This window comes from Aethalodelphis obliquidens, unplaced genomic scaffold, assembly GCF_003676395.1.
Source record: "Aethalodelphis obliquidens isolate GAN/ISIS:26980383/991018 unplaced genomic scaffold, ASM367639v1 scaffold62, whole genome shotgun sequence".
Taxonomy (NCBI): domain Eukaryota; kingdom Metazoa; phylum Chordata; class Mammalia; order Artiodactyla; family Delphinidae; genus Aethalodelphis; species Aethalodelphis obliquidens.
This window is the reverse complement of record NW_020838006.1, coordinates 1-58,172: the sequence shown is the minus strand read 5'-3', so window position 1 is coordinate 58,172 and position 58,172 is coordinate 1. Positions and strand designations below refer to the sequence as shown.

General features: G+C 38.3%; 2 long non-coding RNA genes across 2 annotated transcripts in view; both read left to right on the top strand.

The window, feature by feature from the left end:
- LOC113610237 (uncharacterized) overlaps positions 1-4,953 on the top strand; it is a 35,725-nt gene extending 30,772 nt beyond the window's left edge. Inside the window, exon 3 of the long non-coding RNA XR_003429010.1 lies at positions 4,849-4,953. This is a non-coding gene — a long non-coding RNA (uncharacterized LOC113610237). The remainder of the gene's footprint in view (positions 1-4,848) is intronic.
- Positions 4,954-27,647: 22,694 nt separating this feature from the next.
- Positions 27,648-36,000, top strand: LOC113610236 (uncharacterized). Its single transcript, XR_003429009.1, has 4 exons — positions 27,648-28,204; positions 30,658-30,710; positions 30,791-30,846; positions 35,011-36,000. It is a non-coding gene; the product is annotated as an uncharacterized LOC113610236 (long non-coding RNA).
- The last annotated feature ends 22,172 nt before the right edge of the window (positions 36,001-58,172 follow it).

Here is a 58,172-nt window from a genome sequence, read left to right as displayed (position 1 = left end):
TGAACCTAGTTGCAAAATTCCTGAACAAAATACTAGCAAACAGCATCCAACAGCACATTAAAAGGATCATACACCAAGATCAAGTGGGGTTTATGCCAAGAATGGAAGGATTCTTCAATATACGCAAATCAATCAACGTGATGCACCATATTAACAAATCAAGGAGAAAAACCGTAAGATCCTCTCAATAGATGCAGAGAAAACTTTTGACAAAATTCAACACCCATTTATAATTTTAAAACCCTGCAGAAAGTCAGCATAGAGGGAGCTTTCCTCTACATAATAAAGGCCATATATGACAAACTCACAGCCAATATCGTCCTCAATGGTGAAAAACTGAAAGCATTTCCACTAAGATCAGGAACAAGACAAGGTTGCCCACTCTCACCACTTTTATTCAACATAGTTTTGCAAGTTCTAGTCACATCAATCAGAGAAGAAAAAGAAAGAAAAGGAATCCAAATTGGAAACGAAGAAGTAAAACTGTCACTGTTTGCAGATGCCATGATACTATACATAGAGAATCCTAAAGATGGTACTAGAAAACTACTAGAGCTAAACAATGAATTCGGTAAAGTAGCTGGATACAAAATTAATGCACAGAAATCTCTCACATTCGTATACACTAATGATGAAAAATCTGAAAGTAAAATTAAGAAAACACTGCCATTTACCATTGCAACAAAAAGAATAAAATATCTAGGAATAAAACTACTTAAGGAGACAAAAGACCTGTATGCAGAAAACTATAAGACACTGCTGAAAGAAATTAAAGATAATGCCAACAGATGGGGAGATATACCACGTTCTTGGATTGGAAGAATCAACATTGTGAAGATGACTCTACTACCCAAAGCAATCTACAAATTCAATGCAATCCCTATCAAACTACCACTGGCATTTTTCACAGAACTAGAAGAAAAGATTTCAAAATTTGGCCTTCCCTGGTGGCGCAGTGGTTGAGAGTCCGCCTGCCGATGCAGGGGACATGGGTTCATGCCCCAGTCTGGGAGAATCCCACATGCCGCAGAGTGACTGGGCCTGTGAGCCATGGCTGCTGGGCCTGTGCATCCGGAGCCTGTGCTCCACAATGGGAGAGGCCACAACAGTGAGAGGCCCATGTACTGCAAAAATATATATATATATATTTCACAATTTGTATGGAAACACAAAAGACCCCAAATAGCCAAAGCAATCTTGAGAACGAAAAATGGGGCTGGAGGAATCAGACTCCCTGACTTCAGACTATACTACAAAGCTACAGTAATCAAGACAGTATGGTACTGGCACAAGAACAGAAATATAGATCAATGGAACAGGATAGAAAGCCCAGAGATAAACTCACAAACATGTGGTCACCTTATCTTTGATAAAGGAGGCAAGAATATACAGTGGAGAAAAGACAGCCTCTTCAATAAGTGGTGCTGAGAAAACTGTACAGGTACAAGTAAAAGTATGAGATTAGATCACTCCCTAACACCATACACAAAAATAAACTCAAAATGTATTGAAGACCTAAATGTAAGGCCAGACACTATAAAACTCTTAGAGGAAAACCTAGGTGGCACATTCTATGACATAAATCACAGCAAGATCCTTTTTGACCCACCTCCTAGAGAAATGGAAATAAAAACAAAAATAAACAAATGGGACCTAATGAATCTTAAAAGCTTTTGCACAGTGAAGGAAACCATAAACAAGACCAAAAGACAACCCTCAGAATGGGAGAAAATATTTTCAAATGAAGCAACTGACAAAGGATTAAACTCATAAATTTATAAGCAACTCATGCAGCTCAATAACAAAAAAACAAACAAACCAATCCAAAAATAGGCAGGAGACCTAAATAGACATTTCTCCAAAGAAGATATACAGATTGCCAACAAAGACATGAAAGAATGCTCAATGTCATCAATCATTAGAGAAATGCAAATCAAAACTACAATGAGATATCATCTCACACCAGTCAGAATGGCCATCATCAAAAAATCTAGAAACAATAAATGCTGGAGAGGGTGTGGAGAAAAGGGAACCCTCTTGCACTGTTGGTGGGAATGTAAGTTGATACAGCCACTATGGAGAACAGTGTGGAGGTTTCTTTAAAAACTACAAATAGAACTACCATATGACCCAGCAATCCCACTACTGGTCATATACCCTGAGAAAACCATAATTCAAAATGAGTCATGTACCAAAATGTTCATTGCAGCTCTATTTACAATAGCCGGGATATGGAAGCAGCCTAAATGTCCATCAACAGATGAATTGATAAAGAAGATGTGGCACATATATACATTGGAATATTACTCAGCCATATAAAGTAACGAAATTGAGTTATTTGTGGTGAGGTGGATGGACCTAGAGTCTGTCTTACAGAGCGAAGTATGTCAGAAAGAGGAAAACAAATATCATATGCTAACACATATGTATGGAATCTAAGAAAAAGAAAAAGAGGTCATGAAGAACCTAGGGGTAAGACGGGAATAAAGACACAGACCTACTAAAGCATGGACTTTAGGATATGGGGAGGGGGAGGGGGAGGCTGTGATGAGGTGAGAGAGTGGCATGGACATATATACACTACCAAGCGTAAAGTGGATAGCTAGTGGGAAGCAGCCCTGTAGCACAGGGAGATCAGCTAGGTGGTTTGTGACCACCTAGAGGGGTGGGATAGGGAAGGTGGGAGGGAGGGAGAGGTAGGAGGGAAGATATATGAGAACATGTGTATATGTATAACTGATTCACTTTGTTATAAAGCAGAAACTAACACACTATTGTAAAGCAATTATACTCCAATAAAGATATTAAAATAAATAAATAAATAAGATGGGAATCTTCAGACCCTAAGCTGAGAATGAAATCAGTGGTTCATTTCCATTGCTGGAAACCAAAATCGATCTTTGAGCATACAAGGTGACTAAAGTACATACATTATCTTTTAGTAGGAGTCTTTATGTGTTATTGCTTAGGTAGAACCTGTGCAGGCAACTAAGGTTTGGATTTAACTCTATAGTAAAGATTTGATTGTTATGTTAAATAAATGCTTTAAAAATCCACATATACCAATCTCCTCTTAAATAGTAATATGTCAAAATAACTTTTTTCAATAGAAAATATATTGTTTGAGTCACTATCAAAGGGGGCCCTGTGGGCTACTGATGGTCTGCCAATCTATTTTTGGAGATACTAGTTCTTTAGAAAGAATCCATATATTATGTTTGAGAAAACCTACAATATAAATGTATAAGATTTCTCTTTTTTTCTGCTGTTATTTTATTTGGTATGATAAAAACAAACAAAAACCACCCTTTTAGACTTGTGACATTGAAGGAATCATTACCTTCTCTAGAATCAGTTTCTTCATCAGTAAAATTCAGGTAGCTTATGGGACTATTGTGATAAAGGAAATAAAGTATGTGAAATGTTTATAAAGTGCTATACTAGTGTAATGCTAGTGGATGGTATTTGCTCTCGAACAATAGTTGTGCTGGTAGACTCACTACCTCAGAAAGTATCTTGAGTGTTATATAAGGTCTGATTTCCTCACCTATAGGATAGTACCTGCTTTATAAGTTTATTGTCGAGAAAAAAGTGAGCTAATGCACATGAAAGAGTAACCATAGTGCCTGGCACATACAAGTCATAGGTATTAGTAATTTTATTCTTAGTATTATAATTTTTATATATATAAATATCATCTGCAGTTTTAAATTATGTGTGAGTCATCATTCTGTGAAAAATTTTTAATTCTTCCATGAAAACTTTAAAGATAGGGTGCTGTCGCTTGTGATAATTATTCTGATAAGATACAGTAGCTTTCTAATACTGCCCTGTATATGAATCTTAAGTTGATTGAATATTAACTTATGCAAGAAAGTTTTTGTGAGGATTAATTCAAACCATCAGGAGTAGTAAAAGCAATTCTAAGTTAACTAGAGGCTTATCAAGTTATATAAAGAGCAAGGTTTTAAGAGTATCTGAATTAATGTTATAGTGATGGCTGCCACAACCAGGGTAGGTCACTTTTGAAGGACGCATTGGTGCTGTAGCAGACAGTGAGGTATGTCAGAAAGGGCTGCTACCTTTCCCCTTGACAGGTAGAATCATGCTGGGCATCAACTAGAAGGTCCTGGGCCAACACTGCCCTTTGGTGTTTGACGTAGGGAGTGGCAACTTCTGGGGGGTAACAGTAGGGAATTATCAAGACCAAAACTCTGTCTTGAGGAACTTTCCCTTACCTTCTCCACTCAAACCTGTGGCTTCCTACTATTTACTTATTAAATCTAACTCATCCTGCTGAGCCCTAATGTATACAAATTCATTTCTCTCTCTTCTTGATAAGTTTGGCCCCTCCAATCTGATCTCTCTCCAGCTGTATATTCAGAAGCAGGCCTCTGACTCTGTACTAATGCAGATGTATGCTTCCTGGTCCAAAGTGTCAGATCCTTCAGGACAAGGACCATAATGAGAGTGTTCAGCATGGTTCTGGGCATGATACAAGCACTTAAGCATTCATAGAATGCATCTTTCCTTGTAAGTCTGTTGTTTACAAAATTCAATTTATACACGCAACTAATATATAATTTAGTCATTCTATGAAAAAATAATATAAATAAAATGAAAGAACAGTAACATAATTAGAAGTAGCCTTTTGAAAGAGAACAGAGTAATGTGTTTCTTCTGGATTGTAGAATGAAAAATTGTAACGTTCAGTCATGCTATTTGGAGTAAAATTTAAATTCTTATTTAGTCCTGTTGAGTGAATATTGCTACCCTCACAAATTCTTCCTGGGAGTCAGCTATACATAGTTAACAATGTGCTTATAATGATTTTCTCATTTTATGCAGCTTCCTCCAGCTTTGCACCACAATTTGAAAAGAAGGGTTATAGAGAGATTCAAGAAATCCCTCTTCAGCCAGCAGAGTAACCCTTGTAATTTGAAATCTGAAATTAAAAAGGTATAGTATTCTATATATAGGAATTCTTCTTTGACTAACAAAAAAACATCATGAGAATTAAATTTTATACCTCCTGTGCTTGTATCCTCTATTTAAAGCTCTGCCCTCTACTAAAGGATATTATCAATGTTTGTCTTAGTCCATTTGGGCTGTTATAGTAAAAATACCATAAAGTGTGGAGTTTATAAACAGCAAGAATTTATTGCTTATGGTTCAGGAAGCTGGCAGTTCAAGATCGGGGTACCAACATAGCCCCTAAATTGAGATTTGCAACTCTGAAAAAGTCAGTTAACCATCTGAGGCCATGATTTTTATCACCTATGAGGGTGGAATGAACAATTTCTAAGGTTCTTTTCATCTTCAACATTCTATGGTCTCCTAGACTTTGGGTACTGGTAAATAGTTCTATTCTTACATAAGGAAACTAAATCACAAAGAGATTAAATCAACCAGACAGAAAGAAAATTGTTTATTTCTGGTTAACACAACTTGGCAATAGGAAATCCGTTTGACCTGGTCAGTAGCCATTTTGAGGTGGTCACAGGCTCCCATTCTCCTGTCCCAGAAAGACACAAGACCCAAATAGCTTGGGCCCAGTTGTGTAAAGATGCTTGATCCCACTCCAATTTTGTGTATTTTTTAAAAACTTCAGCATATACTTAAACTTTGGCACAAGCATGCTGCCAATGAACTTTTTCTTTAAGGTTTCTTTTTCTTTTACTGTATCCAATCTGTAGTATAAATTAACTCATAATTTGGGCAATGTTGGAAGACAGAGGGAACCAAAAGTGCCCACTGAACTGAGAAGGTATCTTGAGACAGAAAATCGAGGCAGGCAGCTCCATGTAATCAATGGACCAGTTTATTACAGGATAAGTTACAGGGTGGGATCTGGATCAGGTGGACAGTGACCCAGAAGCATTCACAGCTGCACTCCACACCTCTGAGAGGGGACATTGGGACAGTTTTATAGTTAACCAAGGAGTTGGGGGGCTGCTCGGAAATAGGACGTGCCTTCCTAAGTCAAGTTTTATGAATGGGTAACTGTCTCGTGGGCGCTGGGAATACGTCAGCAAAGGTCTTCATCATTGTTTAGGAACTAACAGAGCATGGAGGCCACCTGGTCCTAATGATTATTAAACAATGTCTCTTAACTACAAAGCTCCTAATGACAGAGAAGTGATTTATTGTGTGGTACAGTCCTGGATAGGGTCAGCGGGAGGACAGGAGGAGCTGTATGGGCCCAAGGTAGCATCAGTTATGCTAACGGTCATATAGGTTCTTTGATAAGAAATGCAAACCGTATGTTTTTGCTTTTTTGCCTTACATCAGTGGTGTCTGCACATACACAAACAGGAGATGGGGAAAAAAACGCATAGCTGCAGGTAAACAAAACATAAACCCTACCTCATCTGAGATTAGAGATTTTATGGGTTGTCTTGGCAAATAAGGCCGAGAAACAAAGCTAGGGGAGATCAAAACAGAAGTGGAAGAGACTTCAGATATTTATTGTAGGATATTCACATATTGCATCATGAATACCAATAAATAGATTTTAAAGACAGAAGCTCAAGTCTCCCATGAAAACGTTACATATTGATAAGTTTTATATTCTTATTAAAATGATATTCAGAATAATCCAGTTTGTACACACATTTATTTTAACAGAAATCCTAGCTTTATGAGAGGAAGGAGCCTGCTGCAAACTGAGACGTGAAGGGGGCTGCGACCTGTCCCTGCTCCGTGTTTCCAGCAGTGCCTGTCCTTAGCGCAAATCATCATCTCTTTTGTGACTTAGGTTTTCAGTTTGGCCTCCTTCCTTGGTGTCTTTCTTTTCCTTCTTTTGTTTAGCTGTGCCACCCATTCCCAACCTTGTGTGCTTCCTCTGCTGTGGTGGCATCTCTCACAGAAGCATCTCATCTCTGTTCTTAGTCTGGGGCATATGGGGACCGAAGGGGCCATAGATTCATCCTCCTTTCAACTGGGTTAAGACGCAGATTAAATTATCCTATGAAGAATGCTATGGTCTCCTCATCTGATATTATAAGCCTGTGGTGGTTCATATGCTTATGAAGTGTACCCTATAATCAGGGGCAGGCCTCGCCTCCTATGAGCTAAAGAAATTGGAAGCCTGGGATATTAACCAGCTCCTCCATTAACACTTTTCTTAATTTTCCTTGTGCAGAATTAATCTCCCCCTCTATGCTTCAATCACTTTTTCACTCATATCTTTGTGTTTTAAATAGCTTTTTATTCAAAAGATATTTAGTTCACATGTCTGTTTACTTAAGGGTAGTGAGTTTATCTTGTTCATCTTTGATTCCCCAGAGTTGTACACCATGCCTGGTAGATGCTTAATGAATAATTGTTGAATATAGAATAAATTCTAGATTGATAGACATATTCTATATAACATATCCTATATTGGTTCTATTCTTTATTGATATATAAATATTGATAAATATATTTATATATTTCTCCATGAACAAAAAGAAGCCCTCCTGCTCCCAGTCTAAACCTAAATGAGAAAAGTTTGTGACCTGTTTTTCCCCCTTTCTGGTATAATTTTTAGTTAGTGACAATTTTTTTCAGAAATGGCTTTTTCATCCCCTGTACAATCATAGAGGAGTAGCCCGTTAGCCTTTGAATGACACGGTCACCCCACACTATGGCCGTGGAAGAAGTGGTGACAACATATAAAGTGCATGTGATTTCCACCCTCCCCTCTGAAGCTTCTCCTAAAATCTGGGGACTCCATGTCTGCAGTTTGAAGGAGTCATTATGGGATGATTGCAACTTACTTATAAGTGGCCTGAGGCACAGCAGGATGGACAGAAGGGTCAAAACATGGAAGAGCCCTTTTCCAAGAAGTGAGCCTTTTTATTTATGACTCACCTGAGGTGTCTTCAGTCCAGGCTGCTCAACCTTGGCTAGAATTGCAGGGTGAACAAAGCATCTTTGCAATTGTATAGGTGTCTTTGAGAACTAGGGTTTTCAGCATGGGAGAAAGAAGAAACAGAAACAAAGTAGAAAATACTAATTCAAATTAGAAGTATCAATATGAATCAGTACGAATTCATAATAGATCTTATCTTTAAAAAAGACACATATTTCCTAAATTTCACTAAAATGATATAGAAACGAAGCAAGCAGCAGTGAGCTCCCTTTGCACCCATGGCTTTGGAAGTATAGCCCATTACAGCTCTTGAGCAGGAACTGAACGAGACTAGGCTGGAATATCTTGACATAACAGAATACATGGCGAGGATGCTGTCAAGGACTACTGAGCGCGTGTCAAAAGGACTCAGGAGCCAACAAAGAGGCTCTCACAGACTATCTATTGGATAATTAAAGCGTCAATAAGAATAATAACCAAAATTGATTGAAAGCATTAACTAATGTTTAAATCTGAGAGTTCACAATAGTAAAAAAAGAAAGAGAAAAAATCTCTCATTGGTTACCCTTTGAAAGATTTCATTAGTTTGAAAATTGTTTACAAAAGGAAAGAATCAAACATTTATTCTGCCTTTCTCTTATGAATTCTATCTTAGGGTAACTAAACTGATGAGGGGGAAGTTTCTCATTAAAGAAGTACTTCAGCTAATAAGTACTGAAGGAATAAAAAATATTGTCATTTTGCAGCCCCTGAATGAAATAATGGATCTGACATGATCACTACTGGCTGCTGACATCACACAAAGAGGAACAAGCAGACAGTACATGCCTCCTGATGGATGTGCACAGCACATCTGTGAAATGTACATGCTAAACACTTGAATCTGCATCTGATCAGCCTCTAAGATTTAAGCATAAGAAAATAGTGAGTGTAAATATTTCTGTTAACAAAGTGACCTATAAAGTCTAATAAAAACTAATAGAAAGGAGCTGTAGGTTAGAAAAAATGAAAAATAAGGCAATATTTTATGTCTTAACATGTTATGTAATTCAGTCAAAGAGGGCAAGAACAATCTAAAGAAAAAAAAGATCAGAGGACTGATGAGTGAAGTGTGATAAAACATGTTGAAACATTTCTCATTTCTGACACCTAATTTCATTTATTTTGGCTTAATTTCCTTCAGAGTTCTATCTCAGTTGATTAGGTTCCAAATCATTTATGTAGTTGTTCTACAGCAAAAATAGCCTTATTTTATGATATGGAAAAGAAGATAAAATTGGGGGAATTTAATGAGGATTAAATTTGTAGTTTCTCCTACAAATTTTATTTTCTCTATTTAGTTTTTGCCTAAAAAGTACTATATACTCAATTGACAAATAAAGTGATAAAATTGTTCAATATTTGCTCAAAATTAGTGGTTTTTTGGGGAGAGAGGTAGTATATAGTGATATAATATTTTCTCTAATATTTACTTGACTTGTTTAGTTCAAGAGTGCATACAATTATTTGCTCCTTAGAACTGTAGATGTTTATTCAGAGCAGAAGAGCCCTTTTTTAAAAATTTATTTTTTATTGAAGTATAGTTGATTTACAATGTTTTGTTAGTTTCTGGTGTACAGCAAAGTGATTCATTTATACATATATATGTATAAAGAATATATATATATTCTTTTCTCATATTCTTTTCCATTATGGTTTATGATAGGATACTGAATACAGTCCTCTGTCCTCTAGAGTAGGATCTTGTTGTTCCTCCATTCTATATGTATAGAATGTTTGCATCTGCTAATTCCAGACTCCCAATCCATCCCTCCCCTCCCCTCTCCTCCTTGGCAACCACAAATCTGTTCTCTGTGTGTGTGAATCTGTTTGTGTCATATTTTTGATTCCACATGTAAGTGATATCATATGGATTTATCTTTCTGAATTAGTTCACTTAAATGAAAATCTCTAGGTCCATCCATGTTGCTTCAAATGGCATTATTTCATTCTTATTTTATAGCTGAATAGTATTCCATTGTATATATACACCACGTGTTCTTTATCCATTCATCTGTTGATGGACACTTAGGTTGCTTCCATGTCTTGGCTATTGTAAATAGTGCTGCTATAAATATTGGGGTACATGTATCTTTTCAAATTATAGTTTTCTCTGGATGTATGCCCAGGGGAGGGGTTGCTGGATCATATGGCTACTCTATTTTTAGTTTTTTGAAGAACCTCCATACTGTTTTCCATAGTGGCTGCACCAATTTACATTCCCACCAACAGTGTAGGAGGGTTCCCCTTTCTCCACACCCTCCAGCATTTATTGTTTGTAGATTTTTTGATGATGACCATTCTGACCCATGTGAGGTGGTACCTCATTGTAGTTTTGATTTGCATTTCTCTAATAAGTCGTGATGTTGAGCATCTTTTCATACGCCTCATGGCCATCTGTATGTCTTCTTTGGAGAAATGTCAATTTAGGTCTTCTGCCATTTTTTGATTGGGTTTTTTTGTTACTGAGTTTTATGAGCTATTTGTATATTTTGGAAATTAATCCCTTGTCGGTAGCATTGTTTGCAAATATTTTCTTCCAGTCCATAGGTTGTCAGTCCGTAGGTTGTTTATGGTTTCCTTTGCTGTGCAAAAGCTTATATGTTTAATTAGGCCCTATTTGTTTATTTTTACTTTTATTTCTATCGTCTTAAGAGACTGACCTAGGAAAACGTTGGTATGATTTATGTCAGAGAAAGTTTTGCCTATGTTCTCTTCTAGGAGTTTTACGGTGTCATGTCTTATATTTAAGTCTTTAAACCATTTTGAGTTTGTTTTTGTGTATGGTGTGAGAGTGTGTTCTAACTTCATTGATTTACATGTGGCTGTCCAGGTTTCCCAACACCACTTGCCTAAGACTGTCTTTTTTCCATTTTATATTCTTACCTCCTTTGTTGAAGATTAATTGACTGTAGGTATGTGGGTTTATTTCTGAGCTCTATATTTTGTTCCATTGATCCGTATGTCTGTTTTTGTGCCAGTACTGTGCTGTTTTGATTGCTGTAGGCTTGTAGTATTGTCTGAAGTCTGGGAGGGTTATGTCTCCTACTTTGTTCTTTTTCCTCGGGATTGCTTTGGCAATTCTGGGTCTTTTATGATTCCATATAAATTTTAGGATTATTTGTTCTAGTTCTGTGAAAAATGTCATGGGTAATTCGATAGGGATTGCATTAAATCTGTAGATTGTTTTGGGTATGGCCATTTTAACGATATTAATTCTTCCAATCCAAGAGCATGGGATATTTTTCCATTTCTTTGAATCACTTTTAGTTTCCTTTATTAATGTTTTATAGTTCTCAGTGTACAAGCCTCTCACCTCCTTGGTCAGGTTTATTCCTAGGTTTTTTTTTGTTGAGATTTTAAAAGGGATTTTTTTTTTTTACTTTCCCTTTCTGATATTTCATTGTTAGTGTAAAGAAATGCAACAGATTTCTGTATGTTAATCTCGTATCCTGCTACCTTGCTGAATTCATTTACCAGTTCTAGTAGATTTTGTGTGGAGTCTTTAGGGTTTTATATAAACAGCATCATATCATCTGAATATAATGACAATTTTACCTCTCCCCTTCCAATCTGGATACCTTTTATTTCTTTTTCTTGTCTGACTGCTGTGACTCGAACTTCCAATACTGTGTTGAAGAGAAATGATGAGAGATTTTAACAGGAAGGCTTTCAGCTTTTCATCAGAGTATTATATTCGCTGTGGATTTGTCATAAATAGCTATTATGATGTTGAGATATGGTCACTCTATACCCACTTTGCTGAGAGTTTTCAACATCATTCAACATCATGAATGAATGTTGAGTTTTATCAAATGTTTTCTCTGCATCTATTGAGATGACCATGTGGTTTTTGTCTTTTCTTTTGTTGATGTGGTGTATCACACTTATTGATTTGCATGTGTTGAGCCATCCTTATGACCCTGGGATGAAACCCACTTAGTCATGGTGTATGAACTTTTTTATGTGTTGTTGGATTCAGTTTGCCAATATTTTGTTAAGAATTTTTGCATCTATATTCTTCAAAGATATTGGCCTGTAATTTTCTTTTTCAGTAGTTTCTTTATCTGGTTTTGGTATCAGGGTGATGGTGGCTTCAAAGAATGACTTTGGGAGTGTTCCCTCCTCTTCAGTCTTTTGGAAGAGTTTGAAAAGGATCAGTATAACTTCTTTGTATGTTCAGTAGAATTCCTCAGTGAAGCCTGAACTTTTGTTTGCAGGGAGTTGGTGTGGTTTTTTGTGTGTTTTTTACATTTTCTATTTCACCTCTAGTGATTGGTCTCATTATCTATTTCTTTTTCATTCAGTTTTGGTGGGCTGTATGTTTCTAGAAACTTGTCCATTTCTTCTAGGTAGTCCAATTTGTTGGCATATAGTTGTTCATAGTATTCTCTTATGTTTTTTTCTATTTCTGTGGTATCGGTTGTTATTTCTCACTTTCATTTCTTACTTTATTTTGGTCCTCTCTCTTTTCTTCTTGGTGGGCCTGGCCAGAGGTTTGTTGATTTTGTTTACCCTTTTAAATAATCAGCTATTTTACTGTATTTTTCTACTCTTTTTAAGTCTCTATTTATTCCCTCTCTGATCATTATTATTTCCTTCCTTCTGCTAACTTTAGGTTTTGTTTGTTCTTCTTTTTCTAATTCTTTTAGGTAGTAGGTTAGGTTGTTTATTTGAGATTTTTCTTGTTTTTTGAGGAAGGCCTATATGGCTATGAACTTCCCTCTAAGGACTGCTTTTGCTGTATCCCATAGATTTTGTATGGTTGTGTTTTCATTGTCATTTGTCTCAAGGTATTTTTAAATTTCCTCTTTGATTTGATCATTGACCCTTTGGTTTTTTAGTAGCATCTTGTTTATTCTACAAGTAATCATTTTTTCTCATTTCTCTTTTTGTGCTTGATTTCTAGTTCCATGCCATTGTGGTCAGAAAAGATGCTTGAAATAATTTCTATCCTCTTAAATTTGTTGAGTCTTGTTTTGTGACCTAGTATGTGGTCAATCCTAGAGAATGTTTCTTTATCTTTCTTTATGGCCTTTGCTTTAAAGTCTATTTTGTCTGATATGAGTATTGCTACCCCCACTTTCTTGTCATTTCCATTTGCATGAAATATCTTTTACCATCCCCTCATTTTCAATCTATGTGTGTCCTTTGCCCTAAAGTGGGTCTCTTGTAGGCAGCATATTATAGGCTCTTGTGTTTTTTTAATCAAATCTGCCACTCTATGTCTTTTGATTGCAGCATTTAGGCAATTGACATTTAAGGTAATTATTGATAGATGTGCATTTATTGCCATTTTACACCTTGTTTTCCAGGTGATTTTGTATTTCTTCTTTGTTCCTTTTCTTTTCTTTCTTTCTTTTTTTTTTTTTTTTTTTTTTTGTAGTTTGATGGTTTTCTTTTGTATTTGCTTGAGTTCCTTCCTTACTGGTTTTTGGTGAATCTATTGTATGTTTTTCATTTGTGGTCACCCTGTTTTTCAAGTATGCTAACCCATTCCTATATCTACTTGCTTCAGACTGGTAAAGACTCAAACACATTCTTTAAAAAAATGTACATTTTTCTTATTCTCCCCCTCCACATTTTATGATTTTGATATCCTCTTTTACACCTTCATGTTTATCCTTTTGCTGTTCATTGTAGTTATCATCGCTTTCACACACACAAAAAAATTTTTAACATCTTTATTGGAGTATAATTGCTTTACAATGGTGTGTTAGTTTCTGTTTTATAACAAAGTGAATCAGTTATACATATACATATATCCCCATATCTCTTCCCTCTTGCGCCTCCCTCCCTCCCTCCCACCCTCCCTATCCCACCCCTTTAGGTGGTCACAAAGCACCGAGCTGATCTCCCTGTGTTATGTGGCTGCTTTCCACTAGCTATCTATTTTACGTTTGGTAGTGTATATATGTCCATGCCCCTCTCTCACTTTTTCCCAGCTTACCCTTCCCCCTCCCCATATCCTCAGGTTCATTCTCTAGTAGGTCTGCGTCTTTATTCCCATCTTGTCCCTAGGTTCTTCATGACATTTTTTTTTTTTAGATTCCATATATATGTGTTAACAAAAAGAGTCTTGTACCAAAATGTTCATTGCAGCTCTATTTACAATAGCCAGGACATGGAAGCAACCTAAGTGTCCATCGACAGATGAATGGATAAAGAAGATGTGGCACATATATACAATGGAATATTACTCAGCCATAAAAAGAAACGAAATTGAGTTATTTGTAGTGAGGTGGATGGACCTAGAATCTGTCATACAGAGTGAAGTAAGTCAGAAAGAGAAAAACAAATACCATATGCTAACACAAAAATTTTTTGATGTTTTAAAAAATCTGTGTACTGGCTTATTTAAATGATTTACTTTCCAATTGTGATTTTTCTCTTTCCTATTGATTCTTGCTTCTTTTGTATTTAGAGAAGAATTTTCAATATTTCTTTTAGGATAGGTTTAGTATCACTGTATTCTCTAAGTTTTTGCTTGTCTGAGAAATTCTTTATCCCTCCTTTTATTCTAAATGATAATCTTGCTGGGTAGAGCATACTAGGTTGCAGGTATTTCCTTTTCAAGACTTTGAATATATCTTGCCACTCCTAGCCTGCAACATCTGTAGAGAAATCAGCTGATAGCCTTATGGGGGTTCCCTTGTAATGAATTCTTTGTTTTTCTCTTGGTGCCTTTAAAATCCTCTATTTAACTTTTGCCATTTTAGTTATAATATGTCTTGGTGTAGGTCTGTTTGGGTTCATCTTGTTTGGGATCCTCTGCACTTCCTATACCTGGATGTCCATTTCCTTCTTTAGGTTTGGGAAGTTTTCAGCCATGATTCTTCAAATATATTTTCTATCCCCTTTTTTCTTTCCTCTCCTTCTGGGATCCCTATTATGTGTAGATTGGCATGCTTCATATTATCCCATAGGTCTTGTATATTGCTTTCATTTTGTTTTCATTTGTCTTTCTTTCTGCTTTCAGATTTGGTGATTTCCATTATTCTATCTTCCAGATCACTTATTTGTTCTTCTGTGTTATTCAATTTTCCATTTATTGCCTTTAGCTCAGTTTTCATCTCAGCAAATGAGTTTTATATTTCTTCTTGGTTCCTCTTTATAGTTTCTGGTTCCTTTTTATAGTAATCTACATTTCTATTGATAGACTTTCTTAATCCCTTCAATATTTTTATTACCTCCATTTTGAACTCAGAGTCTATTAGACTGAAGAAGTCTGTTTCATTGTTTGTACTTTCAGGTGAATTCTCTTGATCTTTTAATTGGGAGTGATTTCTCTGTTTCTTCATTTTACTTGTATTTGTCTGACTCTATGAGTTTAGGAGAAAGAGTTATCTACTGTGGTCTTGGAGAGCTGTTTTTATGTGGGAGAGTTCCTGTGTAGCCTGCGTGGGTTTAATATTTTTGGTGCAAGTGCTGCTTTTAGTATGGATGCCTGCTGGGTCTTTCCCCAGTGTGTACTGGCTGTTATCCCTTTGATAGTGGGTGTGACTGGTGTTTTGACGACCAGAGTCTGCACTAGGTATGAGTGGGCCCTCCTCTTTGCTCTGTGGTTGTCACAATCCTGTCAGGGACAGGGTCTACTTTCTAGTGTTTGGAGTAGAAGCCCCCATATCCGTTTCTGACTGCAGCATGAGGTAGGCAAGATTGAAGCCCTCACACTAGGAGAGGAGCCACTGAGTATTCTTCAGCAGGAGCTCTCCACCCAGGAGTGTGCTCGGTGGTGTTGCCTGTCACCTGTTGTGTGAGCTCACAAAGTATACTGTTGCTGGCACTGCCCTCGGCCCTGCCTTAACTGTGGGAATGCAATTGGCCCCAGTGTCCCTCAGGCACTGTGTTCACAAAGTCACCAGTGCAGATCCATAGGCACCAATCCACTGAAGTCAGGTACCAAGACCACAGTAGTCATGCACTTGAACCCATTGTAGGAGATATGGAAGCAGCCCAGACTCTGGCCCTGCCTCCTTGTGCACGTACCTGCAAAGCCGACAGCTGCTAATGCTGGACTTGCCCCAGCCACGGGAGCACCCGTTGTCCACTTGGATGTCCTGCAGGCACTGAGTTTACAAAGCTGGTGGCAGTGGCATAAATCTGCAGATGGCACAGTACAGGGAGAGGGCTCAGATTTCAGCCCTGCTTCCTAAGTTGCACAACTCCTGGGGATGAACTCTGATTTCAGCCTCACCTCTGAATGTGGGCAGCCTGTTGGTGCTTGTGTGCTCCCAGAAGTCACAGAGGTGGCACTGAACCAGCTGTGATCATGCTGAGAAAGAGGCTGCTATGATGGTCCCTGTCCCTCCCTTCCTGCACCTGTTAACAACACTTCACTTCTATGGCAGACCTGGTCTCCTTCCTCCACATACCCCTGGTTGTGGCCCAAAGCATGGTCCTGCCCCTTTAGGCTGTCCCTGCACATCCAGCCCCAGTCCTCTCCCTGTGTCTGTGTTCTGAATCCTGAAATTCAGCACCCAGCCCCTGCCCACAGCAGCAGATGCACGTCTCAGGCTGGGGAGTGCAGGGAGGAGGTGCAGACCCTCTGTGCTGGTCTCTTGCTGTTCTGCCTGTCTCAAGCCAGCTGATACTCTCTCTTCTGAGCTTCTGGATCTCCCTTTCTGTCCTGAGTGATCTCCCCACTGGTGAAGGGGTTTCCCAGGGTGAGGGAACCTTTCCTCTTTCACAGCTCCCTCCCAGGGGTGCCGGTCCTGTCTCACTTCCTTTATTTTTTTTCTTTTGTCCTACTTGGTTATGTGGTGATCTCTCTTGCAATTTTGGCTGTCTGAGACCTTCTGTCAGCATTCAGTAGGTATTCTGTGAGAGTTGTTCTACATATAGATGTATTTTTGACGTATTTGTGGGAGGAGGTGAGATCCGCTTCCTATTCCACCATCTCGATTGGAGTCCCCAGAAGAGCCCTTTTATGTCAGTTCAGAAGGAATTTTCTTACACATTCTTCCAAACAGAACATACATGCCAAAGATGGGAGGTACACCTCTTAGCTCATGAGCCAAGAGAGAGCCCCACAGTGCCGGTCTGGGACTGCTGAGCCACCTCACAGCTTCAGCCAGCCTGAGAGGCCACTGCTTTGAAAGATTCTGTTGTATCACACATATTTCCACCTACTGGGTGAACATTTACTTTGTCATCTGGTATGTCCAGAATTGAACTCACCACCTGCTTCCTTCCTTTGTCCACATCGAATATCATTGGAAGCATCCATTATCATTCTGCTCAGTCTTTAAACCTTGTGGTCACTTTCAACTGTTCCACTTTATCTCTTGCATCTCCTAAGTCATTAACACCTGGGGAATATTCATAGTGTAGGTGGTTTTGGTTGGCCTTTAATGTTATAGCCCTGGGTTCTAGCCCTGGTTCTACCACTTACTAGCTATGCTCCTTGAGCAAATTACTTTACTTCTCAGATTCCTCATCTGTAAAATGAGGATAATGCCTACCTTACAAAGTAGTTGTAAGAACAAAATAGAATGTCAAATGTATCTAGAATGTAGTAAGTACTCAATCAATGGCATAGGTGCTATCATTGTTATTAAGTGGGAATATTTGGTCTTCCATAGCTATTCCTTCCTTTTGGTTTCCACCTAGTCCAAACTCTTAGCACCCCTCTCTTGCACTAGTGTCACACTTCTTGCTGATCTACTTGTTCTCCAATTCATTTTGCCAGACTTTTTCCAGTGTTCCTAAACACTTATGTCCAGTTTCATGCCTCACCGTCTAACTCCAAGTCCCACTGCCTAGGCCTCCGTTATTTGCAGGAGCCTCCTCATGATCTGCCTATGTTCACCCTGAAGTCCCAGCCCCATCCAAATTGTTACATATATTGCTTCCAGAGTGATCTCTTCAAAACAGAAATCTGATCATGTCACACACACACACACACACACACACACACACACACACACACACCACAGAACATTGTCCAGGGGGCTCTTAGTATAAAATGCCAAAATCCCCGCCAATGGTGTTCACAGTCCTGTTTGGTCCAAGCCCTGCCTCTCTCTCCACCCTCACCTCATACCACTCTTGCCCTTTGCTGTCTCCACACTGACTACAGTGCCCATCTACCATGCTGCTTCCTCCCAAGTCTGCACATGCTCTTTCCTCTGCCTATAATGTTCTTCCCACTCCATCCTTTACTCACTCTGACCCTTTATTTTGGCTCTCAGCATAAGCATCATTTTCTCAGGAAAGGCTTCCCTAAGTTAAATCTGTCTGTTACCTCTTAGAACCACAGGCCTTGCCTTCAATGCTTTCAGCATATTTACAATTTTGCAAATATACAAGTGGATATTTCACAGACATAATTCTCCCTAATTAGGCAGTAAGCTCCAAGAATACAATATTTAGCTACCATTGATTGTTTTCATTGTTTGGATCTGTGCATGACACACAATAGTTGATTTTAAAAATACTCCCAGGAAGCTGCAGTTCAAGATGGTGGAGTAGAAGGATGTGCTCTCACTCCCTCTTGAGAGAGCACTGAAATCACAACTAAGTACTGAACAGTCATTGACAGGAAGACACTGGAACTCACCAAAAAAGATATGCCTCATCCAAAGACAAAGGAGAAGCCACAGTGAGATGGTAGGAGGGGCACAATCATAATAAAATCAAATCCCATAACTGCTGGGTGGGTGACTCACAAACTGGAGAACACTTATACCACAGAAATCCACCCACTGGAGTGAAGGTTCTGAGGCCCACGTCAGGCTTCCCAACCTGGGAACTCTGCAATGGGAGGAAGAATTCCTAGAGAATCAGAATTTGAAGCCTAGTGGGATTTGATTGCAGGACTTCAACAGGATTGGGGGAAACAGAGACTCCACTCTTGGAGGGCACAAACAAAGTAGTGTGCACATTGGGACCCAGGGGAAGGGGCAGTGACCCCATAGGAGACTGAACAGACCTAACTGCTAGTGTTGGAGGGCCTCCTGCAGAGGCAGGAGGTGGCTGTGTCTCACTGTGAAGACAAGGACAATGGTGGCAGAAGTTCTGGGAAGTACTCCTTGGCATGAACCCTCCCAGAGTCTGCCATTAGCCACACCAAAGAGCCCAGGAAGACTCCAGTGTTGGGTCGCCTCAGGCCAAACAACTAACAGGGAGGGAAACCAGCCCCACCCATCAGCAGAGAAGCATCTGCTTCTCAGTAAAGTTTTACTGAGCTCTGTCCACCAGAGCAACAGCCAGCTCTACCCACCACCAGTCCCTCCCTCAGGAAACTTGCTGAAGCCTCTAAGATAGCCTCATCCACCAGAGGCAGAGAGCAGAAGCAAGAAGAACTACAATCCTGCAGCCTGTAGAACAAAAACCACATTCACAGAAAGAGAGACACGATGAAAAGGCAGAAGGCTATGTACCAGATGCAGGAACAAGGTAAAACCCCAGAAAAACAACTAAATGAAGTAGAGATAGGCAACCTTCCAGAAAAAGAATTCAGAATAATGATAGTGAAGATGATCCAGGACCTCGGAAAAAGAATGGAGGCAAAGATCAAGAAGATGCAAGAAATGTTTGACAATGACCGAGAAGAATTAAAGAACAAACAGAGATGAACAATACAATAACTGAAATGAAAACTACACTAGAAGGAATCAATAGCAGAATAACTGAGGCAGAAGAGTGGATAAGTGACCTGGAAGACAGAATGGTGGAATTCACTGCTGCAGAACAGAATAAACGAAAAAAGAATGAAAAGAAATTAAGACAGCCTAAGAGACCTCTGGGACAACATTAAATGCAACAACATTTGCATTATATGGGTTCCAGAAGGAGAAGAGAGAGAGAAAGGACCCAAGGTAATCTTTGAAGAGATTATAGTCAAAAACTTCCCTAACATGGGTAAAGAAATAGCCACCCAAGTCCAGGGAGTGAAGAGAGTCCCATACAGGATAAACCAAGGGAGAAACACACTGAGACACATAGTAATCAAATTGGAAAAAATTAAAGACAGAAAAATTATTGAAAGCAGCAAGGGAAAAAATGACAAATAACATAAAAGGGAACTCCCATAAGGTTAACAGCTGATTTCTCAGCAGAAACTCTACAAGCCAGAAGGGAGTGGCATGACATTTTAAAGTGATGAAAAGGAAGAACATACAACTAAGATTACTCTACCTGTCAAGGATCTCATTCAGATTCAATGGAGAAAACAAAAGCTTTACAGACAAGCAAAAGCTAAGAGAATTCAGCACCACCAAACCAGCTCTACAACAAATGCTAAAGGAAATTCTCTAAGTGGGAAACACAGAGAAGAAAAGGACCTACAAAAACAAACCCAAACCAATGAACAAAATGGTAATAGGGGGCTTCTCTGTTGGTGCAGTGGTTGAGAGTCCACCTGCTGATGCAGGGGACACAGGTTCGTGCCCTGGTCCAGGAAGATCCCACATGCCGCGGAGCAGCTGGGCCCATGAGCCATGGCCACTGAGCCTGCACGTCCAGAGCCTGTGCTCCACAACGGGAGAGGCCACAACAGTGAGAGGCCCGTGTACCGCAAAACAAACAAAAAATGGTAATAGGAACATACATATAGATAATTACTTTAAATGTGAACAGATTACAGGCTCCAATGAAAAGACACAGGCTCGCTGAATAAGTACGAAAACAAGACCCATATATATGCTGTCTATAGGAGACCCACTTCAGACATAGGGATACATACAGACTGAAAGTGAGGGGGTGGAAAAAGATATTTCATGCAAATGGAAATCAAAAGAAAGCAGGAGTAGCAATACTCATATCAGATAAAATAGACTTTAAAATAATGAATGTTACAAGAGACAAGGAAGGACACTACATAATGATCAAGGGATCACTCCAAGAAGATATACCAATTATAAATATATATGAACCCAACAGTGGAGCACCTCAATACATAAGGCAACTGCTAACAGCTATAAAAGAGGAAATCGATAGTAACACAGTAATAGCGGTGGACTTTAACACCTCACTTACACCAATGCACAGATCATCCAAACAGAAAATTAATAAGGAAACAAGCTTCCCTGGTGGTGCAGTGGTTGAGAGACCACCTGCCGATGCAGGGGATGCAGGTTCGTGCCCTGGTCCGGGAAGATCCCACATGCCACGGAGCGTCTGGGCCTGTGAGCCATGGCCGCTGAGCCTGTGCATCCAGAGCCTGTGCTCTGCAATGGGAGAGGCCACAACAGTGAGAGGCCCGTGTACCACAAAAAAATAAAAATAAAAAAATAAGGAAACACAAGCTTTAAATTACACAATAGACCAGATAGATTTAATTGATATTTATAGGACATTCCATTAAAAAACAGATTACACTTTTTCCTCAAGTGCACGTGGAACATTCTCCAGGATAGATCACACCTTGGGTCACAAATCAAGCCTCAGTAAATTTAAGAAAATTAAAATCATGTCAAGCATCTTTTCTGACGACAACACTAAGATTAGAAATCAACTACAGGGAAAAAAACGTAAAAAATACAAACACGTGGAGGCTAAACAACATGTTACTAAATAACCAAGAGATCACTGAAGATATCAAAGAGGAAATCAAAACATACCTAGAGAAAAATGGCAACAAAAACACAATGATCCAAAATCAATGGGATGCAGCAAAAGCAGTTCTAAGAGGGAAGTTTATAGCAATACAAGCCTACCTTAAGAAACAACAAATATCTCAAATAAACAACCTAACTTTACACCTAAAGGAACTAGAGAAAGAACAAACAAAACCCAAACTTAGTAGAAGGAAAGAGATCATAAAGAACAGAGCAGAAATAAATGAAATAGAAATCAACAAAACTAAAAGCTGGTTCTTTGAGAAGATAAACAAAATTGATAAACCATTAGCCAGACTCATCAAGAAAAAGAGGGAGAGGCCTCAAATCAATAAAATTAGAAATGAAAAAGGAGAAGTTACAACAGACACTGCAGAAATACAAAGCATCCTAAGAAACAACTACAAGCAATTCTATGCCAATAAAATGGACAACCTGGAAGAAATGGACAAATTCTTAGGGAGGTATAACCTTCCAAGACTGAGCCAGGAAGAAACAGAAAATATGAACAGACCAATCACAAGTAATGAAATTGAAACTGTGATTAAAAATCTTCCAACAAACAAAAGTCCAGCGCCAGGCTTCACAGGTGAATTCTATCAAGCATTTAGAGAAGAACTAACACCCATCCTTCTCAAACTCTTCCAAAAATTGCAGACGAAGGAACACTCCCAAACTCATTCTATGAGGCCACCATCACCCTGATACCACAACCAGACAAAGATACTACAAAAAAAGAAAATTACAGACCAATATCACTAATGAATATAGATGCAAAAATCCTCAACAATATACTAGCAAACAGAATCCAACAACACATTAAAAGGATCACACACCTTGATCAAGTGGGATTTATCCCAGGGATGCAAGGATTCTTCAATATACACAAATCAATGTGATACACCATATTAACAAATTGAAGAAGAAAAACGATATGATCATCTCAATAGATGCAGAAAAAGCCTTTGACAAAATTCAGCACCCATTTATGATAAAAACTCTCAGAAAGTGGGCATAGAGGGAACCTACTTTAACATAATAAAGTCCATGTACGACAAACCCACAGCAAACATCATTCTCAATGGTGAAAAACTGAAAGCATCTCCTCTAAGAGCAGGAACAAGACAAGGATGTCCACTCTCACCACTATTTTTCAACATAGGTTTGGAAGCCCTAGACATGGCAATCAGAGAAGAAAAAGAAATGAAAGGAATCCAAATTGGAAAAGAAGTAAAGCTGTCACTGTTTGCAGATGACATGATACTACACATAGAGAATCCTAAAGATGCCACCACAAAACTACTAGAGCTAATCAGTGAATTTGGTAAAGTTGCAGGGTACAAAATTAATGTACAGAAATCTCTTGCATTCCTACACACTAATGATAAAAAATCTGAAAGAGAAATTAAGGAAACATTCCCATTTACCATTGCAACAAAAAGAATAAAATGCCTAGGAATAAACCTACCTAGGGAGACAAAAGACCTGTATGCAGAAAACTATAAGACACTGCTGAAAGAAATTAAAGATAATACCAACAGATGGGGAGATATACCACGTTCTTGGATTGGAAGAATCAACATTGCGAAAATGACTCTACCACCCAAGGCATATTACAGATTCAATGCAATCCCTGTCAAAATACCAATGACCTTTTTCACAAAACTAGAACAAAAAAGTTCACAATTTGTGTGGAATCACAAAACACCCTGAACAACCAAATCAATTTTCAGAAAGAAAAATGGAGCTGGAAGAATCAGGCTCCCTGACTTCAGAGTATACTACAAAGCTACAGTAAACAAGACAGTATGGTATTGGCACAAAAACAGAAATATAGATCAATGGAACAGGATAGACAGCCCAGAGATAAACCCTCGCACTTATGGTCACCTTATCTTTGTTAAAGGAGGAAAGAATATACAATGGAGAAAAGGCAGCCTCTTCAATAAGTGGTGCTGGGAAAACTGGGAAGCTACATGTAAAAGAATGAAATTAGAACACTCTCTAACACCATACACAAAAATAAACTCAAAATGGATTAGAGACCTAAATGTAAGACCGGACACTATAAAACTCTTAGAGGAAAACATAGGAAGAACACGCTTTGACATAAATCAGAGCAAGATCTTTTTTGATCCACCTTGTAGAGTAATGGAGATAAAAACAAAAATAAACAAATGGGACCTAATGAAACTAAAAAGCTTTTGCAAAACAAAGGAAACTACAAACAAGATGAAAAGACAACCCTCAGAATGGGAGAAAATATTTGCAAATGAATCAACTGACAAAGGATTAATCTCCAAAATATATAAACAGCTCATGCAGCTCGATATTAAAGAAACAGACAACCCAATCCAAAAATGGGCAGAAGACCTAAATAGACATTTCTCCAAAGAAGACATACAGATGCCAAAAGGCACATAAAAAGCTGCTCAACATCACTAATTATTAGAGAAATGCAAATCAAAACTACAATGAGGTATCACCTCACACCAGTTAGAATGGGCATCATCAGAAAATCTACAAACAACAAATGCTGGAGAGGGTGTGGAGAAAAAGGACCCTCTTGCACTGTTGGTGGGAATGTAAATTGATACAGCCACTATGGAGAACAGTATGGAAGTTCCTTAAGAAACTAAAAATAGAACTACCATATGACACAGCAATCCCACTACTGGGCATATACCCAGAGAAAACTATAATTCAAAAAGATACATACACCCCAATGTTCATTGCAGCACTATTTACAATAGCCAGGACATGGAAGCAACCTAAATTCCCATCAACAGACGGATGGATAAAGAAGATGTGGTACATATATACAATGGAATATTCCTCAGCCATAAAAAGGAATGAAACTGAGTCATTTGTAGAGATGTGGATGGATCTAGAGACTGTCATACAGAGTGAAGTAAGTCAGAAAGAGAAAAACAAATATCGTATGTTAATGCATATATGTGGAACCTAGAAAAACAGTACAGATGAACTGGTTTGCAGGGCAGAAATTGAGACACAGATGTAAAGAAGAAAAGTATGGATACCAAGGGGGGAACATGAGGGGGGGGGGTGTTTTGTGATGAATTGGGACATTGGGATTGACATATATACACTAATATGTATAAAATGGATAACTAAAAAGAACCTTTTGTTTTTTTGTTTTTATAAATTTATTTTATTTTATTTATTTTTGGCTGTGTTGGGTCTTCGTTGCTGTGCATGATCTTTCTCTAATTGCAGTGAGTAGGGGCTACTCTTCGTTGCGGTGCGCGGGCTTCTCATTGCAGTGGCTTCTCTTGTTGTAGAGCTCGGGCTCTAGGCGCGCAGGCTTCAGTAGTTGTGGCACATGGGCTCAGTAGTTGTGGCTTGTGGGCTGTAGAGTGCAGGCTCAGTAGTTGCGGCACACGGGGCTTAGTTGCTCCATGGCATATGGGATCTTCCCGGACCAGGGCTCGAACCCCTGTACCCTGCATTGGCAGGTGGATTCTTAACCGCTGTGCCACCAGGGAAGCCCCTGAACCTGCTGTTTTTTAAAAAAGAATACTCCCTGGGAACTTCCCTGGTGGTCCAGTGGTTAAGACTCTGTGCTTCCAATGCAGGGGCCATGGGTTTGATCCCTGGTCAGGGAGCTAAGATCCCACATGCCGTGTAGTGTGGCTAAAAAATATTTAAATTTTTTAAAATTTTAAGTTAAAGAATGTTTTTGAATAAAAAATACTCCCTGAATTAATGAATAACACTTGTGTTCCTCTCTTCAACCTAAATCCCCAAGCCTCTATAACATGGACTAATGTCATAGCCCTTTATCACTTTGCCATTAATATGCAATACCCAGACTGTGCCCTCAAGTTCCTCTCACCTGGAATGTTCACTTGACTTCCTTGCATCCCACCCAATTCCAGCCTTTGAGTTTCAGCTCTAGTGTTTCTTCTACAGAGCTTCTGAAAACCATGCTGGTCTTCATGAAGCATCCTTTTTTGTGTAAGCTTAGATCTCATGGTCTCATTTCACACTTCATTATTTAATGCATTGCCCTCTTGTTTTATATACATTAGACTATTTTTCCAGTCAATTTGCAAGTCTCATGGAGGCCAGATCATTTCTGTGTCCTCCATGGTGCCCAGCATGGTGCTAATAAGCTAGGCAGATCATCAGTGTATGTGGATTGAAAGGTTTACATTTCTGATTTACAAAACCTGCTCAGGTCACATAGTAAGGGGCAAAAAAGATTTGCTGAAAGAATATAGTATACATCAAAAAACTGAACTGCAAAACAAAGTTCTGGAAATTTCCTAGGATAAAAATAAATGTATCTGGGTCTCAAACACAAGACTAAAGATTTTAGTCCTTGGCTTCTTCCATGGTCCCATCCCTCTGAGAATTCACAGTTCTTAGGCTAGAAGACTGCTAGTGTGACACAGGCTCTGGAAACATCAAACACTCCTCTCTTCAAAGTTTGAATCAGTGAAAAGAACTTGTCCTGTCATCTTAAAATGACTCTTTTGACCTCTCCATGTAACAATTCACATATGATACTGTGCATCTTCCTGTCTGTGAAATCTTTAGGATTCCAAGGTGTTCACTTAATAATTAAGTTGACTTAAATAAGCTTTCTAAGAAATAATTGGGATGAACATTTCAGGCAGCCAAATTACTCCTATGCTCAACCATATGAAAAAAAATCCATCTGAAGTCACTTGGAAGGTAATACCAGGAAATCATTTTCAGCATTACAAGACATATTAAGAAGTTCAGTTGGAATAATCTACTACCTTAGATATTAGAACTACAGAATGCTTAAGGCTATCTGCATTGCCTCCTAATAGAACTGATGAGAAAGTTATTAAGTGAATAAAATCTTCCTGCATTACACTATTACAGTCTTACAATCTTGTCATTTTACAGATGGGTTATTAATTTTATCAGTTGTCACTAAAGTAAGGAAAATAAATTTTCAAGAATATAAAAGGATGATTCATATCTTTTTTCTAATGTGTAGCATTCGTTGGCAATATGAAGACTGGAAAACTGAAAAATGATTTTTATTTATAGTATCCAAAGCATATTGATGGAATAATTATCAATTGCTAATATAAAATGTTTATATTAATGTATAAAATGCATGATGTATACAGTGAAGTACATATACAGCTCCATGAACTTTTACATATATATTCACCCATGTGACCACCACCCATATCGATATATAGAATACTTCCAGCCCAGAAGAAGGCTCCTGCCTGCCTTTTCCTGGTCAAACTCTACTACCTGTTACAATGTAATCATTGTCCTGATCTCTGTCACCATTGGTTAGCTTTTCTCGGTTGTGAAAATATGTGTAAATGAAGTTATACATTGTGTATCCTTTTGTGTCTGGCTTCTTTTGCTCAACACTCATCCATCTTGCTGTGTATATCCACAGTGTGTTCTTTTTCATGTTTGGCAAAATTCCATTGGATAAGCACACCACAATATATTTATCTATCCTGTGGGCATTTGGGGGTTTTCCAGTTTTTGATTATTACGAATAAATGTGCTACGAACATTCTTGTACATGTCTTTTCATGAACAGAAGTACTCATTTCTCTTGTGTGTGTATATCCAAGAGTGGGATTGTTGGCTTAAAGGGTGGGCATATTTGTGAACTGCCAAACAATTTACTCAAATGATTGAACCATGTTATGTTTTAATTCATGAATAGAGTTTGTGAATCCAAGGTAACTACTATCGAATAGTCTAAATTGTGCCTTTTGTTTCTGGTTTATTAATATGTATCGACATTTTAAAAGTATATTGTTTTACACAGGCGCAAAAACTTGGCCAGCTCAAGTGTTAGTTGGAATTAAAGGTGAAAGGATTTTGAAAGTTTCATTTAAAAAATTCATCATTATAGAACGGCATTAAACAATTGGAACTTTAATAAGTTCTGGCATTTAGTGAATTACTCTTTCCTTTACAGTGTTGGGAATTAATGTTTGGAGATTAAAATTAATTAATAGTAATTTAGGGGCTTCCCTGGTGGCGCAGTGGTTGCGAGTCCACCTGCCGATGCAGGGGACACGGGTTTGTGCCCCGGTCCGGGAAGATCCCACATGCCGCGGAGCGGCTGGACCCGTGAGCCATGGCCACTGAGCCTGCACATCCGGAGCCTGTGCTCCGCAACGGGAGAGGTCACAACAGTGAGAGGCCCGCGTATCGCCAAAAAAAAAAAAAAAAAAAAAGTAATTTAGAAAAATGTATTAAGAAATGTGTTTGCCTTGGTCAAACAAGAATGATCTGGGCTAAAAATTATGTTTTGTTGAATGATTGGAGTTCATTCCTCCTACACCTGACAAAAATAACATTTTGATATCTCAGGCCCATGCCATTATTTTTCTATCCAGTTTTATTTTGTTCTCATAAAGCTATATAGTATTTTTTTAATTTTCATGTGACCAGGAATTATCTACTTGCTTTCACTGTAATTTGCCTGCATCTAATTTATCTTTTTTTTTTTTAAAGGAAGAAGATTGGTCTTTATCTGTATACAAGGGATTGACAACAGAAGAGCACTAATTTTTCTGGGCAGAGACGCACACAGAGGTCTCATGTCATTTGATTCTGAATGCAAAATAAGATGCAGTTTTGCTTTTTCTGTTTCAGTTATCTCAGGGATCTCCAGAACCAATTGAGCCCAACTTTTTCACAGCAGATTACCATTTATTGCATCATTCATCAGGTCGAAACAGCCTATCCCCAAATAACCCAACAGGTAATGGTCTTCAACACAGGAAATCTGGCTTTCACAAAGAAATAGATTGTTTGTATCAACAGCTATCCTTAAAAGATTATCTTCAATTTAAAATGAAAACAGAGTTTATTTTGATTATCTGTGGTGACAGTTGGAAGGACATACAGTAGGAATTTAGAAATTCCCTGAGATTTATTTTACACACTTGTGACACCTTCCTTGATCATTTATTAATACCATAAGCAAACAGAATCTGTGTGGGTAAATTGTATTTCCTTTTACTTCTTCTTATCTGGTGATGGGAAATCAAATGCTCAAAAACATCCAGGGGGATAAAAAGCAGAAATGAAGAGCTTGAATAAAACAGAAAATTTGACACTTACCTGAAGAATCCACATCAGACATATTTAATTTTTTTTCTTTTTTGAAAAAATTTCTCATAGGGAGGCAATATAACATAGGGATTAAAGGTATGTATTCTGTAAACCAGGATGCCTAGATTCAAATCTCAGCTCAAGCTCTTAGTAGCTGACCTTGAGCAAATTATTTGACCTCACTGAACCCCAGTTTTCTTGCCTGTAAAATGGGAACAAAAATGGTAACCATCTTAGGATTATAGCAATGATCAGTGTAAATATATAAAAAGTACTTAGCCAGTAGTAGGGACTCAGCATAATGTAATTTTTCTTGTGATATTTTTGACCTCAGAAGAGATCTTCAAGCTACTCTGAGGTTACAGAATTCCTAAATAATTTCGGAATCCCTGTAAACTATAGTTATATCTCTCAGTGGGGCAGACAGATGTGAAACTTTTACTGTTAAATGAAAACTTGCCATCTACTCAGACAAAAAATAAGCCTAATCCTGTTGTGCTTTTGAAGTTGCCTAATTTAGGCAAATCACTTCATGTACTAATTATCAAACTTTCCCTAAGTCTTGGACTCCTAGGATACAGCTAAACTGGGTAGACAGAACTGCATTTAAAATCATCCCTGAGAAATCTGTAAAATTGAGATAAACTGTTATCTAAAGTCATTTGCTTTTATTTATTTTTAATTGAACTACAGTTGATTTATAATATTGTGTTAGTTTCAGGTGTACAGAAAAGTGATCCAGATATATATATATTCTTTTTCAGATTCTTTTCCTTTTCCTTTATAGGTTATTAAAAATATTAAATATAGTTCCCAGTGCTATACAGTAAATCATTATTGTTTATATATTTTATATATAGTAGAGTGCATCTGTTAATCCCATATGCCTAATTTATCCCTCCCCCCCCTTTCCCCTTTGGTAACCATAGGTTTGTTTTCTATGTCTGTGAGTCTGTTTCTGTTTTGTAAATAAGTTCATTTGTATTATTTTTTAGATTCCACAGATAAGTGATATCATATAATATTTGTCTTTCTGACTTACTTCACTTAGTACGATGTGGTATATATATATATCATTGAATATTAGCCATAAAAAAGAATAAAATCTTGCCATATGCAGCAACATGTATGGATCTAGAGATTATCATACTAAGTGAAGTAAAGTCATTTGCATCCCCCTGGGCAGGTAGGTCAGTCACAGGCCAGACTTCTTACCACAGCAGCCCTGCTGAGTGAAGAACTCTGGTGGAAGTCTCTCAGCATCCTGAGAGGGAGTTGACAGGCTCTTCCAGAAGCTGGATGCTCCTACCCAGAGCAGACCAGGTGTGTCCCTAGTCATGGCAGCCTGGACAGAAGCAAAGACAGCAGAACCAGGGAGCACTTTGGGCAACACCTTTAAGCTGGGCTTGAAAAACAAGCTGCCAGCACTCACATCCTTGTGCGTCCTCTTAACCTTCAACCCATTCTCTTTTCTCTCTCCTAAGTAAGTGGCAGGGGAGCTCCTGGGCCTCCATGTGATAAGTGTTGATTGACCTGAGTGGAAACTGGTCAACATTGCTTTGGGTGGTGCTGGGGTTTGTTAATGTGCTGGTATATCATACTCAGACCAAACCTCAAAAGAATTACTGTCTTCTGATTTTAAATGTATTTTATTCCCTCCTGGCAGCCATAGCCAAGGGTTAGACCTTTGTTGTCCTCCTCTGGCTATTTCTGCCTTCCTCTAAGAATTTGTTTTTTTTCTAGCACATATCTACTCTTTTTGCCTTGTGGATTAGGAATAGTTTCTTAATCTTTTATTTGCCTATCAGGAGGTTTGTGTTTAGAACCACTCCTCACCTATCCTTACACACACACACACACACACACACACACACCCCTAACTTAATTGGCCAATTTATACCATGAGCAATGCACATATTTCTTGTGTATTATTTTGTGATGGCCACCCCAAAAGCCAAGATAATTTGGAATGTGTTTGTAAGTACTCATCTTCATCACTAAGAAACTGACCTCTTTTCACTGCATGTGAATCATAATTGCCAATAAAATCTAAGAAAACATGAACCAAATGTCAGGCTTTTCATAATTTATCTATTTCAGGTCTACCCTCCAGCTTTGATTTGGAGCAGGGGATAACATATGAACAGATGCAGGTGAGGTTTTTGTGGTGCCTCTGAATGATTTTATTTTGTTGCTTTTAATTCAATACTAACCTGATATTTTTTAACTTTAGATTGTGATTGAAGAAGTCCTAGAGGAAAGTGGTTATTACAATTTTACTTCTAACAGGTGAGATCTAGAAATGTGAAAATTCAATTTAGACCATTGGATATTAGATCTAATTTCTCTATCCTTGATTCTAGAGGTTTTCCCCAACCTTCTATTTTAAACACTTTTGTAAAATATCTTGGCTTAGACTTGACACAACTGTGAGTAGAATGTATGTTGACCATATTTTATATGGATGCAGCTGCTGTATTCTTGGTTGAAAAAGAAAGGGTGATCACTTAGTAGTAATTTACTCCTACATAATGAAATGGAAAATTATTTCTACATTTTTTTTAAATTAAGCATGTTTGTCCCATATTGGAAGAGCCGAAACTCAAATGTCCATGACTAAAATCTAGCAATTATTTGTATAGAATGCAAGGGGGAAAGTGCAACTAAACAAAGAATCACTTCTGGTGAATTTAAGATATGTTTGTGGGAAAGGGATTTGTTGTTATGTGTTCCCATTTGCTTACCCTAAATAAGAAATTGCAGTTTACTGGGGCTGTGTTATCTTCTAAAATAATCATTATTGGTGATCTAAAAATATACTCTATTTTATATCAATTTCATTCAGTTATGGATTCCTGCAATTTTACTGTTGGGCACAGTTTAGGGCACAAAGATTTGAGTACAATTAGTTTGAGAGGCAATCCCAAGAAACTCTGGTAAGGGATTGAAGAAATAATTCAATAAAGATTTCATTTTCAAGTAAGTTACTGTTGTGGTGGTTGGAGCTTGATCCCATTGTGGAAATCTGAGAGCCAGTGGAGAACATGTACCTCAATTCTCCCACTTATGGACTGAGGGAGCTGGGATGGTATTTATCTCTAATTTCCATTAGTCATCGTTTGAGGCCTTTTTCCCCAGAGGACGTTAGTTCCCTGGCATTTCTGGCCTTCTGTAAGGGTGGACAAAGAAGATTCTAGAGACCAGAGATATCCTCAGGAAAAGAAACGCAGGTGCTGGCCGTAAGGAATCAGGCCAGCATGCTTTGAAGTGCTTTGAAAGAGGGGATATGGGCGCTGACAGTGTCTGCTATACATGAGCTGTCTCTTGACTTTTCCAAGGAGCCCACTCATAACAGAAGCATCAAATTGACCATGAGTAACCACTTACACATCCTATATGGCCAAAGTTGCCTTAGGAGACATAGTCCAGTGGAGTTTGTTTTCCCTAAGTGGGCTTTTCTACATGGAGGAATAACCTTCCTGTCTAGCTAATGAAACTATCTGTTGACCACTATTTAAAGTATTCTAGAAGTCTTCCCCAAAGATAACTGTTAGCCGTGGAAAGAGAAAGAGGTCTCAAGAACATTCTATTAAGGTCATTATATTGAAATTAGAATATTTTTTGAGGTTAGGTTAGCCTTTTTTTTCCCTGTTTCAGTGAGTTGTTCTTATGAATCACAGATAAGATTATTCAGCTGCTTGCTCTTTTGGCTTGATAATATATTTCCAAAATACTATCTTTGTACATTTAGTCCTGTTGTGATTTGTAACCACAGAGAAATGATGAGTAATTCTCATTTTCCAAGGGTATATTGTTAATAGAAATAACCATCTCCATTATAACTCTTCTCCCCCCATCCCTGGAGGGATTTTGGATTTTCATTTTTTCCTCTTGATCTGAGTACATCCAGCCTTCCATGGATAGTATGAATGTCTCTGTTCTTGACTCTCAGCAACTTATTATTTCAAGTGCCATTGGCTTGTAGTGGGGCAAAAGTCATGCTTATCATTTTTTTAATCACATTTTCTCAGAGACTCAGGATCATGGGCAATGGATGTCTTCAAATTTTTGCAGAAAATCAGCTAAATATAATGAAAAAACAGGGGTGTAAGGAACTTCAGGAAGCTCTTATAAGAGCTCTTATTTTTCCTTTTTTAGAAATAGTAATTCCAGTCTTATTTTGAAATTTATGGTTATCCTTTTCAATTCTACAGTTATTAAGTTTTTAAAAAATCAAACATTACTTCTACTTTCAAAGACATATTCCTGTATTAAAAGAAATTGCAGATTTTCTTCTTATGGTAAATAGACAATAAGAGGCCTAATGACAAAGGTGAAAATTTATTTACAGTTATATTCAGAATTGTGAATATAATATGAAGATATGATTTAAACGATCAAGTTAAAGTAATATATGATGGAAATGACATCAAATTTTCTTAAAATGTTCCAAATAAAAATGAATCATCCATTTAAAAATCCATATAACCAGGGGCTTCTCTGGTGGTGCAGTGGTTGGGAGTCCTCCTGCCGATGCAGGGGATGCGGGTTCGTGCCCCAGTCTGGGAAGATCCCACATGCTGCAAAGCGGCTGGGCCCATAAGCCATGGTCACTGAGCCTGTGCGTCTGGAGCCTGTGTTCCACAATGGGAGAGGCCACAACAGTGAGAGGCCCGTGTACAGCAAAAAAAAAAAAATCCATATAACCATGATACTCCCTTTTCAGCTCCTAATAGCAGTGATAGCATATATAATTGGGGGAGACAGTTTTCACGGTTTACCAGTGAAAATAACCTTTGGTTGTGCTTAAAGCCATTACTTGTTTACCGATGTTCCCAATTAGTTTCCAAGAAGTAAGTCAGGCTCCACATAGAAGTACCTAATACTTCACAAACTGAAAGTGTACATAATTCCAAATATGAATCAGATCAGCTGTGACAGTCATGATTTTTCCGTGCTCAAAGGATAGCGGATGCTAAATATCACAGGACATGTAGAGGTAATTAGAATCAGTACTTAGAATCAGTACAGTGTATTTTCCGAAATAGGTTTTGTAAATAGCCAATATTATCAAAGATGATAATAGATGTTATATGAAAAATAAAGTTCCATGACCAAATATATTTGGGAAACCCTGAATGTACATTTTTCCATTTTGGGAGAATGTTGACACACATGACTATATTGAAAACTTTGAGATATACTTTAGGAAAGAAATCTGTTGACCTTGTTTACCCAGTGAATTTCCATCTTTTACTTGGAACACAAGTTGAGAAAACCTTCCCTAGCAATGTGGTTTGAAATAAGAAACATTGTTTTAACTCCTCCACCAGTATCTAGTCAGATCTTCTATTGTTCTCATAATCATCATCATCATCTTAATTGTCATCACAGCCATCATTGCAAAATATTATTAAATGATCCTGATTAATAACCATGCAAAGGGAATTACATACATAAGTCCTGTATTCCTCAAGCTTACAGCTTAAGACTGTCAGTTCAAACCTATACACACATCTACAAAGCATCCAGACAGCAGCTAAAGCATTAAGCCAAGACATGGAACATTTCAGCTTAGATCATAGGGTTTATGTTTAGTTAGGGTTAGAGAGATGCTATTCTCAAATGGAAAGTCTCAGGATAAGGCCATTATCTAGCTATTAGCTGTCTTTGGGGAAGATACCTAGAACTGTTATAAGTAATGGTGAGACTGCTTAGGCAGTTGGTAGGAAGAATGTCTCAGGCACAACATACTGCATTAAAGAAAGTGATAACAAAAATAGAAACAGCAGCAAGGAGCCCTAACCTAAATGAGGGATTTAGGAAGGGGAAGTAGAACTGAGTTGAGATTGCAAGGAAAATGAAACAAGGTCAAAATAAACTGGGCCAGCCCCAGGTGGGCTCTATTTGTGGTCATTTGCAGGGATGTATGATTACCTATATTTTGCACACATTAATATTTAGCTTCCTTACCAGAAGGATACAGCCTGGCGTGCCTTCATTTTATCACTGTTCTAATGAGAGTGAAACTGTTGAGTTTTGTGAATGAATAGATGACCAGCATACCATTCTTTTATACTTAGGGGCACATATTAACATTTTACTTTGTAACAATGAAATATGTGTTGAGAGAAAAAGAAATCTACATTGAATCAACTTGCATTGCTTTAAAATAGGCATTTAATGTACAGGTTACTTTGGATGGGTATTAATTTTTCCACTGTAGGATTATTAGTTCCTATTACATTTATAATTTGAGAAAGAAAATGCTAGCACTGAACTTCAGCAAAAGTCAACTTTCTAAAAATCTCCCCATTCCATCATGTTTAGAATCACCTTTTTATTCATTGTGATTTATTTATTTATATACCTGAGCTACTGCTTTTGAAACTGAATATGTGAACTAAAATATTTGAGACTGTAGAGAACTTCTTCCACTTTTGAATCTTCTAGGTATCACTCCTATCCATGGGGGACCAAGAATCACCCAACCAAAAGATGAAAGTGCTGCATTTTGAATGGACTTGGTTTTCCCAGTGAAGATCAAGTTCTGGACTTCAACCACTACTGGCAAGATGCCCAAAGATTGGGTGCTGCTAAAAGAGTGTGGAAGAGAAAAGACCAACATACCATGGTGCCTGCAGGACCTCTTTCTGGAGGTCCAGTGCTAAGAGGCTTCATCCTTAGGACACATGTATACAGGATGACAGTGTGCTTCTGGGAGAAAATGCTGCAAAATTCATCTGTGAGAAGAAAACCCACTCCTTGCAGAACTTTCCTCCAAGTTAAAAAAAAAATACTTGTCATATTTTTCAAAGGAATCTACTTAGAATTGCTGAAACTATGTTTAAACGCATCTATGTATAAAAGATAGTTTTAGATAAAGAAAATTATAGAACTCAGAACAGTAATATATTGGGTGATTCACTGTATCCCTCAATGTTTTTAATCTTAAAAGAAATTCAGAATATGTGATCGAATTATTTTGTAGTTTTATTTGTTTGTTTTAATGAAAGGATTGGTTTTCTCTTAACCAGTTGGGTACTAGTGGTCTTGAACAGTATTTGTAACCTTGCACAGCCTCTGGGAATAACAGTCAAATTGTCATATTTAAGCTAAGAATGTATTGATGTATAGTTTGTGTATATGTATATATGCATAGGGGGAGGAGGAAGGTTTTGATTAGGCTAATGTTTTGCTGCTAATCAAACTCATAGTGTTTTTAGGACACTTTGAAGAGTCATAGAGTCTATGAAAGAGATGCAATATTCCATATTCCAAGTCCTGCCTAACTGAAATTACCAACATTGCTTTTAAATTTTTTATTGCTTGAGAATTTGAAATGAAAATAAGTTATATAATAAAATATAAATGTCTTCTTTATTCATTGAAACGTCTCTAGAAAAGAGAACCCAGAGCACCAAAACAGTGTCCCATTCCTGTGTGGGGATAATTTATGGTGAAAATTCTCTAGGTTCTTATTGGGCTAAAATCTCTTCAACTGGCTTCTTATAACTGGTATAATGTCAAGAAATTATTGCCAAATCAGACTGCACTTCTAACTACTTAAGAAGATTTTAAATCTATATAATTAGTAATCTGAAAGCTGAAATTATGCTTTTTATTTACTTCTCACTACGTTCTATCTTATTTACATTGATATGTTTTTAGTATGATCAAATAAAATTTAGTACTGTGGTTGAAACACAATAATCTTTTCTATAGTATGGAAAAATCTCTTAATGTGAATCCATACTATTTTTACAGTTAGTATGTTTAGTACTTAAACTATATCCTATTCTCTTTAACCCATTCCTTTGAAAATTACCAGTGAATCCTTGTCTTTAAGCCAAATTAATAATTACAAACACACTGTAATTTAAAGTAATAGATGAGAATACAGGAATGAAAATTTTCAGTTTTAGCTTTCAACCAAATTCATCCACATGTGAAATTTACATGTGAAGTCAAAAGGCTATGATATTGTTGATTTAAACCAGGAAAAATTCTATTTCTATTCCAGCTTAACTTGAACCTACATGATTATATTTTATCTCTTTTCATGTATGGAATGGGCACATGTCTTTATTGTACAGGAGGCACAGGCCTAGAGGGGCACAAATTTTCATTGTGATAGAAACCAGTATTTAGAAACAAACCAAGCTATAGGGTGAAAGTTTGAACTATAAAGTTCTTCTCAAATGGTGTAGAAAAGCATAGTATTCAGAGGTCACACCTTGGTAAGAAAAGAGAAATTGCTTATTTGAAGGTGTTTTTAAATGCATAAAATTTTTTTAACATCTTTATTGGCGTATAATTGCTTTACAATGGTGTGTTAGTTTCTGCTTTATAACAAAGTGAATCAGTTATACATATACATATGTTCCCATATCTCTTCCCTCTTGTGTCTCCCTCACTCCCACCCTTCCTATCCCACCCCTCTAGGTGGTCACAAAGTACCGAGCTGATCTCCCTGTGCTATAATGCATAAAATTTTAAATGCATACCTTATTGACCAGAAAGGGAGCAAAATGTTTCCAACTAACTTCTAGACCATACAAATGGCAGGTATTATGCTAGAAGTTAGTAAGAATTAACAAAAATAAGCAAACAAATGTCTTTTTCAACAGCAGCTTTAGGTCCATCAACAGCTCTAAGCTGATAGATGCATTCTTTTGCCAAAATGATATATTCTTAAACTACGACAGTCACTGAATCAGCATTCTCCCAGTGCAAGACCAAGACTTTAAGGGAAGGTTAGGCACTGGTAAGGGAAGCGTTTTGTGCAGGGGGTCACATCCCAGCAAGGAGGTTAACAAGGAGCCCCTTCCCTTCACAGTAAAACAATGATCATTTTGTTTTGACTATCTAAACTGTCTTCTAGTGCAAAGTTGTTACTTGAACTTAGTAGGCCTCATTCTTTTCCTGATTGCATTTCAATTTTTTCTCTTTATTTTATATAATTTTTAAATTCTTTGTTGTGCAATGAAATCTCTGTGATTTCATCTAATTCTAAGTCGCTGAATATTTGTATGGGACAGATTATGAATCAGCCTTCTCAGATCATTTTTGATACACAAAATACTTGTTGATTTTGTTTTGACTTCCCTGGTGGTGCAGTAGTTAAGAATCCTCCTGCCAATGCAGGGGCACGGGTTCCATCCCTGGTCCGGGAAGATCCCGCATGCCCAGAGCAACTAAGCCCATGCGCCACAACTACTGAGCCTGCGCTCCTAAAGCCCATGCTCCGCAACAAGAGAAGCCACTGCAATGAGACGCCCGCACATCACAACGAAGAGTAGCCCCTGCTCACCGCAACTAGAGAAAGCCCACATGCAGCAATGAAGGCCCAATGCAGCCAAAATTTAAAAAACTAAATTTAAAAAATTAAAAATTAAATTTAAAAAAATATTGTTAAAAAAAACTCTATCTGAATATGTGTACTTGAAATTGTCTTTTTTTTTTTTTTTTTTTTTGCGGTACACGGACCTCTCACTGTTGTGCACTGTTGTGGCCTCTCCCATTGTGGAGCACAGGCTCTGGATGCACAGGCTCAGCGGCCATGGCTCACGGGCCCAGCTGCTCCGCGGCATGTGGGATCTTCCCGGACTGGGGCACGAATCCGTGTCCCCTGCATCGGCAGGCAGACTCTCAACCACTGTGCCACCAGGGAAGCCCCCTGTCATTTCCTTTTTAAAAGCAGAATATTTCATTCTCAGGGAAGTGACTGCAGCAGGCATATGTGCTTACTGTTTGTTAACTTTATCTTCTTCCAGAAATGTGATATTTAATTAGAGATCTTCAGAGAATAGTGACATGTACACTAGACCCTGAGCTCATAGATGCATTTCAGAAACTTTCTGGGAAAACAAACACTACTGAGTTTTGTGTGGACATCTATGCGGTTCTGGGTGATATGTGTACATCTATTTTGGCATTCTAAAGCAGAACTTAATTAAGAAACATTGTTATGAAGTTTACCCAAATGATGGAACTGAATTGGAGTTAAGGTCTTCCTAGAGATACCATCTATGACTTATTAAATACTATGAATTTTGATGTTCAAAAACTAACATAGGACTTGTTGATTATGTGCAATCCCAGCAATATCATCAATTAATCACCATTTGTATTTAAGATGTGTGAAGGTGACAATATTGCTTAGTGAATTCCATCAGTATTAATATGTATAGAATCCACATCCTTTTGATATGCTGAATTGAAAAATATATTTATTGCTACCTCTCTCTTTTGTTGGGAATGGTGAGGAGCCATGTACATTAAATATGCTGGATTCCTTTAGAAATGGCTTCAGCTTCTGTCTGAAGGCAGGAAAAACTTTTTAAACCTACTTTTATTGTTTTTCCCTTGACTTTATTTATGGTGTATATTCACGAGCACAGAAATCAACTGGAGATACAATGCACAGGCATCAGAACTGACACAGTTTCTCAGCACATTAGAGATACAGCTATGAAGGACTCCCAAGCAAGGGAACCTCAACGCTTCTGTGTCAACCTGGACTCTTTGGATGAAATTCCATCCAAACATGAAATTCTTCATGTTTGACAACTAAATGAGATAACAAGTTATTTTACATATACCTTTATGGTATCTTTCAGATTGTATCCTTTGATGGAAATTTACAGTTTTGGATAGGTTATTTTTCCAATTGAAATGTGCTGCTATCAGTGTGCTCAACCCTTGAATGCTGTTTTCCATACTGATAGGAAGACACAAATGTCTCAGGGGAACAACTTTGTGATAAAGAAATCCTTATATGTGTCATTACAGTTAAATTGTATATTATAAATATTACTGTTATGGTTGATTACAATCCTGCTGTGATGTTTTGAAATTTGAAAAATGGACAGGAAAGATTTTATGACTTTGACAGGGTGACTGATGGATATTGCAAATTTTCATGCTCTCTGGGACTATGGGTGATAGTTGTTTTTAAAAATGAAGATCACATGTCCTAAAATCATAGCAGCATTCGTGGTATGTGAGGTGTGCTAGATTTTTTTGCTACACATATATAGCAATTAACTATTAATATAAAAGTTTTTAAATACAGTCTTTTGCTTTATGTTAAAAGTAAATGAACTCTATTCTCAATTGAAAACTGAATATTATTCCTCTAAATGTGACAAGCTTCCTTTTTTCATTCTGTAGTATGAAACTTTGCACTGTACTCAGGAACTGCACTTAGAGGTAGCAAAATTGTATTACAGCAAATATGTGATTCTTCAAGTAAACATGTGGAAGTAGCCTATCTTGTTTCTCCTAAACAAGGTTGGAAGTTTTGTCTTTAGAGAAAGTTACTGTCATTTTGATAGGTTATCAACAAGTCTGAATAGGTGCTTGAAATTGACCTAGTGAACTCACAAATGAAAAATTAGCTGAAGTTTTTGCAAATGTGATGAACTGTTTCCAAAAAAAACAAGTAGAAAGAGGATTGGACTAGAAATAACAAACCAAGAGGAACAAATGTTTTAAGGCCTTAGCACCTTTAAGCCAGACTGAAAGGATCTCATAAAATATTCCTAACCCATGATTTAGTTCTACATTTCAAGCACCAGTTGAGTCAGGGTTCTGAAAAAGAATTATAAGTCTTATAAATGGCATTACATTTTAGCTTTCCTTGCCCTCCATGTCCTCTGTGTTTACCTCACGAATTTTGAAAGAAATGGAGCTGGTTCAGGGATACCTCATGTCCAGAAGGAATAGATGAACTGTTTGGATGAGCCCAACATTAGCACTGAGAGAAATGAATAAATGCAAGCACTCAGAAGTGAAATCCTAACTTGCCAAAGAGGAAAGATGAACCTTTCAAGGAGGTGAGATGATCCCCAGATAAAAACTGCTTTGAGAAGTCAGAGGGCAGGTAGAAGGCCAGTGGTTCCCCAGTGCCTGGCATCACCCAGCAGGCTGGTCACCAGGTGGTGAGCAGTTGGCAAGGGGCCAGGGAGCTCCAGAACTTGAATGATTCCTGTTGCAGGTGTCTTCTGGAGGTAACTGATCACACCTCTCCCCAGTGTGCATTGGACTGTTACCTCAGCACTGTCTCAGGTAAGCAGACCACCCAGCGTAGTAGCAGACGGCCCCCAGTAACTTGTCCTTAGGAGAGGGTCCCTGTGAAGCATTCTAAAGAAACAGCTTTATCTGCTAGTAAGTGAACATGGTTCTCCCCTGGGGACCATGTTTTCTTCCCCATCTTTCATCCATGTTCTCAGGCCCATTTCCTCTGACAGTGCAATAATATTACAAGAAATCTATATGGAACTTAAATAGATAAATGCAAGCAGACTTGCATGTGGTTATACTTAGCTAAATTAGGAAAGAAATACTTCAAGGTACTTCAGTTGTTTGCAAGTAAGCCAGTTGATAAACAAGTTGTGGAAAGATTCCATCTTTTCACTCTTCTAAAATGGAAAACAAAAATCACTTAAAAGCTTACCTATGTCTGCAAAAATTGTTGTTGAGATTTTGATAGGAATTGTAACCTTGTACTAATTTTAGGAATTCACATCTTTACCACGTAGTTTTCTAATTCATGAATTCAGTATGTCTCTTTGTTTATTGAGATTTCCTTTGATTTCTTTCATCAGATTTGTGTAGTTTCAAGATGCATGGTTTGTTAGACTTACCCCTATTTCAGTTTCTTTTGAATGGTTGTAAGTTTGAATGGTTAAAAATTATTTTTAAAAATTTTATTATCAAGAAAATCACTTAAAAGAAAAATCTTTTGATTGCATTTTGTCTATTGACATTTAGTGGATCAAAACTGAGTTATAATGCTTCCTGTATTCTCTTTTTCCCACTGGTGAGTTTGTGAGGATCAAAAAGAAGTGCAACCCCTAATCTCACGTTGCACAGAGCTTCTAGTTTCTGGACAGCTCTGGGTCTGAGACGAAGGCCTGTGCCCACAGGATGGGAGAGTACTTCCAGTTTGCTCTGAGCCTCAAAGAGAGCAGCTTTTTCTTACCAGCCCCATCCCCAGACCTCTCTTCTTTCTCCACACGCCCTCTCACCATTCCTGCCAGAGGAACAGGCTGTCACCAGGTTTCCTGCAGGGAAAGAGAATGCTTGAGGCTCTATGAAGATCTGTGACATGGAGGGACAGTGGGCAGGGAACTCTGTCCTCCTGTGTGAGCACTGAGGCTCCAAGGTGAGATTGGAGGCCTTGGAAGAGAAGAAAAATGGGACTGTTCTGTAAAAGATGTATATAAAAGATTCAAGCACCCTTTATCTTTGCTGTCACTTAAACTCTGTAAAATGCTAAAGAAAATTTAAAATGTATTTTCAACCTTATTGGAAAAGAATTTCTCTTCTATCAAGAGTTTACAACAAGTGGTCATATTTTTCTCTCAGCAGCTCCCTCAGTCTCTGCTTTTATGCTTTTAAGTGTTTTAAGTGTCTTTTTTTAAAAAAGTTCCAAGCAGGCAATCACATATGTGTCCAAGCTCAAATATGTCCTGAAGCAATGGAAAGCATAGCAATTATCTGTTGTTACAAATGTTACAATCAGGCACCTTAAACTTAGTGACTTAAACTGACAAGAATTTATTCTCTAGTCAGTGGGTCAGCTGGGTGATGTTCTGCTGTTCTGAGCAGGGCTCCCTCATGTGTCTATGATCAGCTGGCTGGTTGTCAGAGTCTGGCTGGTCTAGGATGGACCCAGAGAGGACAGGGTAGCTCTCTTCCATGTGTCCCTCACATCCCTCCAGTAACCTAGCAGATGTATTGTTTTTGTGCTGGTAGCAAGAGTTAAAGAATGTCGAAATGCAAGACACCTTTGTCAAGCCTCTGCTTACATCAAGTTTTCCCCATTCCACTGGCTAAATCAGATCACACGTTCAAACCCAACGTTAGTGTGGGCAGGTGTATCAGGTTTTTATTGCTGTATAACAAATTGCTATACACTTAGCAGTTGGAAAGTACACACTTTTTCTTTTTCTCTCACAATTTCTGGAGATCAGAAATTTGAGCACACCTCAAGTGAGATCTCTCATAGCCTGGAATCAAAGTGTGGGCCATGGTCTGGGGTCTCATCAGAGCCTTAGGATCCTCTTCCAAGCTCATGCAATTTTGGACAGACTTGAGTTCCTTGTATTTGTAGGACAAGGTCTCAGTAATTGAATGCTGCCTCTAGTCTCCTGCCTGGTGACCCTTTCTATAGACAAGACAGTTCACATCAAGGCAGCTTGCTTCTTCAAGGCCAGTAGGAAAGTCAGTCTCCCTCTCTCTGTCTGTCTGTATCTATCTCTCTCTTTCTCTTAAGACAGTTTTATAATATAACCAAGTCAAGGGAGTGAAAGTCCATCACCTTTACCATATTCTAGTTGTTATAAGCAAGTCACAGGTGTAGCCTACACACAAGGGGAGGGGATTATACAATAGAATGAATGATTGGGGTCACCTTAGGATGTCTGTCACAGAGAGAAATACCAAAGCCACAGATACAGGTAGACCTGAAAAACAGGGGTCATGAAATATGAAACATCACAATATCAAAATACCTGGAGAAGAAAGAATTGTGTGAGGTAGTCTCATGAAAATAACCTCAGACTACAGGACCTGAATTCTTAGAACATTTTCAGTCTCTGTCCCAAGATTCAGTTAGATGCCTTCAACAGGCTATTTGAAAAATAGATCTAATCCAGAAAATAGGCAAACCAACCTCAGTCACTGACATGAGAAGCAGAAACAGAAATTCTACTTCTTCCAGAAGCCAGAGGGGCTTTCAGTAGCATCACAGTTAACATCCCCCACATACTTCTACCTTGATGCAGTGTGCTTGATTTAATCCTTTATCAAATGGGAACAAATTGATTGTTCTCAGTAATTATGTTTTTATAGCAGAGAACAGGAATTAAATAAGTGAATTATAGAATATAGCTCTATATAGCTACAAATTGCAATCTTAAAAAAATACCTCATAAGCAATGAATACAGGAAAATGTCACCCAAAGTTAAAGATTATTCCTCTCTTCTCAAGATTAAGTGTATATAATTTTATACTCATTTCACTCTTTATATGAAACTGCCCTTATAACACCGATTTAATTTGCTGTCATACTATAAAGACTAAATGTCATGAATTAATTGTGTACATACACTGTTTTTGTCTCTTGAACCATGCAGACATTTTAACCATTTTTGGTATGTGCAAAACGTTGTTTATATAACTCAGAAAATTTGTTGCAATTTTCCTAATGAACATATAGGTATAAATATTGTGAATTGCTCAGGAAACAAATTACTTAAAGTCTAAATTTATTTTCACATGGAACAAGAAGTAAAGTTGATTAAGGATTTGGGCCCTTGGCTCACATAGACTTGGGTTTGAATGCCAGCTCCATGATTTTCTACTTGGATGACTTCAGACCAAGGACTTAAGATTTCTAAGGTTTAGCTTCCACATCTATATAATGGAGATAATAGTAGATTTCGCTTTAAAAGGTTACAGAATCTAGACTTGATGCAAGAGCTAAGCACTACAATAGGAGTAAGCCACTCAGTACTGTATCAGCCAGACTCCACCCAGGCCCCACAGACCCAGGGCCCTCGGACTATTTCTGTGTGTGTGGCCTCCTGATGCACTTTCTCTCCCAACAGCCTGCATGTCTGAGGAACTGTCCTTAGGGGGAACTTGCTAGAACCCATTTTGCCTGCTGGCAATGGTAACAACTGGTACAGGGAAGCAAGTCCTCCAGCACCCTCACCTCTGACTGAGACAGCTCTGAGGGTACTCTTCACTCTTTCACAGTTCCCTGCACCACGGAGTCAAAGCCACCCTCCACAGCACTGTGCCTGCCTCCCATCCTGCCCCTGTCTCACCTCTCCTCTCACAGTTTCCCTGGTAACACCTACTGATGAATGTGTCCCACATCTCAGGACACGCTTCTGGGAAAGCCCCCATAAGGCACTGGCAGAATATAAGAGGCCAAATTAATATTAGCTTAAATTTTTGGTGACAAAGAATGTGGATTGACAATCACTTAATGGTACACATGCCCAAGGAAATGATTCATTGATTGATGTCACTGTGGGGTGTCCTGGTATAGCATCCCCATTAAGCAGAAATTAAACTGGGCATAATGATCTGATGGTTGGGACCACACTCCCTGCTTCCTGTAGCTGTCAGTGGGATAACAGAAATCAGCAGCAAAAACAAAGGATAAACTAACAGTCCACAGCACCTCCCTAGCCTTCTAAAGTAACTTGGAGACATTCCTTCCTGCCCCTGGGTAACCAGCTGCCTCTCTCTGTGATTTATTGTTATACTTTAGATAAAGTCAGGTCAGAATTCCAAGAACAGGAGAGGAAATCGCAGCAAGCAGGGAGAACCCTTAGGGAGGAAATTGTCTTCCCCTGCCTTCATTCACCACACAAACAGAATAACTTCCTCCTCGGGAAGACCTCCCTGCTGTCTAGAACAGATAGAGTCTGCTGACTGTTATTTGGTCTGTAAGAGACATGGGCTGCTATTCTCCCACGTCCTCACTAGTTTTCCTTTGAGAATATTTGTTTCTTTCAAACAACCTCAACCAAAGTAATGAACATTACTTTGCTAATTTATTCTTAAAATGCTTTTGAATTATGCTGATTAATCCTACCATGAACCTTTTAGATGATCTTATCTTCTGCTTTTTCAAAAAATGAATTCTCATGACAGATATATATAAGTTTTAGCATGAAATACATAACAAATGACTACTAAATCTCTTCAAATTGTCAACTGAAAAAAAGTGCACAATGTGAGAGTTGTGAATTAACCTTTACTTGGGGCAAAATGAGGACTATAGTCCAGAGACAGCATTTCAGATAGTGCTCAGAAACTTCTCCAAAGCAGTAGGAGGGAAGGTCAGTATACATGTGATTTTGGTGAAGGGGGTGGGGTACATGCCATCAAGCACATATTTATGCAGAAGTTTTCTGCTAGTCTTGTGAAGGTTACTGCTAGTCATGAGGAGCAGACATCAGCAGAAGGATTTTAGTGCTTTACTAGATATGAGAAGATGCAAGAATTGGGCTCATAAAATCTTCTCCTGAAAATATCTGTCAGAAGACCTGTTCTGTCAGTTTTTCCCAGAACACAGAGTGCCTCCTTCCTGATCTCTACCCTAAACTCCATTCAGAGGGCGTTGAAAGTCAGCAGCTGCAGCAGTTCATTATTTGATCCTTGTAGATGTAGATGGCAAAGATGGCAAGTGCAAATTTTTAGTTGGCAAAATGCTTACCAGCATTGTTATGGAACCAAACTTAAGTCCGCTCACCAATATATTGACACTGGGAAAGTGCAGCATTTATTGCAGTGTGCCAAGCAAGGAGTCCAGGTAGCTAGTGCTCAAAACATCCAAACTCCCCAATGGGTTTCAGCAAAGCATTTTTAAAGGCCAGGTGAAGGAGAGGGGTCACAGTGTGTGTGATCAGCTTGTGCACGATTCTCTGATTGGTTGATGGTGAGGTAACAGGGCATTAACACTGTCACAGGGCTTAACATTATCAATCCTTAGGCTCCAGTAGGTCTGGGGGCTATGTGCTCATGGTCATCAAGTAGTTAACATTTTCCATTTGGTCGGGGTTTTCACATCTGTAAGACAACTCAGGAAATGTGCATCAGATACTATGGTTTAGGTACTTCAGAGAGGAGCTAAAGCAGAAGATACAGGTGAGCAGTCTGCCCCAGGAAGTCCCCACAGGGTCCTGCTCAGTTACAACCTCTCTGGTAAGTTACACATTAAGAACATTGGAAAATTTTCTATGACTACCTTCAGAGATTGTCATGTTCCCTTTTGTTCCTGTGTCACCTGCCTGGTTGGGCCTCATCATCAATAACACCATTAACGTTTTGACAACAGGTGCTCCAGTTTGGAAAGTGTATTCCAAAGTCAGTGGTGCAGAAAGGCAGGGAGTGGTAGTGAAGTACTTGTTCAAAATCTGCTTGCTCCCTGGGCACCTATGTGAGGAGGAAAATCACTCACTTGTGGCCATGCTCTTAAAGTATTCAGTAGGAAAGGTAGGGAGTAGACTCCCTACACTTGCCCTCCTCCCAGCACAGCACACACACCACTCTTCTGGGAAAGTGGACAGAAGCTTCCCAGTCCTTTACCTATTGGTTAACGTTTCCATGGGTCAATTGAGGGAACACCAAGCTTTATGTTGTCTACAACAATGCATATCAAAACTACAATGAGGTATTATCTCACACTGGTCAGAATGGCCATCATCTGACCAGTTATTGTCTACAAACAATAAATGCTGGAGAGGATGTGGAGAAAAGGCAACCCAGCTACACTGTTGGTGGGAATGTAAATTGGTAGAGCCACTACAGAGAAGAGTATGGAGGTTCCTTAAAAAACTAAAGATAGAACTACCATATGATCCAGCAATCCCACTACTGGGCATATATCCAGAGAAAAACATAATTCCAAAAGATACATGCACCCCAATGTTCATTGCAGCACTATTTACAATATCCAAGATATGGAAGCAACATAAATGTCCATCAACAGAGGAATGGATAAAGAACATGTGGTGTATATATACAATGGACTATTAGCCATAAAAAAGAGTGAAATAATGCCACTGGCAGCAACATGGATCGACATAGAGATGATTCTACTAAGTGAAGTTATTCAGACAAAGACAAATATCATATGATATCACTCATATGTGGAATCGAATTTTAAAAAATGATACAAATGAACTTATTTACAAAACAGAAACAGACTCACAGATTTCAAAAACAAACTTATGGTTGCCAAATGGGAAGCATAGTGGGGAAGGATAAATTAGGATTTGGGGATTAACATATGCACACTACTATACAGTAAGTCCCCTACATACGAACTTTCAAGCTGTGAACTTTCAAAAATGCAAAGTGCATTCCATCAATGTCAGGCATGAGTGAAATTGCAGTTTGCCCTCCATCTCTGTTGCTGATGATCCTTCAGCTCTACCATCTCCCACGTCCTCTCCCTCCTCCAGTCAGTAACTCTTCTTGCCTGTTCACTTGATGTCAGCCCCTGTATGCCAGCTGTTACTGTACTTCTCAAGATACTGTATTGTAAGATTAAATTTTTTCTTCTTTTGTGTGTTTGTTTTTTATGTATTATTTGTGTAAAAAGTATTATAAACCTATTACAGTACAGTGCTATATAGCCAGTTGTGTTAGTTGGGTACCTAGGCTAACTTCTTTGGACTTACAAATAAATTGGACTTATGAACATGCTCTGAGAACAGAACTCGTTCTTATGTAGGGGACTTAATGTATATAAAAGAGATAACCAACAAGGACCCTGTATAGCACAGGGAATGCTATTCAATATTCTGTAATAACCTATATGGAAAAGAATCTGAAAAAGAATGGATATATGTATACGTATAACTGAATCACTTTGCTGTACCCCTAAAACAAACACAACATTGTAAATCAACTATACTCCAATAAAATTAAAAATAAAACACTCATCCTAAGAACAAATGAAGTGTATGCATAAACAATGTGTTAATTCCCAAAGACTCCCAACTTGATGGGATGTGATAGATTACTGGGTTGAGTCGTTTGCTCTGACTCTCTCACCTTACTCATATCAGCTCTATCATGTGATGCACTACAGATATTAACAGCACATGTTGCAACAGTTGTTGGTATGTCTTTGTGTGGTGGGGCATATCATATATTTTTGCCATTTCCATGAAAAAAAACATGCCCTTCTGGTTCAAAGGGGGATGAGTGATACATGAAACAAATCTCAGTTTGTAGTTTGGAGGCAGGCCCAGGGAATCCCAGACTAGATTAATCAATCCCCAGTGGAACTGTAGCCAAAAGAGTGAGAGTAATTATTGTTGTATTAAGCCATTGAATTTTGGGATAGTGTAAAACACACCCCACTTTCAACATTTATTTGACCTCACTTGTCCTACAGTCAATTGAGTCTGCCACATTTTCACCATCCCTTGTTTTGCTCATAGCTTTATTTTCCCTCCTATTCAGCATAGATTCTATGGATCGTCATTAAAATTATTTCCTTGTATTCATGATCAACTTTATTACCTGGCAAACCCCTACCCTGATTACATCAACCTGTCACCCCCACCACCACATTTCCAACCCTAGACCTGGTCAGAGAAAACCATACAATCCTGTCAGCTGGTCTCATGAAGCACAAATTGGTGCCACTTATCAGTACTACTGTATGGTTCTAGGGCCCTTTACTCTCACAACCTCCTGTAAGTAATTTTACTTATTTCACTCTAATTATCATTTTTCGAATCTTTATTACCTCCTCCTCCATCTTCACTCTTACTGATAACTCTGATTACTCTTCCACAAGCAACTGGAAGCACTTTCACTTACTCTTTCTATTATATCTACCCAACTCTTGCCTCAGTGCCTATCACTCGACCTTCCCTCTTACTCCCAGGGTTAAACCATCCTTGTCTTAAAACCAGTCCCTTCCTTGTCCACTAGATGCATTTCTTCTCACATATTCAGAGACTGTCCAGGAAACTGTCTTTCCTCTCCTTTCCATCATTAGTTTTTTTCTTTTCTTCGGGATTCTCACATATACACATGGTATGATTTCTTCCATACATATATAAAAGACACACAGTCTTTTAAATCTAATCATCCTTCAGGCTAGTCAAGGTCTAAGACTACAACAAGGGCTGCTATGATGAGAGGACATATAAGTGAGAAAGGAAATCATGGAAAACATGGGAGCTTTTTCTGTGTTTTTATATTTTATACAGCAGGTTCTTATTAGTCGTTAATTTTATACACATCAGTGTATACATATCAATCCCAATCGCCCAATTCATGACACCACTACCCCCACCACCCTGCTGCTTTCCCTGCTTGGTGTCCATACATTTGTTCTCTACATCTGTGTCTCAATTTCTCCCCTGGAAACCGGTTCATCTGTACCATTTCTCTAGGTACCACATATATGCGTTAATATATGATATTTTTCTCTTTCTGACTTACTTCACTCTGTATGACAGTCTCTAGATCTATCCACGTCTCAACAAATGATCCAATTTCATTCCTTTTTATGGCTGAGTAATATTCCATTGTATATATGTACCACATCTTCTTTATTCATTTGTCTGTCAATGGGCATTTAGGTTGCTTCCATGACCTGGTTATTGTAAATAGTGCTGCAATGAACATTGGTGTGCATGGGTGTTTCTGAATTATGGTTTTCTCTGTATATATGCCCCATAGTGGGATTTCTGGATAATATGGTAATTCTATCTTTAGCTTTTTAAGGAACCTCCATACTGTTCTCCATAGTGCCTGTATCAATTTACATTCCCACCAACAGTGCAAGAGGCTCCCCTTTTCTCCACACCCTCTCCAGCATTTGTTGTTTGTAGATTTTCTAATGCCAATTCTAACTGGTGTGAGGTGATACTTCATTGTAGTTTTGATTTGCATTGCTCTAATAATTAGTGATCTTCAGCAGATTTTATGTGCTTCTTGGACATTTGTATGTCTTCTTTGGAGAAATGTCTGTTTAGGTATTCTGCCCATTTTTGGATTGGGTTTTTTGTTTTTTTAATATTGAGCTGCATGAGCTGTTTATACATTTCGGAGATTAAGCCTTTGTCTGTTGATTCATTTGCTAATATTTTCTCCCATTCTGAGGGCTGTCTTTTCGTCTTGTTTATGGTTTCCTTTGCTGTGCAAAAGCTTTGAAGTTTCATTAGGTTCCATTTGTTTATTTTTATTTACATTACTCTAGGAGGTGGATCAAAAAAGATCTTGCTGTGATTTATGTCTAAGAGTGTTCCTCCTATGTTTTCCTCCAAGAGTTCTATAGTGTCCGGTCTTACATTTAGTTCTCTAATCCATTTTGAGTTTATTTTTGTGTATGGTGTTAGGGAGTGTTCTAATTTCATTCTTTTACATGTTGCTGTCCAGTTTTCCCAGCACAACTTATTGAAGAGGGTGTCTTTTCTCCATTGTATATCCTTGCCTCCTTTGTCATAGATTAGTTGACCATAGGTGCATGGGTTTATCTCTGGGCTTTCTATCCTGTTTCATTTATCTATGTTTCCGTTTTTGTGCCAGTACCATATTGACTTGATTACTGTTGCTTTATAATGTAGTCTGAAGTCAGGAAGTCTGATTCCTCCAGCTCCATTTTTTTCCCTCAAGACTGCTTTGGCTATTCAGGGTCTTTTGTGCCTCCATACAAATTTGAAGACTTTTTGTTCTAGTTCTGTAAAAATTGGCATTGGTAATTTGATAGGGATTGCATTGAATCTGTAAATTGCTTTGGGTAGTATAGTCATTTTCACAATATTCATTCTTCCAATCCAAGAACATGGTATATCTCTCCATCTGTTGGTATCATCTTCAATTTCTTTCATCAGTGTCTTATAGTTTTCTGCATACAGGTCTTATGTCTCCCTAGGTAGGTTTATTCCTGGGTATTTTATTCTTTTTGTTGCAATGGTAAATGGGAGTGTTTCCTTAGTTTCTCTTTCAAATATTTCATCATTAGTGTATAGGATTGCAAGAGATTTCTGTGCATTAATTTTGTAACCTGCAACTTTACCAAATTCATTGATTAGCTTGAGTAGTTTTCTGGTGACATCTTTAGGATTCTGTATGTATAGTATCATGTCATCTGCAAAGAGTGACAATTTTACTTCTTTTCCAATTTGGATTCCTTCTATTGCTTTTTCTTCTCTGATTGCCGTGGCTAAGACTTCCAAAGCTATGTTGAATAATAATGGCGAGAGCGGACCTCCTTGTCTTGTTCCTGATCTTAGAAGAAATGCGTTCAGTTTTTCAACTTTGAGAAGGATGTTTCCTGTGGGTTTGTCATATATGGCCTTTATTATGTTGAGGTAGGTCCCCTCTATGCCCACTTTCTGCAGAGATTTTTTTATCATAAATGGGTGCTGAATTTTGTCAAAAGCTTTTTCTGCATCTATTGAGATGATCATATCATTTTTCTTCTTCAATTTGTTAATATGGTATCACATTGATTGATTTGCATTATTGAAGAATCATTGCATCCCTGGGATAAATCCTACTTGATCATGGTGTATGATCCTTTTAATAATGTTGTTGGATTCTGTTTGCTAGTATACTGTTGAGGATATTTGCACCTATATTAATCAGTGATGTTGGTCTGTAATTTTCTTTTTTTGTAGTGTCTTTGTCTGGTTGTGGTATCAGGGTGATGGTGGCCTCATAGAATGAGTTTGGGAGTGTTGCTTCGTCTGCAATTTTTTGGAAGAGTTTGAGAAGGATGGGTGTTAGTTCTTCTCTAAATGCTTGATAGAATTCACCTGTGAAGCCTGGTCCTGGACTTTCGTTTGTTGGAGGATTTTTAATCACAGTTTCAATTTCATTACTTGTGATTGGTCTGTTCATATTTTCTGTTTCTTCCTGGCTCAGTCTTGGAAGGTTATACCTAAGAATTTGTCCATTTCTTCCAGGTTGCCCATTTTATTGGTATAGAATTGCTTGTAGTCATCTCTTAGGATGGTTTGTATTTCTGCGGTGTCTGTTGTAACTTCTCCTTTTTTTTTTTTTTTTTCTGTGCAGTATGCGGGCCTCTCACTGCTGTGGCCTCTCCCGTTGCAGAGCACAGGCTCTGGACACGCAGGTTGAGCAGCCATGGCTCACGGGCCCAGCCGCTCTGCAGCACGTGGGATCCTCCCTGACCAGGGCACGAACCCACGCCCCCTGCATCAGCAGGTGGACTCCCCACCACTGCGCCACCAGGGAAGCCCACTTCTCCTTTTTCATTTCTAATTTCATTGATTTGAGTCCTCTCCCTCTCTTTCTTGATGAGTCTTGCTAATGGTTTATCAATTTTGTTTATCTTCTCAAAGAACCAGCTTTTAGTTTTATTGATCCTTGTTATTGTTTTCTTTGGTTTCTATTTCATTTATTTCTGCTCTGATCTTTATGATTTCTTTCTTCCTGCTAACTTTGGCTTTTGTTTGTTCTTCTTTCTCTAGTTCCTTTAGGTGTAAGGTTAGTTTGTTTATTTGAGATTTTTCTTGTTACTTGAAGTGGGCTTGTATAGCTGTAAATATCTCTCTTAGAACTGCTTTTGCTGCATCCCATAGGTGTTGGATCGTCATATTTAATTGTCATTTGTCTCTAGGTATTTTTTGATTTTCTCTTTGATTTCTTCAGTGATGTCTTGGTTGTTTAGTAACATATTGTTTAGCCTCCATGTGTTTATGTTTTCTATGGTTTTTTCCCTGTAATTGAGTTCTAATCTCATAGTGTTGTGGTCAGAAGGGATGATTGATATTATTTCAATTTTCTTAAATTTACTGAGGCTTGATTTGTGACCCAAGATGTGATCTATCCCAGAGAATGTTCCGTGCGCACTTGAGAAGTGTAATCTGCTGTTTTGGATGGAATGTCATATAAATATCAGTTAAATCTATCCAGTCTATTGTGTCATTTAAAGCTTCTGTTTCCTTTTTTATTTTCATTTTGGATGGTCTGTCCATTGGTTTAAGGGAGGTGTTAAAGTCTCCCACTAATATTGTGTTACTGTCAATTTCCTCTTTTATAGCTGTTAGCAGTTGCCTTATGTATTGAGGTGCTTCTATGTTAGGTTCATATATATTTAATATTGTTATATCTTCTTCTTGGATTGATGCCTTGATCATTATGTAGTGCCCTTCCTTGTCTCTTGTGACATTCTTTATTTTAAAGTCTATTTTATCTGATATGAGTATTGCTACTCCAGCTTTCTTCTGATTTCCATTTGCATGGAATATCTTTTCTCATCCCCTCACTTTCATTCTGAATGTGTCCCTAGGTCTGAAGTGGGTCTCTTTTAGACAGCATGTATGTGGGTCTTTTTGTGTGTGTGTGTCCATTCAGCAAGCCTGTGTCTTTTGGTTGGAGCATTTAATCCATTCATGTTTAAGGTAATTATATGTATGTTCCTATTACCATTTTCTTAATTGTTTTGAGTTTGTTTTTATAGGTCTTTTCTTCTCTTGTGTTTCCTACTTAGAGAAATTCCATTAGCATTTGTTGTAGAGCTGTTTTGGTGGTGCTGAATTCTCTTAGCTTTTGTTTGTCTGTAAAACTTTTGATATATCCGTTGAATCTGAATGAGATCCTTGCCGGGAAGAGTAACTTTGTTCTAGGTTCTTCCCTTTCCTCACTTTAAGTATATCATGCCACTCCCTTCTGGAGGATTTCTGCTGAGAAATCAGCTGTTAACCTTATGGGAGTTCCCTTGTATCTTATTTGTTGTTTTCCCTTGCTGCTTTTAAGAATTTGTCTTCAATTTTTTCCAATTTGATTACTATGTGTCTCGGCATGTTTCTCCTTTGGTTTATTCTGTATGGAACTCTCTGCACTTTCTGGACTTGGGTGGCTATTATTTCCCATGTTAGGGAAGTTTTCGACTACAATCTCTTCAAATATTTTCTCTGGTGCTTTCTCTCTCTCATCTCTTTCTGGGACCCCTATAATGCAAATGTTGTTGTATTTAACATTGTCCCAGAGGTCTCTTAGGTTGTCTTCATTTCTATTCATTATTTTTCCTTTATTCTGTTCTGCAGCAGTGAATTCCACCATTCTGTCTTTCAGATCACTCATCCGTTCTTCTGCCTCAGTTATTCTGCTATTGATTAATTCTAGTGTAGTTTTCATTTCAGTTATTGTATTGTTCATCTCTGTTTGTTTGTTCTTTAATTCTTCTAGGTCTTTGTTAAACATTTCTTGCATCTTCTCAATCTTTGCCTCCATTCTTTTTGTGGGGTCCTGGATCATCTTCACCATCATTATTCAGAATTCGTTTTCTGGAAGGTTGCCTATCTCCACTTCATTTAGTTGCTTTTCTGGGTTTTTATCTTCGTCCTTCATCTGGTACATAGTCCTCTGCCTTTTCATCTTGTCTCTCTTTCTGTGGGTGTGGTTTTTGTTCCACAGGATGCAGGATTGTAGTTCTTCTTGCTTTTGCTCAGGAGCTTTGTTTTACAATTTACAGTGGGTTGATTTTACAGCTTCCCTTAGGGTAAAGTCATAATCATATGCATTGTCTCCTTCATTACAAAGACAGTACAAATGGTATCAAGTGCTGCATCCAGTTTACTTGGGTTCAAGTCTCAACTTCGTCACTTAAGATAGTCATTTAACTTCTCTGTGCCTCAGTTTCCAAATCTGTAAGAATAAAAACAGTACCTTACTCATAGGGGTATTTTGAATTTTAACATTTGTAAAATGCTCAAAACAGGTGTACATACTTGTACATGCTAAAACACTTAATGTTAGCTTAATGTTAGTTGTTTTTCTTAGCTGTTATTCTTACTATTAATTATTATCTCTCACAACTTCCCTGTATCTAAAGAATCCGAGAGCTAGGGCTGGAATTTGTGTCTTGATGCTTTTATTTTTCGTTTGGATTGCTGAGAGGTGATAAAATAATTCATTCTCTCACAATGTGTATTAGGGGTCTACTCTGAGCCAGGCATGGTGAGGCTCACTGGAAGTGAAGAAAACATGAGATAACCTCTTCTTTCAAGATCGTAGGAGAAAAAAACAATGATGTCAGGTCCTCATGTACCAGACTTTGTCTTATCTTCGTTTGAAATCCATGCCTTGGTATTGGGTAAGACAGAACACACAGGCAATCTGAAAATGTATGTGGAAACAGATATGGGTATATGAGAGAAAAAACACATTACAAAATATCATTGACCATGCTCCCCCTTTCCTTAAGCTCTCCATTTTTCTCCAATTGTTCTTTTCTGATGATTCTTATTGCCATCAGTGTACATATCAAGTCATCCACATGCTGGCTTTTGCAACCTCATTTCCACCCATTTTATCCCTTCTAAACTGTGTTCAGGAACATATTGTAGCATGGTTGTTTCTCATCCTCTACTCCTGCCATTCCCCCTTCCTGATGAAGGCTTCTCCTCTCTTTAGTATTACTCATCTTTCAGGGTTCAGTTCAATTGCCACATCTTTTAGCAGATGCTATCATCAGCCTACCCATATCACCTTGGCACCTATATCTGGGCATGCCAACCTGATTTCCAAATGCCAGATGATCTGACTCTTCAAGAGAGTCTCTGAAGACTGGACTCTGGCCATGGAGTCCATTCTGCTTATGTGTAAGGCTGGCCACAAACAAGGGAATGAACACAATGTCTCTCTCACTGGACTCAGCAGCAGCTCTCACCAATAGCCAGCAGGATGGCTTTTTAGGAGGAATAACTACAAGATGTATGCTGCACACGGGCTCCAAGTTCCTCCAGCAGGACTGATTTTAATAACATACATCTTTTTTATTTCCTTTCCCTCTTTTCTTCCCATTACCCACTTGTGTTTCTAGGGACCATTTCCAAAAAAAATGTATTTATGCTTTTGCCTTATATCAGGTTCTGCTTCCCTTCTCTCTTGCTTATTGAGAACTGAAAAAATAATTGCTTCCCTACCTATTTTCCTGTAATATTTGTACATACCTCTAATGCCTGATTTATCACAATTTATTAAAATTATTTGTTTATATTTTAGACTTTGAGGTAAAAGAGGCAAGACCCATGTCATTCCAACACGTTATACCTTGCCAGGTGAGCACTTACCACATAACAGGCACCAAATACTTATGGAACCCAACTGTTTTAATTGACTTTCCCTTCTTAACCCCTTTATGGCTGGTATATACCAGCACTTTCCCCCCAATACCTTTTTGTGCAAACACCTTCAATGAAATTTGGCAGTGTTATGCTAATATTCCCTGAACTTCAATAAGCATATCAAAAAGCAGTTATAGACAAATTACAAAGAGGTCCAAAGGGTAAACAGTTTTGTAACTAGAAAAAGCTCAGCCTAATAGAATTTTGAAGAGTTGTCCATGTTTGTGTGATGATTAAAAAGCAGGAAACTAAGGGTACTGTAAGCAAGGTGCAGTTTTAAATTTCCTCCAGACACTAGGGTCACAAGGTTGTAAAATAAAACTCCACCTGCTTCAGCCACTGGGGAGAGTTCCTAACAGTGAAAGGAAAAGTGCCTAAAAGTGCTTGTCAGAAACCATACATTGACTTAATGGGAAAACAGCCTTTTCCTGCAGGCTGAAATGTTTTCAGTCCTCTTTGGCTGTTTGAGACCAGAGCTTCATACAGCTTTCCATGAAACCCTAGGAAGGTTGGTCTGCAGGCCTCCACCTATTTTACGAGCAACTCCCAATTTCAGTATCAATTTGCTTTCCAGAAGAAACAGGCTCTATAAACATTCATTCACCTGGCATGTAAGAAACACAAACATCTGGTGCATGGCAGACAAACCTCATCACAGTGCAATGGGCATTTCTCTTACATTTGGAACACAGACCTTCACACAGATTACAACTTTCTCTAGATTGAGCAGAATAGTAGATCTCCTAAAGAATATACTATATGCATCACACTTCCAATATACCTTCCACTCTGTCAGAGAACAAAGGGCATAGTGGTTCTTTCCTCTGGAAGGAAACTGTTGGCTACATTCGCAATGGGACGAACCTTGTCTCATATGATTTCTTCAGGGGTTTACCTACCAAGCTCATGGAGCACTCTTCAATGTGCTCAACTTCACGGAGAACAAGCAAAGGTAAGGTTGACGGTGTTTTGGAATGAATCACAACGTACATCACTTCCAACATGAACTTGCCTTCAGAGAACAGTGTTGGAAAACCTTTCTGCTCCTGGCTTGGTAAAAAGGTCATGAGAAAACAAAGGGTCATTATTTGTTTCATACGACCTAAACAAGAATGTTCTTCTGTTCTTATTTAGGTACTTGTTTTTAATGGAAGATTCCAAGTGGCTTATGCAAACACTAGTTTCAAAAGGCTGTGAAATAAAACCCCACCTGATTCAGCTACATGAACTGAGTCCTAAGAGTAAAAGGGCACACAGTGCCTACAACAACTTTATACCAGCTAATGAGTAAACATACCTTGACTGAATGGGAAACAGCCTTTCTCTGAAGGCTAAAAGGCTCTCATCACACCTTGGTCGGTTTGAACACAGCACTTCAGGCAGCTTTCCATGAAACCCTAGAAAAGTCGTTTTACAGGTTTCCACACATTTCACTCTCGAGTCAGAAAACATGGTCTACAATCCCTAGGCAAAATGCACAGGTTTCATAAAAGTTGCTTTCCCAGGCTTGTAACAAACATCAATAGTTTCTGTATGAGAGACGTGGTTCATCCATAGTGCAATGGCAGCATTTCTTAATCATGTTTACAAAGAAGATCTCATAGTAGTTGTTGCACAATTTCTCTACATAGAAAAATTGCCTTTGTGATGACAAATGAGTTTCCTGGAAGGAAATTGAATATTGCCGTTCCTTGGTAAGTGCTCCTACTTCGGTTGTCCTCAGGGAAGGGGAGAACCACACGGGGCCTCTGGCCTTAAGCTAATGTTCAGATATTCTAATGAACGAGGTAGGCATGCGACACACCCCATGCAGCCTTAGTCCCTGGGTTCTCGAACCCTAGGAAGCACATCAGGTTCTCTCCTGAGTCGCGGGGCTACACTAGGATCCGAAACGGACTAAAAGGGCATCCAGTGTCTTCAGGGAGTTGTGAGCAATGCACCGCTGGCAGCAGCTAGAT